We start from the raw sequence: 65000 nt of genomic DNA, 5'->3' as shown, positions 1-65000 counted from the left end.
CGAATCTGTGTCTAAAACTTTTCTCCGATGTGTAGTTCTTGAGTTATAAGCGGACATCCAGACAGACACACACACACACAGACACTCTCCTCCTTTATATATAGAGATATATGTATATATATACATATATATATATATATATATATATATATATATATATATATATATATATATATATATATATATATTGTTACGGACCGCGGATAAGATGTTAATTTGCCGAGCGGATGGCGCCGCGGCCCGAACCGATTTTTACAATGACTAAGACCCGATTCCTTAAACGTGGGCCACATCGTGCCACAGATATTCAATGGGGAAAAGACAAAGGCGACACGGATGTGAAGAGAGGAAAGACAGAAGTAGGGAATACGAATATAATTTATTTGTATTTACAACCAAAAGTAACCAAGGAGAAGGAAGGGTAATAAAATAAAGACAGACAGAGGGACGGACCAGATGGACACAGTGAAACTTAGCTTACCTATGCAGTCTTACTTAACCCAGGACAGAACAAACAGACGGACTCACACGAATGGGGAATGGAGGCAGGAACGATTGGCTGGACCGGGAGGAAGGTTCAGCTCGGACCAGAGGACGGCCGGGCCGGGAGGGAGCAGCCGCCACCCTTCCTCAACATCAACCTGCCGTCAACGCTCAAGCTGCGGCGGTCAAAGCTGCGATGGTTCAAAGCTGCTGTGGTTCAAGCTCCGGTGGTTCAAGCTGCTGTGGTTCAAACTCCTGTGGTTCAAGCTCCGGTGGTTCAAACTGCTGCCGTGGGGACGTCGTGTGCTTTCTCAGGACTCCTTTTCATCACTCCTGCGCACTTCTCTCAGAGGCTTCCTTCTCACTTCTTTCGCGCACTTCTCTCAGAGGCTTACTTCTCACTACTCCTGCGCACTTGTGTCAAAGGCTTCCCCCGCGCTTCTGTCAACGGCTTCCGCGCGCGCTTTTTATAACGCCGCGGGCAAATCAAGCCGCCGGCCTCTAGAACACGCCCATCGGTGAGCTCGCCTCGGCCCTGATTGGTCGGCACGGCCCTCTGGCTCCACCCTTGATGACGATGGGCGGGCACGCCCAGGATTCGGCAGCTCCTCCCCCTTCTTCTCCGAGCCGACCGCGTGGCAATGGCGGCAAATTCAGTTGGCAGTAGAGGCTTTGGGAATGGGAATGAAAGGGGATCTATTTATTTGAATTCGGTGCAATGGAGTGTCAATTAATGGAAGACAAATCCTTAGCCTAATACACAGAATAAGGAAATAACTACCAACAAGGAGGAAATCTATGATTGGCTAACGTGATTGTTTATGAAATAACTACGGAACGACCTTTGACCTTTATACACAGACTGGAGGCAGGAGGGTCCAGAATAAAACAATCAAAAAAAAAACACAATCCTCATATCCACAACAATATATATATATATATACACACAGTATATGAGTATAATATTATGATGAGTGTCCATAGGGCGCAACCCACCATCCATCCTTCGGCCCGCTGCGAGGAACACGGCTCCACTAGCCCAGCTGGCCAATGTGGTGAGCACCTGCTGCCAACTCTGCCATTCCCAAGGCCTCGGACCTGGGAGGCACGGTCACAGTGCGTGTAATCCCAACAACCACATCCCCTGCACCTCCTCGTCATCCCCCAGTCTGACCAAATGCAGCCCCCAGTGCCCACCCACACTTGACCATGCCCAAGGTCTAGCCGACAGCCATGCTCCACCAGGAGACTCATCCCAGAAGACATGGTCCACACACCTCAGACACCCATAGCACCACATTGACCTCCAGACTACTTAACTACATCCCCACAATCCCGCATCGAAATATTGGCGCTGTCGCCCCCGCAGCCAGTTGAAGGCTGTGTCCTACTACTCTATCCATTTTTATCCCAGCCGCCAACACTTTGGTCTAACACGCCTGGATCAATAATGGTGCCACTGGTTTCAGTGACCACCTCGGCCTCCTCACAAAATTCATCCTTAAATTTGCATCTAACCCTCAGATTACCCATGCCAATTATTTTTCACAATTCACTAATTTCACCAAAGAAGGGTTCTTCTCCATACACATGCCAGCCAAGCATGACCCCGTATACTGGCTCGTTCCAAATTTCCCGATTCCATCCCATGCCTCTCTTCCCAAGCCAAAAGTTCACAAATCACAACGGAACATCTGTGGAAGATCATGCTCACACCATCACATTCCACAGATGCTCCAATGGTTGTCCGGTGGGCTATATCATTCTGGTCCATGCTCTTCAACCCGCATCCATAGACCAGCACAGCATGGCAGGTCACCACATGCTGGCTGTCCCAGAGTCTCAGGGAGAGTCTGTCAGGTTGCTTGCCCGGGCGGTTACCACACCAGGCCCTTGTTGGCCATCCGTGGTGCCGCCACCAAAGCACAACCAACAACACCTCCCCCAAGTGGCCCCCCTGATACACCATACCAGGTGCCTGTGAGAAACCACCTTGGACCCCCGGAGGTCTTAACCCCCACTCGGGTCGGGTGACCCTGCTGGCCTGAGACACTTGCTTGGGTGGCGCCTCCATGGACAAGGGAAGCCACACTCCACCAGACCCCCCGTGGGACCCAGGTCGTACCATGACACCCATGGTCGGACCCCACGTCCCAATCCTGCCAGCACAGCCCCCCAGCTGGCTGGTACAAACCAATTTCCAAGTGGCCCAATTTCCCACGAGGCTGACCCCAATGACCTCTCCTGGTCCGAATTCCGCAGCCTGGGGACCAATTCCTGCCAAGGCTGCTCCACATCAAATTCCCATTTAAACCTTTTTTTTTTTTTTTTTTTTTTTGGCCTCATGTGCCCAACAGCAACTGGAGGTAACGACCCCCTTGTTCGGGTTGCTTTGCCCCTCCCTGCAGCTGTTCCAAATTCTCTATGGGGACCAGTTTCTCCAAGGCTCTATTTCCCGACTCTTCCATATCAGAGTCCAGCTCGGGGCCGAAACACCACCCCAGCTGGGTATCCAATTTCGGAGCCTCTGGTGCCCAATTGTTGTTCGTGGTGAGGGTCCCCTCGATCACTTTAATCTCATCCTGGGAATATGGGACGGACTCACCTCATCCCCAAGACCCTGTTGGACCTGAGCAACCGCTTCCTCGATGGTACTGTTCAAGGTGCTCGGTTGCTTCTGTCCAAATTCATTCACCTCATAAACCCCCACACTCAATTGTGGCCCCAACAGGTCTTCATCAACAAACGTCCGCTCCGGTTCTGTAACACGGGCCTCCAATATTTTTACCCCCTGTTGCAAACCACCACCCTGGTGAGGCACAATTCCCAATTGCTCCCCCTCCTGGTGCATTGTGACATCCACACAAGCCCGACAACCTTCCAGGTCTTTTCTAGCCAAACATTCCCCATTTAAATTTGAGTTTCCCCTCTTTACCTCTAACCATGCCGTATTTAAATTTTCCCTCTCCTGTGCCCCATGTGTATCAGACTGAGTTGCACGCTCTTCCATTTTTGATGTTAATTCCTCCCGTTTTGATTCAAATTCTGTTTCCCATGGCTTCTCCTCTTCGACTACCCCAATTTTTATTCTTTGGTTCTTCCTTTAATTCATTAGGTTTTTCTCTCTGGGCCTTCGTTTCTTCCTTCTTTCCCTTCATCTCCCCATCCATAATGGCTATAAATCGTTCAGTATGGGCATTCATTTGCGACATAAGCGTGAAAGGTGCGAGGCGAGCTCGGCGGGTGAAGTACCAACCGAGAATGAAGGTGTGGAGGTTGAAAGAGGTGACAGTAAGGGAGGCATTAAAAGAGAGGCTGAGTAGGGTAGAGGATGATGTGGTTGAGCTTGAATGTGGTTGGATGTCAATGAAAGATAGTCTGTTGGGAGCTGTTGTTGAGGTATGTGGATGGACAAAAGGACCACCGAGGCACTCGGAAACATGGTGGTGGGATGGTGAAGTTGGAAAGAGGATTGACGAGAAGAGGAAGAAGTTCAAGGAGTGGCAGAAGGCGAAGGGTACGGGAGCAGAAAAGGCAGAGCATGAAAGTTATAAGGCAGCCAAGAAGGCTGCAAAGAAAGAGGTAGCGAAGGCGCAGGAGGCATGCAGGAAAATGTTCGGATAACGCTTGGAATCGGAAGAGGGTCAGAGAGCGGTATTCAGGATTGCAAAGCAGATAGCAAGAGAGAGGTGTGATGTGATGGGGGTGAGTTGCTTGAAGGATGAAGTGGGACAAATCGTTGTGGACCCAGATGGAATTAAAGGAAGATGGAAAAGACATATGGAAATGCTGTTGAATACAGAGAATGAATGGGATGGCAACATAGAGAGTAACCCAGTTTTAGGACCGGCAGATAACATAACTGAGAAGGAAGTTGAGGAAGCGATAAAAGCAATGAAGAGTAGAAAAGCGGGAGGGCCGACGGGAGTTGTGGGAGATATGTTGAAGGCAGCAGGAAGTTGGGGTGTGAAGAGAATGACAGAGATCTGTAATCTGGTGGTGAAAGAAGGCCGCATTCCAGTGAATTGGGAACTGAGTACCCTCGTCCCTCTATACAAGGGGAAAGGTGATCCTCTGGAGTGTGGCTCGTACCGAGCGATAAAGTTATTGGAGCATGGAATGAAGGTATTGGAAAGGGTGTTGGAGAGGAGGATAAGGAAAAAAGTGAAGATCGATTAAATGCAGTTTGGATTTATGCCAGGAAGAGGAAAGACAGATGTGCTCTTTATTGTGAGGCAGTTGCAGGAGAAGTACATGGAGAAGAGGAAGAAGTTGTTTCTTGGGTTTTTTGATCTGTAGAAAGCATTCGATAGGGTTCCACGTGAAGTATTGACATGGGCATTGAGGAAGTTAGAAGTGGAGGAATGGTTGATCAGAGTAGTGATGGCAATGTACAAAAGAGCGCGCACAGCTGTAAGGACGAAGGACGGGAACAGTGGTGAGTTTGAGGTGAAGGTGGGAGTGCATCAGGGGTCGGTACTATTTGTAGCTGTGATGGAGGTGCTGGCTCAGAACGTAAAGGAGGGTTTACCGTGGGAGTTGTTGTATGCAGATGATCTGGTGTTGATTGCGGAAAGTATGGATGGACTGAAGGAAAAGATGAACAAGTGGAAGGAATGTATGGAGACAAAAGGTCTGAAGGTGAATATAGGAAAGACGAAGGTGATGGCAAGTGGTAAAGCATGTGGTGAGGTGGAAAGAACTGGGAAGTGGCCATGGGCTGTGTGCAGGAAGGGTGTCGGAGTGATCTCCATTCAATGTACAATGTGCGCTGAGTGGATTCATCAAAAATGTAGTGGTCTGAGAGGGTCATTAACCAGCGTGGCAGCTACATTCAAATGTAAGGTGTGCACAAAGGGAGCTGCAGATGGAGGAAATGTTGAGTTGGATCTTGGAGACGGCGTGAAGCTGGAAGGTGTGAAAACATTTTGCTGCCTAGGAGACATGCTGAATGGAGAAGGTGGATCAGATTCGGTAACGGTTGCTAGAGACAATCGTTAACATGGAAGACGTTTCGGGAACTGAGTGGCGTGCTGATGAGGAGGGGAGTGTCGTTGAAGCTGAAGGGAAAGGTGTATGCAGCATGCACGTGTGAGAACTGTTATGATTTATGGGAGCGAGACATGGGTCATGAATGTAGAGCAGCAACGAAGGCTGGAAAGGATGGAAATGCGAATGGTTCGGTGGATGTGTGGAGTATCGTTGAGAGAGAGGAAGACAAATGATGAATTGCGACAGATGATGGGAATAGAGCCTGTGATTGATGCTGTGAAGAGGAACAGGTTGAGATGGTTTGGTCATGTGTTGAGGAAGGATGAAAGTGACTGGTTGAGAAGAGTGATGGAAATGAATGTAGAAGGAAGTAGAGGATGGGGAAGACCGAGAAAGACTTGGCTAAAGATGGTGGAAGAAGAAATGCGGGCAAGGGGGTTAACAAGGAGAGATGCAGAAAATAGTGCAAAATGGAGGAGATTGTCATGGGGACCGCAAGGCTAACCCCCGCTCTGGCAGGGAAAATGGCCTTAAAATGCATGTTGTTGTGTGTTGTTGTGTGGGCATTCATTGTTTCCATTATTTTTGCAAACGTGGCCTGGACAGTCATTGGACCTGTCTCCTAGCTCGATCACTCAGGAACGGTGGAGGTTCCACTCCCATCCTCTTATGACTAATCCCTCTATCGCCGGCTCACTTCCATACTCTTCGGGATCCCCCACTCGCTCAGCCATGCCGTTCCCGTCTGCCATTACATGCTGGCCGGCGGTTTTTCCCCTTGAGCGTATTTTACCTCAGACAAAAAGAGATATTTAAAATTTTTCGAAAATGTGATATTGCACTTCGCATACCAAGAAACTACAGAATTTGGACAACCCAGAATCATCGGACTACGATTACCTCCCCCTCGACGAGGGAAAGACAATCGTTAAAAAATTTCGATTCCAAATGCTGGGCGCAATTTGCATTTCAAATTACAAATGCTGGTTCCACTTGTTTGACCAGTCTTTGATTTTGTCCAGGTCTGCAGAGAGTGAGGAGGCTGCAGACTGCCGATCTGAGGGATGAGGTATGGAGCGGCAGAGGGTGGAGTCATCAGCAAAGAGATAGAGAGGATTTTCCAGAGAGTCGGAGAGATCATTGAGGAAGACCAGAAAAAGCACAGGGCCCAGAACACTACCTTGGGGAACTGCAGCCTGAGCAGGAAGGGGAGATGAGAGAAATCCATTCAGGGCCACACGTTGACTATGACTAGAGAGGAAGTCCACAAGCCATGTATGGAGATTTCCATGGATACCATAGGAGGAGAGTTTGGAGAGCAGAGAGGGGTGCCACACAGTATCGAAGGCACGTGATATGTCAAGGGAGACAGCTCCGATTTCCTGTTTGGCATTGAGGACCTCCATCCATTGTTGAGACAGCAGAAGCAGCATGTGCAGAGTAGAGTGACCCGGTCTGAATCCAAATTGATGATCCGAGATCAAGCTATTGGAGAAGACGAAGGATTTGATGTCAGAAGCGATGATGGATTCCATGACCTTGCTGATTATTGGGAGCAGGCTGATTGGTCTGTAGTTGCAAGCACCTTTTTGTGTAAAGCGGTAAGCTTTTGTAAAATCGACAGTAAGGTTGGGAGACGATTACGTGCAAATAATGGAAAGTTGAATCTTTTTGGGTTCTAAGATGGGAGTAAGTGTGGAGTGTAGAGGGGTGATTCATAAAGGGTTAGCATTGAGGAGAACAGCAATGTCAGGATGGACATATATGTGGAAAGACAAATTTGTGACAAAACAAACCAAGAGGAGTCTGGTGGAATGATATGGAATTTCGAGTTGCAATATATGGATGTGAGTCATGAACAGTGAAGAGGAAAGAAAGGAAGAAGATTGACAGTTTTAAATGTGGCGTCGGAGAGGAATGTAATTCCACGGATTGGAAGAAGAACCAACAACAAAAACGTCGTGCAGAGCATGATACTTGCGGAATTCCAAAAACAAATTTGACCTTAAAAATAATTGGTAGTTTAATTCAACGACCAAATATGCTAATCCTCTTCGAATTTCAAAAAAATTGACAATTTTAGAAATTTGACCGACCAGGATATGTGTCTTGGCCCAGACACAGGTCGCAGTCGCTGGAACCCTTCGACAAAGATCTTTTGTAGTCGATTATGTCCCTAGGCCACTTATCACCACCATCTCTACTCTCATGCCATTGGCTCCCCGTCCTTCATTCCACCATCATTGGTCCTTCCTTCATTCGGGTGTCCAAGATCCATGTTTCGTTCACAGGCGTAAAGTGAATGCTCCAAGTTTTTCCGTGTGGTAATGTCTGCGAAGTCCTAATAGAAAATGTACATGTGTGTATAATGTGCTGTATATGTGTTCCGACTCGTGTAATTCCATGTTGATTTCCCAATTCCATGTTGATTTTGTGCTCGTCGTCTCTCAGGACACACCACTCTTTTGGAATTATCCAGAGGCGACGTCCGTTAATGTCACTAATCACTGAACACGGGAATAGGCCTTTGGATGATCGTGGAGAAGCCAGGGTTGTTGCATTCGACATCTAGAAGGCTTTTGACAAAGTGTGACACAAGGGCCTCATCCATAAACTAATATCATACGGTATTTCTGGAAGATTGCTCAATATAATCTCTGATTTCCTTAAAAATCGCCAAATCTTTGTGGTACATGAAGGACAGTCTTCCCCCGTCCATATTACTAATGCTGGTGTTCCTCAGGGGTCTGTGTTGCGTCCAATATTGTTCTTGTTGTACATCAATGATCTGCCTGATTTGATTTTTTTCTCAGTTATGCATTTACACAGACGACTCAACACTGTATACTACCTACCTAGGAACCTTCTCTCATCCTACCTGTGACCATGTCAGTGCCACTCTCAATCAGGATCTGGAGAGTGTGATGAACTGGGGAAAAGACTGGCTTGGTACTTTCAACCAAAACAAGACCCACTTGTTGTCTCTATCTAGTTCAAGATCACCTTGTCTTCCAATCCTGTCTATGGATTCTTCACCTTTGCAGGAACTTCCTATTATCCATCTGCTTGGATATCAGCTCAAACCTCAGCGGGGAAACTTACATCTCTGATATCGCTAAAAGAGCCTCCCAGCGCCTTGGCTGCTTATTTCATGCTCGGCGATACCTTTCTCAAGCTGCTATTCTCCATCTATACAAGGCCCTATACGACCTGTTATGGAGTATCATTGCCATATTTGGGCTGGTGCCCCAGCCTATCACCTGTCTTCTTGACAGAATCCAGCGACGAGCTGCCATTCTGGTGGTACAGGAGTTGGCATCATCCCTGGAACCTCTCTCAGTCCACCACTCTGTTGCTTCTTTGAGCCTTTTCTATCGATATTATCATGGAATGTGCTCGGAGGGTCATTCACAGGTTGTTCCACCTGCGCATATTTTCAGTCGCTCTACACGTTTGGCAGTTTTTTCCCATTCATACACTTTATCTGTCCCGAGGTGTAAGACTATGAGGTATTTTTCTAGTTTTTCCCCGTACTGCATCACTCTGGAACAGTTTACCTGCATCTTATTTTCCCATCTACCCCAACCTACCTCAATTCAAGAGGAATGTCAATAGATTCCTCCTTTCTGTCTAATATCTATAATTTTCTTTCGTTTGCGTAGCCCACGCCTCGAGTGGCCTTGTGGGCTTTGTGGTGGGAAAAATCACACTAAAAAAAAGAAGAAGTCCATCCGATTAAAATTGACAGTTTTATTAATCTGGCCTATGTTGACCTTTTGCCTGATGTTGACATTTTGTCTGATGTTGACTTCAACAATAGTTGGTGGTTGAATTCAGTTAGCCGATATGCAAATCCTATTCAGATTTCAAGTCAATCGGATGAAAACTGAGAATTCTAGAAATTTGAAAAGGTTGTTGACCTTAGGCCTAGTTGACCTTTTGACCTACATTGATCTCAGAAATAGTTGTTGGTTGAATTCAGTTCACTTATATGAAAATCGTATTCAGATTTCAAGTCAATCGGATGAAAACTGAGGATTTTAGAAATTTGAAAATTTGACGCCCATACCACATGACCTATGACGTCGCAATTAGTAGTAAAAAAATCTACATGTCTAGCCAATCAGTTGGTGAAAAATTCGTGTCAATCAGACCAACAGTTGCTGAGAACACTGATTTAAAAGTTTTTGAAAGTGAACGTCTGGCGGAAGAATAGGAAAAATTCTAGGAATAATAATAGGTATTCCTCTGCATTTAAATGCAGAGGAAACCTAATAAACTGTAGGAAAAACAATAGGTATTCCTCTGCATTTCATGTAGAGGAAACCTAATTAGACCCCCCTCTCACTGTGGAGGCGGACCGTCACAACCTTGTCATGGTTAGAGAGGGCATCGACCGCCCAATCAGCCAGGAACCCAGTTGACCGAGGGGCAGTCGACCACACCCAGAACTCGGCAAGCCTTCCAGAGGTCTGGAAAGCCACATCAAGCCCACAGGCACACTGGGAAGCAAAGGTCCCGATCCACAAGAAACGCGTACCGTCGAAGCTCGCAAGCATGTACCCAGTGGCCTACAGGCCTGACGTCTTGGGCCCACAAGAAAACTAAGATGGCGATCTTATTATTTCATCTGTATGCAATGATGGGTGGAGTCAAGCGACAAATGTGGGTGGGTTCTGGCAGCTATCTGACCAATGGGTGCACATTACAAAAATCGACTCCCAACAAGAACCACAACAACCACTACGTGGTGCTGTTGTAGACCTGCGACATGTCGCAGGTAAACACGGTCAAAGTCATTTGTACACCTCTGCTTGTGGAACCAATTGGGATTTCCCAAACCAGAAAAAGAGAAAGCACTAGTTACACCTGCAAGTCGGCAGAATGAGCGAAAGGAATGAGGTGAGAAAACGTTTGAAAGACCAAAATGTCCGTCCAGGCTCAGCTTCCATCCGATGATATTAACTGCATAGGAGGGGAAGCTAATTTTTTGAAGCCATTTGTCCACCATCTTTGCTCTCCCATGAGTTCCCAAAATGAATGAATCATTAAGAACGAAGGTGAATGCCACTTTCCTGGGCGAAGGAATATGGCGGATGGAGCACTTCCGGTGGCTTCAGGACCGCTCGACCAATCAACATTAGGCACCCGATTCAGTTAGTGGAGATCAGTGCTTCCATCAGCTCCCAGCAGTGGAACAAATAAACGCTCACAGAATATTTTCTGCCAGAAGTACCGAAGAGATTCTAGTTTTCAACAAAGCAACGCCAAGTGGATGACATCATGAACGGTGGAAATAATTGTGAAGGTAAAAAAACCTACAAACAGTGAAGTATGTGTGGGGGGTGGCGGGGAAGGCTTTGATTTGAAAGTTGCTGAGGTGACCTGGATCTAGAGTACCTAGATTTAAAAGCTCGTGAGGTGGCCCACACCTGGAGTACCTTTACATGAAAGTTTGTGAGGTAACCTGTACCTGGAATACCTTCATTTGAAAGTTTGTGAGTTGGCCTGTACCTGCAGTACCTCGATTTGAAAGTTTGTGAGGTGAACTGTGCCTGGAGTACCTTTATTTGAAAGTTTGTGAGGTGACCTGTACCCAGAGTACCTTTATTTGAAAGGTTGTGATGTGACCTGTACCTGGAGTACCTTTATTTGAAGGTTTGTGAGGTAACCTGCACCTGGAGTACCTTGATTTGAAAGTTTGTGAGGTGACCTGGGCGAAATTGTGAGTACGAATCTAATTTACGCTCTCGCTTGTTCGGATGTGCTTTTTCCAAATGCGTACTCCATTATATGCAAGAAGGTCAATTTTGTCAGGTGTCCTCAAACAATAGCACAAGTCATGGAGATTGACTGCAGAGGAGATCGTACCTTGGCAACCCTCATATTCTCCTTGTATTTTGACGCATCATGCCCTATTAAGGACGTGGCCATCTTTGATCTTGACACGTTATACAGGTCCCCACTCCATTCCAGGAGGACCTTCTGGCCATGCCCATCAACTCCCAATTTGACTGTTTAAGAGCCAAATAATATTTGTTTAAAATGGCAACTGTCTCTGGCAAAAGATACAATTTATAACTAGGGTGAGCAGAGTTTGCCGGCGGGGACGATCGGCCGGCCGGAGAGACTCAAGTTGTCTTTGAGGTCAAGAATACTCGAACTTTTAAGCAATTTTTCACCATTGAGAGATAGGGCCAAAAGCGATATATCGCATGATGTTTCAAAAGGTTGTGGACAGGTTATGACAAACATTGGTGGATGAGTTGGATAGGTGACAAGAACAAGAATCAGATTGCTCGATGGGATACCTGAGGTGACTTTGCCTGGCATGACCATGTTCAATCAAGACCCGGATACGTTGCAATATCAATGACAGTGATGAACCTCACACTTAACTTCAACCCATCTCCCCCAAATGATTTGCGGTTGAGGAAATATGGCGAGGAAACGTCCTCAGAGACGTTGGGTGATAGATGGTGCAACCGCCCCCAGCACCCTGAATACTGGAGACCTTCAGGAAGGACACCTCAGAAGCAGACGTTGATGAAAACACTGCGGCTCAACCAAAGAGAAAAACCGTGCTCAAGAGGTTTATGGAGAGCATGAATGGTTGCCGTGTGTAAATCCCACAGCAGATGAAATTGTTGATGAGAATAAGCCAATGAATAAGAAGAAAAATAAGTAGAAGAAGACTCTTTTTGGCAGAGGGTGAATCCCCATAATCACCAATTGTGCAAACCTAAAGGTGAGGATGTAATTTTGGGGAAGCCCTCAGAGTGGGTTTTTTAACACCTGAATTCAATCAAAGGTCACAAGTTTGGTTTTTAAGAGTTTTTTAATCTCTGGATTTGTGATAATCATTGCACAGAGCAAACTAAAATGTGCACAACAATGTTAACTTTGAAAAGCTACTCTCTGTTTAACGCATTGCTGATATGTGTTGTCATATGTTCCAGCTATGACAGCACAAAATTAAAATGTCCCAGCAGAGTGAGCAGCCTCGAGCTTCAGCTTCAGAATGAGAAATTCACAAAGGTCGTTAAAATGACGAGCGGAGCAAAGTTCTCTGGAGCCGGATAGCGAGCAACCTGCAAACCATCACCTGGAGCGACACAATGTGGTCCAGCAGGTGAGCTTGTTGTGGGTGGTCCAGCAAGTGAGCTTGTTGTGGGTGGTACAGCAGGTGAGCTTGTTGTGGGTGGTACAGCAGGTGAGCTTGTTGTGGGTGGTCCAGCAGGTGAGCTTGTTGTGGGTGGTCCAGCAAGTGAGCTTGTTGTGGGTGGTACAGCAGGTGAGCTCGTTGTGGGTGGTACAGCAGGTGAGCTTGTTGTGGGTGGTCGAGCAGGTGAGCTTGTTGTGGGTGGTCCAGCAGGTGAGCTTGTTGTGGGTGGTCCAGCAGGTGAGCTTGTTGTGGGTGGTCCAGCAAGTGAGCTTGTTGTGGGTGGTACAGCAGGTGAGCTTGTTGTGGTAGTCTGTTCAGACCTGAGTGAACAGAAAAGACACTCCCTTTTCCCCATATCCTGTGCCATATATGTCCATTACACATTGATCATGCATGTCCTGTGTGTCACATGATATTGACAGGGACAGCTCCTGAGAAAGAAGCAAAACGACGAAGAGGTTCGAGAAGAGCAAAACGAGGACGAGAATGATTGCCTGCAGCAAGATGCAATTGAGGATATAAATCAGGACAATGAATATCTTGTGGAAATAAGTAGATTGAGAGAGAGGCTGAAAGAGGATGAAGACCCGCTCACTAAGGCAAAACAGCAGGTTAGTTCCTGATGACAATTTAAGTCTGAATCAAATTGAATAGTCAAAGCAGAAGCATTTGATCCTATTAGACCTTCATGTTTAAGAATTATTGAACCGATACCCATTACATTATCAATCATCCCATCTCCTTTAATTCTAAATTGATGTGCTACACCTGGTTACCGTTTCGGTTTAAAGTAACCCCTCCCAAGATACATACCTTCACCTAACCTTTAATCCGGTGGTGAAAGGAACATCCCATTTTTTTTTTTAGTTTCCCGGGTGGGACTGTTAAAGTTTTGTATCCACTCCCTGAATTATAACTAAACTTGTTGTTGTTCTCTGTGATATTAAAAAGGGTATTGTAAGTTTCCATAGACAATAATGATGATTCGTATTCTTTTGTGGGGTCAAGTTGGAGTGACTAAGGGAATGAAGCCGTGTAATCGCTCGTCGTGAAATTAAAGCTAAGGATTGTGCTTCTCATTATTCAAAAAATAATTCTCATTAGCATCTCCAACAGATGATGTTTTTACATTTTCATCGTGAGAGAATTAAATTCATTTAATATGGGAAAAATATCTTTGTATTGACGTTTATTAACTATTTTCATATTCATCAACTGATCTAAAATGGCTGATGCTTCATTAAAACAATAAATTATCTTCATATATTTTATTGTATGTTCTATGTGTTGGCTCTTATACGAGCCTCCACTAAGTATGCAAAAAAACAATTGTTCTTTCCAGCCCTCTTACTACCTAACAGCAATAACAGTCTATTAACTAACTGTGATGGGTCATTTGGAAGAGGGCCAACATTGAGACCATCTCCAAGCTTACTTAAAGCAAGAATGTTTCTCCTTTTCATCCCTCCTATATTTATATTTTTACCGGCAACAGACACTCCATAATCAAGCGAGTTTAGTAAAACAATATATGCCCTATCATCTTCATTTTGTGTTCATCTTCATTCAACGGTTCATCCAAATAAATTGAACTATGATATCCATCTTTTGTTAGAAGAAACATTAATCTGGGGGTTAATTTAACAGGTGGTCAGGCAGAACTTAAGAACATCAATGTATCATTAAATATCAATAGCTTTTCTTCAACAAGACAGAACTGTGCTGGTTCTTCTGTTGGAATGAGACCCGCTCTGGTTTTTGAATCCGCCGAATATTCATTGTTTTGAAGAGCTTCCACAACATAATCAGGAGGTTGATTTACCTTTTTCAGTTGTTGAAATAACTCTTCATCATCATATTCTAATTCTCCTATATCTCCGAGTTCTTCCTGTGTCATTTCACTAAAAGCGGTTTAAAAAATTTATCTTGTTTTCTTTCAAACACTTCTTCACCGAAAGTGTTAAAAGTTTCTGTCCGCGTTTCTTCCTTATGTCTTCCTGTTGTTTTCCAACTTTTGAAACTAACTCCTGATGCTCCTTAAACCTTCATGCCCTTTCTTGAGCATTCATTTTCTGTATTTATTTATTTATTGAAAAATATAATTTAACATCTAATCTTGTTCCACAACGATATATTTATATCTTCCAGTCGTGTGCTACACTCCACAAATTCCTTTTTACTACATAATGTTGAACAATTGTTTCTCAAAAAGTGTTCATATCTATTGAATTTACCTAGAATAAAATAAAAGTGTTTTTATTTTATTCAATTGTTTCTTATTGAGAGACGAGGGAGTTGAAAGCATGATTGACCAAGATTAATACAATTAAAAGACACACACACACACACACACACACACACACACACACACACACACACACACACACACACACACACACACACACACACACACACACACACACGTACGTTTGCTTTTGTTTGATAAGGATGTTTGTTTTGAACTTGAGGTGCAATGAGTTACTTTGTTTCATTCACGTTAAGTAACTTAACCAGTTTCCATGTTTTAAAAGAATGGTAACACCGAGGACATCAATGCAATTCAGCAATTGATGATCACTTTGTGTGCAATGTGCATGAACGGAGCTAAAGTTCTAACCTCTCTTTCATTCATATTCGTGCTGTTGAATGCGTTTCCATCGTCGTAAAGAAACACGAAAAGCACCCGAAATTGTTTTCTTTTCATCCACGGAGTTCAGCAACACCCGACTGACCACGTGGTTCCCTCCTTCATCCAATAACTCAAGAACGTCACCAGGGGTCACCTGAAAAATCCGAACCCAGGGGCTTGGTCCTTCACGAAGGCACTCAAGAAATCTTTTCTTACATTCTCAATTAGGATGAAACGACAAACAATTGTGCCACGTTCAAACTTAAAAGAACCTCGATGTGAATAAGAAAGGTGAGCAACAATGTTGGTAATTGAAAAAAATACACTTTAACCAAATTACATAAATTACAATAAACCTATCCTAACTAAGCAAATACACAAATGCAACAGCAATGTCTTCACTTTTATATAAATCTCTGACAGCCTTGACTGAGATGAAGTCCGCACTTGTATAGATCCACGTCCATATACTTGACTGTGGTTGTTGTACACTGTCTGCAGTTATACCGTTTCCCAGTCCGCCTTCAAACAAACTGCCATTGCTTATTGCGAAAGTTGAAATTTGGGCTCATCTGTAAAGTGCACCTTGTTCCAGGTTTGGTCATTCCGCCGCTTAAATTCCACTGGCCATTCCAGCCTTTTTCGTTTGGTTGCCTCAACTCAGCAGATGTTTCTATGCAGCTACGCATTCAATGAGACCACCTTGCAAGAGTGTCTTCCTGTTCTTGAAGAAACATTAAAATCCCATAATTACACCTTGGTCATTTGGAAGATCTCCACTGGATCGTTGTCTATCATATAAAGAACACACCCTGAGCTGGTTAACATCACCTTGGGAGAGTTTGGCGTTTGTTCCTTGACCACTCTAATTAGCAACAATACCAGTTTCACATATCCTCCTACTCGGGAGACTTGGATACAGCTCTTGTTGAACCATGTAGTCTGGCTGCAATCTGCTACATGGATTACTCTTCACATTGATTTCTTATGGTTGTCATGTGAAATTTCCTTATTCCCACACTCGAAGTCGAAATATTCTCCACACTACAATTGATATATCATCGCCTATACTTTTATAGTCCTTCTGTGGGTGTGGTACTTTGAATGCTTGGATGATAACCAATCACAGTGCACTATATCAGCACATGACCATAGTATGGAGCATTTCCTTACCCTCGCCAAAGGAGAGGGAATTGCATTTGGGTCCGTTTGTTTGTCTGTCTGTTTGTCTGTTTGTCCGCACAGAATGAGTATGCTTTTCTCTGCAACCGTTGGTCCAATTGCCAAGAAATTTTCACCATAGGAGTGCCTCCTCCTGTATAATTTTTCAACAATAATTATGACGTCATATGTCACGTGGTACGGGCAACATGTTGGAAAAACCGAAAGACTTTGCACACTCTATATCTCCGAAACCTCCCCATGGAAAAAAATGAAACGTATCATTGTCAAGTACTCCCCATGAGGAACAACATGTATTCATTATGACGTCATAATTAGACAAGTAGAATGCTTGATCCAATTAGTTTGAAATTTCTTGAGCATGATCTACACAAAAATTGTATGGGAGAATTAAATTGATGACGTCATTGGTCATGTGTTTTGGCAGACATATTGGATTGAACATAAATCTACATCATCAATAAACCACACAAACACAGCAGCTAATAAACACCACACAAAATACACCACACAAACACATCCTGGTGAGGTTCTACAATCTCTGATTGCTCTTTCTTGTTTTTACACAAGAGATGTGATTATATCACATGTTATTAGCATTTTATACCTCGTTGTTCTGATGTTTCTATAATTACTGTATTTGCAAGACATGCGTTCTAGAGCTGTGTAGGCATCAGGTGGTTTTATGGAAGGTGTAGAAGGTGGTGTGGAGGCAAGGATTGGTACTTTGTTAATGGAGTACCGTGAAATGGGGTGAACAGGGACAGCAAGGTGAATAGGGACACAAACTGAAAAAAAGTTCGGAAACTTTTTTCGCTGAAAATTGATAACCATACTAATTTGTTGATATTTGGGTTGAAAGCGTTCTCTTGTTTTTAAAAAAAGCAACTTATAGTCCCTATTAATCCCATATATGGGTTAAATAGGAATAAATTGGATTTTTATGGCTGTCCCTATCCACCCCGTTTTACGGATGAATAGGGACAGTCACTAATACAAAAAAATAATAATCAAGAAATAGGGACAGTTTGGAGAAACGTTTTATCCCATTTTTTTTTTCATTGGCACCGTGGTTTATATTATGGGTGAATATTATGTGCATCCATCTGAGCTATCAATTTAGCAATAATTTGGAAACTCGGGATTGTTTCTTGATTATTTTTATTTGTATTAGTGACTATAGGGACTATAATAGGGACTATAAGTTGCTTTTTAAAAAAACAAGAGAACACTTTCAACCGAAATATCAACAAATCAGTATGGTTATCAATTTTCAGCAAAAAAAGTTTCCGAACATTTTTTCAGTTTGTGTCCCTATTCACCTTGCTGTCCCTATTCCCCCCATTTTATGGTAGGGTGGAAAGAGGATATATTCTGAAAGAGGAGTATTGAGCACTCAGCAATGGGTTGGCAAACATTGTAGGAGTTAAAGAGGCAAAGGAAGGACATTTTGCAGTGATACAGCTGGGTATGGAGAATGCGTATGGGTCAGTGCTGCATGACCTGATTGGATATGCCAAAAGGAACCATGAATTATTAATTATGAAATATATTTTAATGTACTTGTTCTTGCATTAATTATGAAATAACTATCCAATTATTTATCCCCCTTTTTCCCACAAGGCATTTTTGTAACATTATATTCAGTCCTACTGTAATTAATGTGATCGTCACTACAACATCCTCTGGTCTTGGTCTATCTTAGCATAAGGATTGAAAAGGTGCAATTTGCAATGGTCCAGCTCACCTGTGCACTTTTTTTTGCAACCATACAGCCATTATGTTGCAGTTGGTGAGAGTACAACGCTTCTTCAATCACCCTGTGAAACGTAAGGATTCATCCTTTACCATAACAGCATAATATATAATTATTCCAAATTCAGTCCATATTCATACTGAGTAGCAAAAATGAAAGGAATTTAGTCATAGGGGATTATGTACAAAACCCACAAAGGAATGAAATGCTAAAAAAAAAGAAGAAAACAAGAACACGTCATGCAGAGCACGATACTTGCAAAATCCACCCCTCCCTCCAAAATAAGTTGCCATGGATACATCAAATTGTCCATTTAATTAAGATTAATATTGACGATCAAAATCAAAGCTCGGGTCAATGGATTAAAATTAATGATTTTTCAGATGAAAATTAATGATCTTAGAAGTTTGACCTTGAGTTGACCTTTGATCTTTTGACCTTAAATAGTTGGTTTCCCAAATCAGCGATACACTATGTAATTTCTGTTTATTTTTCAAATTAATAGGATAAAAATTGATGATTTTCCAGATGAAAATTGATGATTTTGGAAGTTTGACATTGAGTTGACCTTTAACCTTAAAAAATAGTTGGTTTCTCAATTCAGTGAGGTACTATGCAATTGCTGTTTAATTTTCAAGTCAATCGGATGAAAATTGATGGTTTTTCAGATGAAAATGAATGATTTTGGAAGTTTGACCTTGAGCTGACCTTTGATCTTTCGACTTAAAAAATAGTTGGTTTATCAATTTAGTGACTCAATATCCAAATGCTGTTCAATTTTCAAGTCAATCGGATTTAAAATGACGATTTTAGAATTTTGACCTCCAGATGACCTTTGACCTCAAAATCAATAGGCTTCTCAATTGGGTCGACCTCTACAACTTGGTGAAGTTTCATGACGATCGGTTTAGAATTGTGACCTGTAGGCAAGTGACAAAAAGGCAGACAGAATAACAAACACAACCGACCAATCTACTTGAAAAATCCACAGATTTGCAAGTAATAAAACATGAAATAAGCAAATACAAGTCTTTATAAATGTCTTTGATAATAAAACCAAGTAAAAAGCAAACAAAAGAATGAAGAAAATCATGACGTATTTAAATGGAAAACATAACGAATGTGAAAAATACCAAATACATCTTATCGAAGAAGTAAACAATTAAAATATATGAATGAATGAATGATCGTTTTAAGGCCATTTTCCCCGCCTGAGCGGGGGTTAGCCTTGCGGGCCCCATGACAATCATGGTCCCCTTTTTGAAGCGATGTTTTATGGCCGGATGCCCTTCCTGCCACCAACCCTGTTAGTCGCCTCTTGCGACACACAAGGAATTACCAGTGAACTGGTACTCAATTTGCCGACCTCGGAAGGATGACAGGCTGAGTCATTCCCCCCTGGCGTTAATTCAGCGATCGACCGGGATTCAAACCCAGGATCCTTGGATCCCAAGCCGGCACCCTAACCACTAAGCCAACACCAGGCTGGCACATTCAGACACCACCCAAGCACACTTGGACACCGCCGACAAAATGGGCGCCGAATGCTTTGTCCTACCGCTGCAGCCTGACCCGGTGTCCTGGATGTCACAGGATTGTCCCATTTCATACTTTCCTAGGACGCAATTTGTGTCTGTGGTCATGCTGTGGATGTGTCCCACTGTCGCGTCCACGGCATGTCTCACCGTCATGTCTGTGCAGTGTACATGCTGTGTCGATGTCCCACCCCAGTGGAGGGGGAGAGGTGTGTGGGCTGGTGGCGAGGTGAGATCGGTCGTCGGCAGGCTAACACAGGTGTTTCATTCATCGCTCAGCTCGCCCATGCACATGTGCTGGAAGCTGAGTAAAGATATCCCAGGAATCCAATTTTTACAACTTTTATTGAACTTCATCTGAACTTTGTTTGTTTGTCCTGTTTCAAATCTTTGAGCCGTTCGTTTTTTAGGTTCCATACGTCCGAGAGAGCTGAAATTTGGCCAACGGTCGTCTTTTCTGGTACATTTTCATCTATCATAATTTAATTTAAATAATGTTGTTGTTTTTTTATAATAAAAAAAGGTTTAAAACTTTAAAAAATAAAATAAAAGTGTGTAGCCCTAAAACATGTTTTTTTCATTTACTTGTTCTCGCTCCATAGATTAGACATCACAGCTATGCTGAGGAAATGGAAGCCCCTGGTTTTTTAGTGACAAAGGCAGAGATCAGGAGACCTCCGTTTGTTTCTTGGCATGGCCTGTGCCTAATACGTACCCCAGACAGTTTTTTGGATCAAAAGAAAGAAGAGAGGGGGAAAGTGAGAAAATGTTTATTATTTTGAACAACCTCTTGATGTGTTGTTGTATATTATTCACAATTCAGCATCTAAAGAAGGCTGTGATTAATATGATTCATTCTTTTAAAGAAACGATTTACAATTTAAGGTTTGGAAGTTAAGACATGAAATAATTTAAATAGCAACACACAGCACCACTTCAGATTTTTAAAAAGCCTTTCCAGTTTCAGGAAGAAAATTTGATGAAGTCTCACTTCCTTTAGGCTTTCCTGTGGCCCTTATAATATGTGTTACGCCACTTAAACAAATAATGAAGACACAAAGTAAAATAAGAGATGGTAGTTAAGAGAAAAGTAAGAGGGTATTCACCATCCTATTTTACACTCATAAAAACACATTGATGATCACAGAAGATGCTTCAATAAATTGATTTCAGGGTAAAAATGCATTGCCACGGCAACGATGCTTCAACACATAGCAAGACCTACCGGCGTGAGAGGCCAAGTCCAGCTTTGAGAATACTGTCAAACCGAAGAGAAGGAACAACAACATTCAGATCTTTGAAAGTCTTGGTCCCACCAGGTCCTTCGGGTGTTGCCAGTTCCTCGTCCGAAGTGCTGCCGTCATCCGAGCTGCTCCCATCATCCTGCCACACAAAAAAAATCCAAATCCATCCCATAAAAAGAAACAAAAGTTATAAATAACATGAACACATTGAATATCAGACCTGCAATCTGCGTGGCTGCTTTCCATATGACCGTTTATTTTGGCCAGGTGCCCCCATGCAGGTGAATTGGATCCTGTCTTTAGGCAGCAATGCAGCAAAAGGTGGAGAGGCAGAATGTCTGGAGTTGACAATTAGGCTGAGGGAAGAACGGCTTTGTGAATCCAAGCCATTTTTGACAGGAAGAATACGAAAAGATCCAAGAGGGGAGAGTGGGTGAAAGAGTAAGGAAGGGAGTGCAAGACTAGGCCAATGTGAAAAAGACCGACAGTCAGGTGAACGTACAAAAAGCCGACAACGGACTTGAGCAGTGGAGGCCAAGGATGACCAGTGGCAAAATAGAGCATGATGAACCGAAAGATGATAAGATGGCACAGTAGTTGGAGAGGATAACAAATGAAAATTGCGATGGAAAATAACATCAGTTGGTAGAGAAGAGCTAAATGAGAATGTGTGGCCAAAAAGAATAGTCTCCGATCTAGTAAGAAAGACAACGGAGAAGCGCCTCGTGGGTCCCAGCACTCGGTGGAGATGAGGATACATGATGTCCCTCCACCTGAAACAACAAATGCAGAGAACATTCAACCAGGATTTACAATGTTTATCCTTCTGTTATCTGCTTATACTCTTTAGTTTATGCATTTAGTTTACGCTTTAGCAAAAGCACCTCCACAAGTCGCAGATGCTGTTGGTAAGGAAGTGCATAAATAAATCAAAACTACCTTTGGTGAACTTCTGGAAACCTACTCACAACCATCTACTTATTGTTGAGCAACTGCAGTGTATTTATCTTCACCCCTTCTCTACCCCTCTTGACCCCCTCGATTTGGGCCTGTAAAGTCTCTGGGACGTCTGAGAGTTTCCAAGGATTAAAAGCGATCTCCCAAGTATAATATTTCCGGAAAGGAAAGCACATACGTGAACATTCAAAAAAAATCTATAGACGGTCGTTATTCATCTAACAATAGGCCGATTTCAATATCAAAGTATCCACTCTACACTTATCCTGCATGTGTGTAATTGTGCCTTTGTTGCATTTAGTAGTAAACAGCATTATTTACGAAGAATATTCCTTGGTTTATTCTTTACTAGCAGTAAAGAATCTGGTGTTGGGCTAGCGGCTAGGGTGCCGTGCTTAGGATTACCAAGGATCCTGGGTTCGAATCCCGGTCGATCGCTGAATTAACGCCAGGGGGGTTGACTCAGCCTGTCATCCTTCCGAGGTCGGCTAATTGAGTACCAGTTCACTGGTAATTCCCTGTTTGTCGTTAAAGGCGGCAAAAAGGGTTGGCGTCAGGAAGGGCATCCGGCCGTAAAACATTGCTTCAAATAGGGGACCGAAAAACAACAACAACCACGGTTCCCGAAAAAGTCAAATAGGGGACCGAAAAACAACAACAACCACGGTTCCCGAAAAAGGCCAACCCCCGCCTTGCGGGGAAAAATGGCCTCTAAAGGTGGTTATTTTTATATATATATATACACAAAGAATTAAGTTAAGCACCCCCTACACAAAGAATTAAGTTAAGCACCCCCTAATATATATTCTTTGTGTATATGTATACATTGGCATATATTCTAAGGTATGTGAGATCAAATAATGATTGGTATGACATTAGCAATTATCCATTGATGAAATGCAGATGAGTGCACTCATCTGTGACGCCCATCGCTCGTGCAGCACGTGTTATCATCCACGTGGTCGTGATTGACGCAAAGATCGCTAGAGGTCTTCTCAGAACAATGACTGTACGTTAGAAAACATAAACGTCATCCACACTGTCCGTGATGGACCTATAGCTCCATACTTAAATTGAGGTGAAAATATGCCTAAAATTCCCAAAAATTTTCACCTTAAATTATTCAGAATAAAATATTGAAAACGGCATGATTGTTATGTTTTTATGTGACCATAATATCACTTCTCCAGAAAATATAGCAATATCATGGGTATATTACACTGTTTTGACGACAACAAACTTGTAATGTGCGAGGTTGTAAAAAAACGGGGGGGGTGCTTAACTTAATTCTTTGTGTATATATATTCTTTACTAGCAGGGGAACCCGGCGTTGTCTGGTGCTGCTCTAATCCTGTTGGTATTTTGAAGAAATAAATTGTTGTTTTTTTTCTATTTTATTTTTGTAGTGGCCTAAAACACTTTCCTACACCCACTGGGGAATTGGGTTGGGGATTTAAATTAAATACTATTCAATTTTATTTAATATTACCTTTCACGTCGCTACAAAGGCTTAGGCACTATAGAGCAATTAAATTATTTTCCCTAAAAATCGTTTTCTTTTCAAAAAAAATTTTGGGAAATAAAACACTCCCCGGCAATCACTGATGAACCTCTGAAAGTTCCCTTTGGCCACCTATGAGAAAATGGTGAGACACACATACAGACAGATGGTCGCTTAGCTGATGGGAATATTAAGAGATGGGGAGAGAGAGAATGGGAGAGAGAGAGAGAATGGGAGAGAGAGAGGAATGGAGGGGAGGGAGAGGTAGGGGAGGAAAGGGAGACGAGAGGAGCACAAGAGGGTGAGGAGAGAGTGAGAAGAGGGGGAGAAGAGGTGGAGGCGAGTGAGGTGGAGACTGAGAGGGAGGTGGAGGAGAGGAGGACAGGAGGGAAGGAGGAGTGGTGGGGGAATGGAGGGGAGGAAGAGAGAGGAGGGGAGGGGAGAGAGAGGAGGAGAGGGGAGAGAGAGGAGGAGAGGGGAGAGAGAGGAGGTGAGGGGGGAGAGAGAGAGAGAAAGCTGTTAGCTCTTTCACGAGCCTCGATTCAGTATACAAAAAAAAAAAAAAATAATAGAGAGGAGGGAAGAAAGAGGTAGGGGAGGAAAGGGAGACGAGAGGAGGACGGGAGGGGAAGGAGAAGGGGAGAAGAGGAGGAGGAGAGAGGGGGGAGAGGGGGATGGAAGGTGGAGGGGAGGGGGACATGAGGGGAGGAGAAGAGGTGGGGGGCTGCAGTGGAGGGGTTGGGAGAAAGAGGAGGTGAGGGGGGAGTGGCAGGATGGGAGGGGAAGAGAGGAGGAGAAGCGGGAAAGAGAGGTGAGGAGGAGTGACAGAGGAGGAGTGGGGCAGAGGACGAGGAGAGGAGTGGAAAGGGGAGGAGGGAGCAGGAGGAGGAGGAGGGTTGAGTGAGGAGCAGGAGATGAGAGAAAGGGAGAGGTGAGCAGGAGTTGAGAGAGAGAGAGGGGAGCAGGAGGCGAGTGAGAGGGGAGCAGGAGGCAGGAAGAGGAGTGAGCAGGGATCAGGAGGTAGGGTGAGCGGGCATCAGGAGGTGGGGTGAGCGGGGGATCAGGTGGGGTGAGCAGGGATCAGGAGAAGGGTTGAGGGAGGAGTAGGAGGAGGGATGACAGCCTTTCTCAAATAAATAAATATGCTTAGTTATAGGAATCACTGATTTCTTCAATTTTTCAGATTTCACTCCAGCTTTCAGCACTTATTTAGTCCTTGAGATCCGATCCTCAAACCAGAATACAGACTTTAATTATACATGAATTAGGCTGTGAGAGTAGATCGTGTTTCCAATGCAAGGCACATTTGAATGGGCTAAAACAAAATGGTGACTAAATGTTTTTTCTCTTCAAAAGGGGTGTTTATATCTATCCAAACACCCAGTTTTAATTCATGCACTCCTTTGGAGTTCCCTTAGTATGCAAGCAACGTTCCGAGTCACTGGGTTTCATGGTTTTGGAGTTATGGAGGAGACACACACTGAAGGACACACATTGCCTTTTATTATTATAAACTAGCCGAAAGCACCCGGCGTTGCCCGGGTTCTTTTTGAATGAATTTACTACTATAATTCAGCTTTTACTCACGGCCATAGAAGATTGACTACTATAATTCAGCTCAGCTTTTAATTGCGAAATGGGCCCAGCCTGGCCGAGGCGGCCTCAACCGGCCTCACCACCTAGCCTATAACCTTCCCGGGGCCCGTCCCGACATTTTTAGTTCGTTTTGAATGAATTTACTACTATAATTCAGCTTTTACTCACGGCCATAGAAGATTGACTACTATAATTCAGCTCAGCTTTTAATTGCGAAATGGGCCCAGCCCGGCCGAGGTGGGCCTCGACCGGCCTCGCCACCTCGCCTATAACCTTCCCGGGGCCCATCCCGACATTTTTCGTTCGTTTTGAATGAATTTACTACTATAATTCAGCTCAGCTTTTAATTGCGAAATGGGCCCAGCCCGGCCGAGGTGGGCCTCGACGGGCCTCGCCACCTAACCTAAAACCTTCCCGGGGCCCGTCCCGATATTTTTTGTATTAGAGGTTTCCTCCTATCTTTCACCGTTCAGGAGATTAGCACACGCAGACAAACAAACAAACAAACAAAAACTTTATTATATAATATATAGAAGAAGAAGACTAGCAGATAATCCAGCTCCACCGGGCTGTTGTAAAAGAATTATTTTCCATGAGAGTATGGAATATTTCTGGAGTTTGACAGGAAATAACCTTGACAACATAATGGCAGGGACCCCTGAAAATTCCACATATTGTAAAGTATGACGTCAAGTACTAAACCCCTTTCTTCTTTAAGTCCTCAACCCACCTCTCCACCCCCTTCACCCAACCCACCCTCACCCATCCCATCCCCAAGTCTTCAAGCCATCCACCCATATCCTAAGTCCCCAACCTCCCCCTCCCCCTCCCCCTCCCCCTCCCCCTCCCAACCTGAAGGCTTCATGAGCCTTCTGCCCTCCACATTCCAAGACAGAAATACAAATGTACACATAGATGGATAGATAGATATAGAAAGACATACACAGATATATAGATATACGGACACACCAAAACTGGTCTGCTCACCTGTGTATGAAGAAAAGTGGAAGCACTTTTGTTTCCGTTAGAAAGCAGAACAGAAGAAAATCGAAAAAAAGGAAATTGTTTGTTGGACAGAATTTGGGTGTTACAGCGTTGGGGTGTTATAGTATTGGAATTTTATAGTGTTGGGTGTTAAAGCTTTGGGTGTTACAGCTTTGGAGTGTTCGAGCGTTCAGGTGTTTGAGCATTGGAGTGTTTGAACATTGGGGTGTTACAGAGTTGTGGTGTTATACTTATCGTGTTGGAGTGTTACAGCGTTGGGGTGTTACAGCACTGAGGTGTTACAGCATTGGGTGGTGCGAGTGTTTGCGTGTTACAGCGTTGCGGTGTGCGAGCGTTGGGGTGTTCGAACGGTTGGGTGTCCCGAGCATTGGGGTGTGCGAGTGTTGGTGTGCGCGAGCGTTGGTGTGCGCGAGCGTTGGTGTGTTGGTGTTGTTGTGTTACAGTGTTGGGGTGTATGACTATGAGAGTTGGTGTGTGCGAGCGTTGGGGTGCTACGTTTTGGGACACCTAACCAAAGGAAAAGGTAAGACAGCCGTAAAACAAACTTTCATTTTGAAAAGCAAATGAGTAAGCTGAGGGATCTAAAGTCGATTACCTCGGTTTCGACTTTCGACAAGCAGTGAGTGGATCGGAAGACAATCGGTGGTCAATTATCCCTCACTTATCATTTAATTTTTGGTACCAACGTACCACTGTACTGTACTCATAGACAGATAACCTGAGGAAAACTAAACAGAATTTAAAAAAGGATTCGTCTTTGAACGCTTAAGATGTCTTAAAGAAAAGTACAAAATGCTATTGTCGGAAGTCAGGAATATTATTAAATGAAGTTGCAAAGGAATTAATATTCTTATAATAGACTTTCATAAAAGTGATCAATTGTAGTCAGAATTTCTAAACCTACTCCTTTAAGAATGTTACATCGCAATAATTAAACAGAATTTTGTCCATAATCATCCATCACAATACACCGCTCATAATGGAACCGGAAATTAATAACACCGTGGTACAATGCCTTGGCGCCAATTTATTAACACGTGATCGACACGATATAACCAAATCAACCTGAGGTAAAATCACAACCTCAAGATTTACTGAATCACTTCGTAACAAAAGAACGTTTAATAGTGTAACAATGTAAATTAATAAGGCGGTAAATATATCTAACAACTAACGTCAGAGAAGAGCAGGCGGGGCGAACCACTGCTTTATATATTAACTGGACGGGAAGTGCTATACAGTATTTGTTTGTCAAGCGATTATGAAGCCGAACGGCGGCCATATTGGGACATCCAGAATTTGACGCGACTCCATTGAAACAAGTTCCTGAAGTCATTACCGTGCGCTCGCGAAGCGAAATTCAGGGTTAAGTATTCGCGTACGACGTCGTACGTTACGTACGTGCATGTCTGCATTTTAAAAATTCCTTTTCTCGGCAACAGTTGGTCCGATTGACATGAAATTTTCACCATAGGAGGGTCTCCTCCTGTATAATATTTTAGTGAATATTATGACCACAGGTTACGTGGTACGGGCGCCATCTTGGAAAAAACTTTGCACCTCTATATCTCAAAAACCGCTGCACAGAAATAATTGAGACAGGTCTCATTGCAAAGAACTCTCCATGCAGAATAATGTGAATGATGACGTCATAGGTTCCGCCGTTATGGGTGGTGTGGTGTGGAGGGGTGGGGGGAGGAGGAAGCTTCACAGGGCCAAGGTAAGGCTTTGGGGGGAAGAGAGGGTAAGGTGAGTGGGGGAAGGTTTGAAAGAATGGGACAAGGTTTGAGTGTGTTGGGTGTGGGGGAGGTTTGAGTGTGTGGGGTGCAGGACAAGACAAGGTTTGAGTGTGTGGGGTGTGGGGTAATATCGAGTGTGTGGTGTGTGGGGAAGTGTGGGAGGTACAGGGAAAACATTGAAAGGGTTGGGTGAGGAGAGATGCAGAAAGGAGAGACATGAAGCTTGGATGGGGAGTGGGGTGGATGCTTTTCCTGATGCCATATTCTCAACTTTGACAGACAAAGATAAAGATCATGGGATGGGAAATTTGAACGGTTGTTATATGCATGGATAAACTCTGCGCAGTATTATGGGGGTGAGGAGTGGTGGGAATGGAGTGAGGTTTGTGGACAAGGTGCAGATGAGCAGACAAATACCTCAGAAAAAGAATCCTTTGGAGGAAGAATTAAGGACGACTTTGGAGGAAGAAGGGAAGTGGCCGTATGCTAAATTCAAAGTGTTACATCTGGCACAAGCCGAACACTGCACTTCATCCAGTTAACATCATCTCTATTGTCAAGCATGGTGGTGGTAGCATCATGTTATGGGGCTGATTTTCATCAGCAGGGACTGGAAAGCTTGTCAGGATAGAAGGGACAATGGATGGTGCAAAGTACAGGAAATTCATTGATGAAAACCTGCTTGAGTCAGCCATTAATCTGAAACTTGTGTTACATATTTATGTGAATGTATGTGAATTACCATTCAGGTCTTTGCTTATCAATGTGTAGTAGATTAAGGGTTGTTGTGGTTGGAGGGTCAGGAGCCCTTCTGAAAAAGAGACCGGAAACGGAAGAGAAAAAGACACGAGGAAGAAAAGCGACGAGGTTTCTTCTTCCTCGCCCCGCTCCGACGAAAGGTGGGATCGACCTTGCGCCGCGTGGAAAAGCGGCGTTCCCAAGCCCGTCTGGCGAGAGGAGTTACCGGGACGTGTACCTACCCGGTGGAGACGTCAAGTTGCCGTGGGGCCGTGCACCGACCCCGCGTCTGGCACCGTTCGCGGCACCGTCTACAAAGACGCGTACGGGTCGCACGTTGGGGCCTAACACGCGTTGCAAGCGGCGTGGGGCTTTTGCTTGCTTTACCGTACCCGCTTCGCGTGGCCACGAGGGGGCTGCAGCCGTGGTTCCTGGTACGATACCTGCCCGGTGGAAACACGTCCACCCGGGGTTCGTTCAACCGCCCGAGTGCGGCGACGCCGACCATCATCTTGGTCAGGAGGGGCCCAGAGACATTGTGAGGGACAGAGACCAAAAGGGGGTCGTGAGTACAAAAGGGGACACACATATATAAGATGGCCATCTTACTCATCTAGGGAATTGATTGTGGATTGTGAATTGTTGATGGTTGTTTGTTGTTGATTGCTCGGGGAAAATATCCTTGATTGTAGCATTGAAATTGTATGGTATCATTACCCTTGAAATATATCATTGAAACTCAGTTTTCTCTTGGGGGGAATTCATATGGATTGCGTGGCGAAAGCGCATATGTGATAGAACTTTCTGGCGAAGTTCCTCTCACGGTCCGGGGGTCACCGAGACCAGGTAGTCACCGAGGGGACCACGTAACAGAATTGGGGGCTCGTCCAAATTACGATTTGCGGATTCGCAATTGGGTCTACGTCCGGGATCTAAAATTGTATAAAATAATAAAATAATATTTTTATTAATTAAAATTTATTAATTAAGTATTAATTGGTAAATTTTTGGGGAAATTGGGGGTAAAGTATTGGGGGAAGGTTAACAGGTGTTAACGATAGGCACCATGGCGTTTGTGGCACAGAACTTTGCGGTAACCCCGAGTGAGGCACAGTTCCGAGCGTTACTAAAGTCGGACCTCTTGAAATTGGCCAAACATTTTAACTTGGAGGTCCGAACTAATTTGAGGAAGGCAGAGTTGCAGGCCACGGTGATACAATCTATGGTGGGATTAGGAACATGGGACGAGTTATCCTGGGAGTGGCTACCCGAAGAACCAGAAGACGTTGAGCTCCGGAAACTGGAGTTGCAATTACGGAGCCAGGAACGGATCAAAGAAGAAGAAAGGAAAGTGGAAAAGGAAAGAGCAGAAGAAGAAAGGAAAGCAGTAAAGGAAAGAGCAGAAGAAGAAAGGAAAGCAGAAAAGGAAAGAAAAGAAGAAGAAAGGAAAGCAGAAAAGGAAAGAGCAGAAGAAGAAAGGAAAGCAGAAGAGAGGAGAGAAGAGAAACAAGCAGAGGAAAGGAGAGTGGAACGAGAACTCCAGGAAAGGTTAGAAGGGAGAAAAGCAGAGGAGAGGAGAGCTGCAAGGGACCTCGAAGCAGAGGAGAGAAAAGCGGAAAGGGAATTAAAGGAACGTGACATGGAGCTTCAGCAGGAAATTAAATTCAAGGAGCTGGAGTTAATGAGAGAACGGGGAGAGGTACCACCCTTGCTGACGGGGTCGACACCTAACCAGAAAACCTGGGATGTGGGCAGACATGTGAGGCTGGTTCCACCGTTCAGTGAAAAGGAAGTCGCGAAATTTTTTCCACACTTTGAGAAAGTGGCTCGACAATTAAACTGGCCGGAGGAGGCCTGGACCATACTAGTGCAAAGTGTGCTGGTGGGAAAAGCTCAAGAGATTTATTCGGCGCTACCAATGGACCAATGTGCAGATTATGAGGTACTGAAGAAACACATCCTCAAAGCCTATGAGTTGGTTCCGGAAGCTTACAGGCAAAAATTCAGGAATGCCAGGAAGAGGGAGAGTGAGACCCATGTGGAATTTGCCAGAGTGAAAGAAAACATGTTTGATCGGTGGTGTGAGTCAAAAGGAGTCGGGAAAGACTTCGAAACATTGCGTGACTTGATCCTGGTGGAGGAATTTCAGCAGTGTGTCCACGAGGACATCAAAGTGTACCTGCAGGAAAAGAAAGTACCAAAGTTGTGGGACGCAGCCACCACCATGGCAGATGATTATGCCTTAACCCACCGAATAGGGGTCCACGAACCTAACTCCTCGCCTAGATCTCCGCAGGGGAGGTGGGGAACAGCAGGTGCGGAGAACGACAATACATGGCGGCGGCCTCGAGAGGATTATGGGGACAACGCGGATACCCCACCTGTTCGAAATCAGAGGGATGCGGGCCCAAGACAAACTTATATTTCGGGGGGCCCGAGGCAGACCACGAGTTTTTCCTCCGGGCCTACTTGCGCTTTTTGCAAGAAACCTGGACACTTGATGTCCAGTTGTTACCGCATGAAAAGGGAAGATCCAGAGCGGAGTCCGACTATTACGACTCCAAATGCAATGGCCATTGTGAGAAATCGCCATCAAAAGGGTTACCAACCATTTATTTCAGAGGGGTTTGTGTCACTGGATGGAGCCTCGACTAACCGGAGACCGGTTAGGATATTGAGGGACACAGGAGCACATCAATCTTTAATGCTTGAAGGCATTTTGCCATGGTCCGAGGAGACGGCAACGGGGGATAGTGTTCGTTTACAGGGGATCGGGGGCGGTGTTAGTGCTCCACTTCATGTCATCCATTTGGAGTCCGATTTGGTGTCAGGACCGGTCACCGTCGGTTTACAAGCCACACTTCCTGTAGAGGGTGTATCTGTGGTTATCGGGAATGATTTGGCCGGGGGTCAAGTTTATGGTAACCTGAGGGTTGGTAAAGAGCCCAGCAGGGAAAATAACACCACACCAGCTCGGGATGGCGACAAAAGTACCAAGTTATTTGTAGGGGGACTGAACTTCAAAACAGAGGAAGAAGTTCTGACCTCTGTCTTCAACAGATATGGGCCGCTGGTGGAAGTGCGGTTGGTAAGAGACAGGGAAACGCAACAGTCAAGAGGGTTCGGCTTTGTCACGTTTGCAAGCACAAAAGACGCCAGAGAGGCAGAGAAGAATTGGAATGGCAAGGATTTGGAGGGTCGGACCATAACAGTAGGGAAGGCATTTCGTAGGCGTCGAGAGGTCTACAGGAGAGTACAACTGGGCGGTAGTTTTGGTGGTGGCCGCAATCAATATTATTATGGAGGCTCCCTGAGTTACGGCAGCTCCCGAAGGAAGGATTGTCAAAGTAGTGGCCGAGAAGGAGACCGCTATTCATGGGACTACAGCGACAAGCGGTCCCACCATAATTATTAGGGAAGTTCTGAGAAGTTGAAGCACTGAATGCGGCGGAGCCGCCGAGCCAAGATTCCTACACGGATTAACCGTGAACGCCGTTCCTAAAGGCGTCCATGTAGTGAACTTTCATGCACGGACTAACCGTGAACTCCACGTTCCTCAAGGCGCCCATGTAGAGAACTTTCCTGCACGGACTAACCGTGAACTCCACGTTCCTAAAGGCATCCATGTAGTGAATACTCGGCTTGGCCTCCCGGAAAAAGTGCTATCGAGTTGCTTAACTTTGGATCTTTGATCAACCCCTTAACCTTCATTCACAAGAAACTGACAGTCAAAGTCAGAGGGTCATGAGATGGAGTTTGGCTTGGCAGGAGTCCAACGGGAAATTGAACATGTAAAGGGCAGGGACAATGTCGTTGCTGACGCTTTGTCCAGAGTGAGTTAATCTGGGGGGGGGTTGAGTTATCTGGTTTGTTTATCCAAATTGGCCGGCAAAGAAAGTTTTCGCTGGGTTCAAACTTTCTTTCTTGAAGGGGGGGAGTGTTACATATTTATGTGAATGTATGTGAATTACCATTCAGGTCTTTGCTTATCAATGTGTAGTAGATTAAGGGTTGTTGTGGTTGGAGGGTCAGGAGCCCTTCTGAAAAAGAGACCGGAAACGGAAGAGAAAAAGACACGAGGAAGAAAAGCGACGAGGTTTCTTCTTCCTCGCCCCGCTCCGACGAAAGGTGGGATCGACCTTGCGCCGCGTGGAAAAGCGGCGTTCCCAAGCCCGTCTGGCGAGAGGAGTTACCGGGACGTGTACCTACCCGGTGGAGACGTCAAGTTGCCGTGGGGCCGTGCACCGACCCCGCGTCTGGCACCGTTCACGGCACCGTCTACAAAGACGCGTACGGGTCGCACGTTGGGGCCTAACACGCGTTGCAAGCGGCGTGGGGCTTTTGCTTGCTTTACCGTACCCGCTTCGCGTGGCCACGAGGGGGCTGCAGCCGTGGTTCCTGGTACGATACCTGCCTGGTGGAAACACGTCCACCCGGGGTTCGTTCAACCGCCCGAGTGCGGCGACGCCGACCATCATCTTGGTCAGGAGGGGCCCAGAGACATTGTGAGGGACAGAGACCAAAAGGGGGTCGTGAGTACAAAAGGGGACACACATATATAAGATGGCCATCTTACTCATCTAGGGAATTGATTGTGGATTGTGAATTGTTGATGGTTGTTTGTTGTTGATTGCTCGGGGAAAATATCCTTGATTGTAGCATTGAAATTGTATGGTATCATTACCCTTGAAATATATCATTGAAACTCAGTTTTCTCTTGGGGGGAATTCATATGGATTGCGTGGCGAAAGCGCATATGTGATAGAACTTTCTGGCGAAGTTCCTCTCACGGTCCGGGGGTCACCGAGACCAGGTAGTCACCGAGGGGACCACGTAACACTTGGTACGAGATTCACATTTCAGCAGGACAATGATCCGAAGCACAAATATAAACCCACACTGGAGTGGTGAATAATAAGAAAATAAATGTTCTTGAGTGGTCCAGTCAAAGTCCTGACGAACCCAATTGAACATTTGTGGCGAGATTTGATTTGAATTGAAGGGAAGTGGCCGTGTGCTGTGTGCAGGAAGGGTGTCGGAGTGAACTCCATTCAATGTACAATGTGTGCAGAGTGGGTTCATCAAAAATGTTGTGGTCTGAGAAGGTCATTAACCAGTGTGGCAGCTACATTCAAGTGTAAGGTGTGCACAGAGGGAGCTGCAGATGGAGGAAATGTTGAGTTGGATCTTGGAGACGGCATGAAGCTGGAAGGTGTGAAAACATTTTGCTACCTCAGAGACATGCTGAATGGAGAAGGTGGATCAGACACGGCAATGGTTGCTAGAGTGAGATGTGCATGTAAGAAGTTTTGGGAACTGAGTGGCATGCTGATGAGGAGGGGAGTGTCGTTGAAGCTGAAGGGAAAGGTGTATGCTGCATGTGTGAGAAGTGTTATGATTTATGGGAGCGAGACATGGGTAATGAACGTAGAGCAGCAACGAAGGCTGGAAAGGGTGGAAATGCGAATGGTTCGGTGGATGTGTGGAGTATCGTTGAGAGAGAGGAAGACAAATGATGAATTGCGAAAGATGATGGGAATAGAGCCTGTGATTGATGCTGTGAAGAGAAACCGTTTGAGATGGTTTGGTCATGTGTTGAGGAAGGATGAAAGTGACTGGTTGAGAAGAGTGATGGAAATAAATGTGGAAGGAAGTAGAGGACGGAGAAGACCGAGAAAGACTTGGCTAAAGATGGTGGAAGAAGAAATGCGGGCAAGGGGCTTAACAAGGGGAGATGCAGAAAATAGGGCAAGATGGAGAAGTATGTCATGGGGACCGCAAGGCTAACCCCCGCTCTAGCAGGGAAAATGGCCTTAAAATGCCTGTTGTCGTTGTTGTTGTTGTTGTCGTCCATCGACGATTCCCATCAAACTTGGCAGATGTAGAGCAATTTTTGCATGAAGAATGGACAAAGATTTCACCATCTCACTGTGTGAAGCTGGTAGAGACCTACCCAAGAAGACTCGTAGCAGTCATCACTGCAAAAGATGCTTCCACAAAGTATTGACCAAAGGGACCAAATACTTTTTCAACCAGTGAATTTTGATTTGTACCGTACATGTTTTTTGCAGGTATTCCTGACATGTAACCACCTTCAACTACAACAGTGTTTAGTTTGATCTGTTCAGTTATGAACAAAAAAGTTAATTTGGAAAAATTGTTTCATTTCGAAATTATTGGTCGGAGGTGAAAACTTTTGCAGGCCACTGTGTCGACACTGCATATGAAACACAAATTCAAACACGATGTTTGCATAATATATTTATTCAAATGTTGCATAAACATGACTTTTGCATTTCTCATGTTAAGTCAGAGGGAGCTCAACATCCATGATGTACATTTCCTGTTTTAACCACGAATGTACATGTACGAAGATATAGTTTGCAAGTCTGTAAAGCCGTTACATGCTTTCGGGAGCACCTGAAGGTGACTTCTTCATTTACAAATCTCCAAAATTGTGGAGCTTTGAGACAACACCGGTCTATCTGTATCCTGCAGACAGTCCTACATAACCACAGGACATCATGGTGCTCACACAGCATGTGGAAACGTTACATGACCTCGGCTACACCACCTCGACACAGAATGATGTTCAAGAAGGCTCGTCTGAAGGAGCGCATGCGGAGGGAGTAAAAGATGGGATTCACGGCCGAGTTGATGTGGGAGAGGATGATGGAGGCAGATACGAGTGCAAATGGCACGTGGCAGGAGGAACAGTGCAGAAAGATGACGTTTATGATGTGCAGCGGAAGCCAGCAGAGACAAAAGAGAAATAATACGAGGAACAAGGAGGTTGCAGTCTTTACCTCCTTCTTTGTGAGGTCCTGCGCACGATGCTCCTGTGCACGGGTACGTCATGGAAGATACATTTCGATTTCCGTTTTCACAGAGGGTGTAACTATTACAAAGTTGTGTACAACATCGTACAATGCCATAAGACAGGCCGACCATTTCCGACACACGTGCACCCATATTCCATCAATGCCAAATCCAAACTATTTTGTTTCACAAAAACCTGTGCACGCTCTAACGATTGGTAACATCTTATCAGAAATCGAATAAACAGGTTATTTAATAATCCTGCATACTTCCTTACTCGCCTAAAGACATGCAAGCAATACTGCAGCACTCACGCACCTCCACCTGATCTAGCACACATCGCAAACTCATGACAAACCACACCTGGCTCACAAATTACCAGCACGTGACCTTACACATCGACCCTCCAGGTAGCCAAGGCATAAGGGCGACAGCACGTCCACAAGTATCCCTAAATGAGCGCAATGTTTCTTACACACGATCTGCTCATGTCAGGATCAAAGTGTTATTGTTGAATGTTTTTTGATTATTTTGTGGATATTGGACATCATTTAGCCAGGTGTATTCCCATTATAGATGAGGAATTTTATCGATTTCTTGAATAATCCAAATGCTCCCAACAACAAAACATAGGGGCAATACCTCTGGGCGCTCACCTGGTAGAATGAAGCAGTATACTACACTGACTAAAGGTATTTTAAACCGTATCATGGCATTTTTAACCAATTTCAATGGTTGCTAGAAGACAGGGCAGTAAAACTTTGGTACATCATGGGTAGTGAAGGTTGTGGTCAAGTTTCATCGAAATATTGTGTGTAGTTTCTGAGAAAAAAGCAAATTCCTATTTTGGGGGATCAAACCTGGATCCACTTTGACCCCTGATAGACCCCCTTAGACCCCGATTTTTTTTAACGCCGTGAACAAACTTTAATCACAACACAACAAATAACATTTGTGCCAAATTTGGTCGCAATCCCATCAGCGGTTTCGGAGAAGAAGTTTCAAGTGTTTACGGACGGACGGACAACACACCAACGCATAAGCTCCCCTGGACTTCATTCCAGGTGAGCTAAAAATGATGTATATTTGAGTGATTAATTTTCTGAATGAATCTAATACTCTGTGTACAGTAATTCACAATTTGCCTTCCAGGAGAAACTTAGCACCACTGATGCTTTATTAACACTAGTGGGGTCACCCGTGGGAATCCCACGGGCATGGAAGTGTATCGTTGCGATTGGTGCAGCCGTTTTTGTGGTACCCGGGACAATAACGTTAGGTGGGAGTCCAAACCTGAAAATGCTGGAGACCAAACCTGAAAATGCTGGAGACCAAACCTGAAAATGCTGGAGACCAAACCTGAAAATGCTGGAGACCAAACCTGAAAATGCTGGAGACCAAACCTGAAAATGCTGGAGACCAAACCTGAAAATGCTGGAGACCAAACCTGACATTGGAAAAACAATATAGCCTATTTTACTCCAGGGTGTCCCATGATTACCCACCCAAAATATTGTTGCGATCGGTTCAGCCGTTTTTCCGGTACCTTCGAACGGACGGACAGATGAACGGACGGACAGACAGACAGACGGACATTTGGTGAATTATAGTAAGATTCATTGATAGGTTGTAAATGCCATTATAATTCCCACATAGTCAGTTTTTTCCTTGACTTCTCCGAGGCATTTAATACCATCGACCATAACATTATTTTGCCTAAATTAATTATCACACTTTGGAATTAGAGGAAAGGCTTTCGAGTGATTTGAGAATTACTTTACAAAATAGAAAGCAGTTTGACGTTTTAAATAATTATGAATCAAGCCACAAACTGGTCACGTGTGGTGTCCCGCAGGCCCATATTAGGGTCTCTGTTATTCATCATCTTACTATAATTCACCAAATGTCTGTCCGTCTGTCTGTCTGTCTGTCCGTCCGTTCCCAGGTACCACAAAAACGGCTGAACCGATCACAACGAAATTTTGGGTGGGTAATCCTGGGACCCCCTGGAGTAAAATAGGCCATATTGTTTCCCAAATTTCTAATTTTCCAATTTTTCCCAAACACGATGGAATAATATTTACCGATATGAACAGTGATGTGGCTTTTATTGAAATTGTACAAATAGTTTAGATTTTGATGACTTGCGTGTGATATGATTTAACGGATGTTTATATAAATCGTTTAAAATTAAAAAAAACCCTTCAATTTCTGATATTTTGCCTTTTTATTTGGGCCTCCTAATTGAAGCCCCGCCCATAGGGGCGGGTACCATTGCTAGTTTTAATAAATCCTCCAATGTGTTGTCTTTAATTTTGTTTAACGACGATTCAAATCTCTTCTTTTCTCATCCAGATCCACACATTCTCATGGAAACAATGTTCAACTGGAATATGTTTTTCATTGGATAATGGCTCATAAGCTCTCATTGATTTAAAATAAAACCAAATCCATGGTTTTCAGGAATACTATTTCCATGCTTCCGGGACCCATTTCTATTAACCAAATAGGTCTATATAAAGTAGAGAACACCACATGCATTGGTGTTTTAATTGATGGTAATTTGTTATGTACAATGCATGTAAATATTTTTTGCAAGAATATTTCTCGAAGTGCAAAAAAAAAAAAAACTATAATTTTTATTGGACCCCAATTTTGGAATTAATTAGACTTGAATCTTAAGTCGAGTTCCTGCTTCGATACATTTAAACATAAGTTCAAATTATTATTGTTGAATAGGTATATAGTGGACTCGTAAATATTTACCTGCGCCACCAAAGGTGGATGGAGGTTGTTTTCACTCCTGTCTGTTTTTTTTCTTTGTGAACAAGATATCTCAAAAAATTGCAGACGGATTCCGACGAAATTTGGCAGAGATGTAGCGTATGTGACAACGACGAAATGATTAGATTTTGGTGAAGATCCGGATTCGGCTAGTAGAATTTTGTAAGTGATTCTTCACCATTGGGTGACAGGCCTAAAAATGATATATAGCAGGATATCTCAAAGAGTTATGGACGGATTTCTACGAAACTTGGTGGACAGGTTGTGTGTGTGACAAGGACGAAGCTATTCGATTTTGGTGAAGATCTGAAAATGGATTCGGCTACAATAATTATTTAATTTTGAAGTGATTCTTCACCATTGAGAGATTTCTGATATTTTGCCTTTTTATTTGGGCCTCCCAATTGAAGCCCCGCCCATAGGGGCGGGTACCATTGCTAGTTTTAATAAATCCTCCAATGTGTTGTCTTTAATTTTGTGTGTGAAAATTCCACACAAAAGAGATCGTGTGAAAAGTGATATATAACATGATATTTTAAAAAGTTGTGGATGATCTGGTTAGGTGACAAGAACAAGCCGATTAGATTTTGGTTCAGGTCCGAATCCATATCCGGCCTACCAGTAGATACAAAACAAAAACTGCTCAGCCTGGTGGAGGTTTGTGCTCCACCGAGTGCCGTTCTAGTTTATTCTGTTTGTGAGTGTTTGAAGTTGGTTAAATTTAAGATAACGGTGTAATAATTTCTGTTGGTATTTGTTGGACTCTCATTCTCCCCTTATACTTCTCCTACATTCTAATTCTATCTTTCCAAATAAGTGTATGTAACTAACAGGGGTCTACACTACAAGCCTTCATTTTACATAGACTCCTCCGCACTCATTCATACCATTATATACAGTACTCATTTGTCAATCTACTCATTTGGTTGCTTCATGATTTTTGTCGACTGTTTGTTTTGTTCTTCTTGAGAATGGTTGTATTTTTTGAATTGTGGGGGAAAAAAAAACAAAAAAAAAAACTTGAAACATCCATCCATACCAGGTGATACCGATTGCAAACCCAGATCGAGTTAGACTATTGATGATTTTATTATTTAGTTATTAACGATTATTTTATTTATGTTCAATGCTACTTTAACTCCTTGCCATAATTATGGCACCTGACGAAGAATGTTACAAAGAGATTGGGGAAGTCAATGGGTTTCGATACAATAGAGTCCTCACCTTGGTCTTAGAAGTTCCTTCTGTAGCGATCCTCCTCAGTTGGCGCCGCACCGCAAAGAAGATGTGCGTGTATATGAAGAACATGAAGAGTAGAGGAGGAAGGAAACAGCCAAAGAAAATGAAATTTACATTGTAGCTCATGTCGACCACATCGACGAAGAAGCAGTCGCCGTTATCTGGAGGAGGTAAATGCCAGCCCATTGTTGGCACAAGTCCGATAACGATAGAAAAAATCCACACGATGAGGATGGTGATGAGGGCATTGCGATGGGTCATCAACTCCTGCACGCAACACGGTGAACTCGCAGGTAAACCACAAGCACCCATTGCAGACGCATACATCATGAGGTGTTCGGAAAGTACTCGGAACGAGACACTGAATTCTTCTTTTTCAATACACAAGTATCGACCACAACAACGAGCAGGGAAACTTTTGATTTTTTTTGTTACTGATACGATACTTCTTGTACGGCCACAGCTATTGCCACGTTCTTGTGCGGTTGTCTGGGGGAAGTTTTTTGGCCCAAGTATTTCCATCAACCAACTGATCGGATGTTTGACCAAGAACTTACAGCAGGAGTTAATAATTTGGTCATGGTGCCGGCGATACCTCGTCTACTTGTAGCATCTTTAACGTCCACCAACTAATGCTAAGAAGAGGGGATACCCATTTTAACGGCCATCCAAGGGACAGCACACACATTGATGAATCACCCTGCTTGTGAAACATGAGCCTGGTGTTGGCTTAGCGGTTAGGGTGCCGGCTTGGGATCCTAGGATCCCGGTCGATCGCTGAATTAACGCCAGGGTGGTTCACTCAGCCTGTCATCCTTCCGAGGTCGGCAAAGTGAGGATCAGTTCACTGGTAATTCCCTGTGTGTCGCAAGAGGCGACTAACAGGGTTGGTGGCAGGAAGGACATCCGGCCGTAAAACTTGCTTAAAAAGGGGACCATGGTGCCCCCAAAAAGGCCAATCCCTGCTCTGCGGGGGAAAATGGCCTCTAATGGTTCCTGCTTGTGAAACACCAGAATAACAGTTCATAGCTGGGTCGCGATTCGGACCCAGGCTATGCAGCTTCAAGGAGAGCGCGAGTACCCCTCGGCCATCCTGCCAGCCCTAGTTTGAGAAACGCCAATGATTCTTTTATTGTTTCAGAGGTCCCTTGTATGTGCAATCACTGACGACAGTACAGAAGTAAAATAAAATAAACACCTGATAGCGTAACGGCCTGAAGATGGCCAGGTATCTTTCGACGGCCACCGCAAGGAGACTGAGGACCGAACTCTCGGTGAACACTACGATCGAAGAGAGCATGAGAACACATAGATGGAAATTATGTCTCGGCAAACCGAAATCCTCGAGGATGGCCGAAGGAATGACCACGACGCCAACGCAAATATCCGCCACGGCCAGGGAAACGATGAAGTAATTGGTCACCGTGCGCAAGTGCCTGGTCCTCATCACGGCAACGCAGACAAGACCATTTCCAACAACGGACAGGACACTGATAACGACTTCTGCAATGGTGTACGGAACGTTCAAAGTCATCTCATGAGGATAAGGTGACATGCTTTCACATTTCACATAAGCTGAAAAAAAGGGGAATCGCTTGAGAGCAATTCCAATATCCAGTGGATGAAGCTTTTTATGAAGGTAATCGTGCAGCATGACCGCATAATCAGACGAAATGGCTGTAATGTGCTGCGGTCCGTTAATTGCACCTTGACATGGGGCAGTCTTAGCGGATTAACCTCAAACCACAAATTGCACAAGGACCATTCGGTACCAGGGGAAAGGTCTAAGCGGTTACGGATTTAAATTACCTAAAGTGCAAGAAATGTCTCTTCAATCTCTTCAATTTCTCACACTCTCACTGTGTCTCCCGAAAGGACCGTCCGGCAAACCCTCCTGTCTACTTTCTTAACGACCATCTTGAAGAAATTCAGTTACTCAAACTTTTGGGCTTCTCTATCAGCCATGATCTTTCTTGCGCAAACCACATTACTACGTTGGCCTCCAAAGCCAGTCATCAACTGGACATCCTCTGTCATACAATGTCCTTCCATGGCACACCTGAACTTTTATCCACTCCCAAGGCCTTTGTCCACAGTTGTGTGGAGTAATACTCTTCCCCCTGGGCTGGTGCCCTTGCCTCACACCTTGCTCAGCTTGACATCGTGGAGAAGAAGGCCTTCAAGATCATTGGAACATCCCGCGATTAAGCTGTCTATGGGCCTTTAACTCTCCCATCCAGGTCGGTGGTCTCTCCATCTTCTACTGACTACTTTCTGGTCTTGCACCCTTTGCAAGAGCAGAAAATATGTGGTAGAAGAAGACCAGATCTTTCCGTGCTCCCCCACACCCTGTCCCCCCAGATTTCTGCAGAGCTCGCACGGTCCACCAGCAACCCCCTTCTGGCAAAACTACCTAAATCCAGAATCGCTGCTCACTTCCACTCATTTGTTCCTCATTTTTCTACCTGTGGAACCAACTTCCACATTCTTCATTTTCATTCTTCTCTTTTCTCCAAGTCTTCTTCCCATTCTTCCCCTCTTCAATCTCATTCAAGACAGCTGTTCACCATCATCTCAGATCATCCCCAATCCACAACCATGTTCTTTTCTACACACATCAACCTCCCTCCCTCACCCCCAAGCCTAGCTCTTTCCAAGTTTCTAATTTTACCTTCATGAGAGTTTGCAGCTGTATCCATCTTTACCCTGCGCTCACGAAGCGAAAAGTAGGGTTAGGCATTCGGTTAAGTACAAGTGGTGTGTCTGCATTTTAAAAATTCATTCTCTCGGCAACTGTTGGTCCGATTGACACGAAATTTTACCATAGGAGAGCCTCTGCCTGTATAATTTATTTATTCATAATAATGACGTCATAGGTCACATGGTACGGAAGATGGCCATTCTTGGAAAAACGTTACACCTCTATATCTCCCAAACTGCTCAATGGAAAAAGTTGAAACATGGCTCATCGTCAAGTACTCCCCATGGGGAATATGATATGTTGATGATGATGTCTTCAGTGCCTTCATTATGACGTCATAATTCGACAAGTACAACGCTTTATCTGATCAGTATGAAAAAGTTTTTTACTCTGCAACAGTTAGTCTAATGGACACGAATTTTTCACCATATGAGCGCCTCCTCCTGTAGAATTTTTTAAATGATTATGACGTCATAGGTCACGTAGTACGGACGCCATCTTGGAAAAACGTTACACCTCTATATCTCCCAAACCGCTCAATGGAAAAAATTGAAACATGGCTCATTGTCAAGTACTCCGCATGGGGAATAGGTGTTAACAATGATGTCATTGATGCTGTAATTATGACGTCATAATTCGACAGGGACAACGCTTAGTCGGATCAGTTTAAAATTTATTGGGCGTGATCTACGCAACAATAATATTAGAGAATATAAATTTATGATGTCATCGCTCACGTGGTCTGGCAGCCATATTGGATCAAAGAAAAAAAAACTCCAAAAACAGACAACAAACAAAAACAGAAGAGTTGGCTCGCACCAAGTTGACTGCGCAGGGTAAGTATTCTATGAATACCATCTAGTCTTTACCTCATGTGTCCTCCCCTACTCATTCTTTCCTCCCCACATCTCTTATTTGTCCAAGTCTCCCTCTATTTGCCCTTTAACCCTGCTGTTGGGTTTAACCCTGATTTGCCTCCCCTCCCCCCAGTTTCTGCTGTTCTATTTGTTCTGTTACATCCTGATACATTCTCTATTCTAGCTCCTTCATGAGTCTCTACATTGCATACCAAAAAAATAAGAATCTAACAACAGAGAGCATAAAATGGAGTCATGATTGAGGCATTGCATGTACTTGCACCAAACATATATATATATATATATATATATATATTTATATATATATATTATGTATAGTAAGTACTGGGCCATTTACATCATGCGTCAGCCTTCACAGCAGAAGATGGCCATTCACATGTGATATGATACCTGCGCACGTGAATTTGTTCATTGCGTAGGAGCCGCTGAACCAGACAACAACCACTGCCGAACGCATAGCAAGCAGTGCACACTGATGATGAAGAGTGTTCAACAAGACCAGACTACTTTCCTTCATTTGCACACTTCCTACACCTAATGAATGGACACACAATTCTGTATTTATAAAGTAAATAAAGTGATGCACATGGTGATGCGTTTATTGTATTCTTATTCACAAATATTTGCAGAAATGTGTGTTGGTTTTCCGTTAGTATCTGGAGAAGCTTCTTAATAAAACATAAAATATGTCAACTACCTGGTCAATTTGTTTATAGTGCAGAAACATGGCTCATTGTTTCATAATAATGGACATAATAATGGACCCGGACAGCAACCACACTCTAGGATAGCATCCGGTGTAGCCTCGTCTCGAGGAACCTCCAGCAATACCAGACGACTTGGTACCCGCAGACTAGGTTGGGATTTGTAATTTGTTCATGGTGCCGGCGATAGCTCACCAACTATTCGTGTGATCTTTAACGTCCTCTATCTAATGTTCATGTTTATAGTGTTAATATTTGTCTTTTGATTGTGAACTTGCAAAAAATAACAAAGATCAGATTTGCCAAAGATCCCTCTCCTCACTTTGACTTTCCTTGTGACATTCAATCTTCGCGTTTGTCATCGTTCCATTTTCATACACATCATTTCATTACCCTCTAACTCATTATATATCTACTACACAATCTGTGATGAATCCAACGCCACAGAGCAAAAGCAATGGAATATATGTATATATACATATATATTCAACCACAACAACAGGCATTTTAAGGCCATTTTCCCTTCTAGAGCGGGGTTTAGCCTTATACATATATATATATATATATATATATATATATATATATATATATATATATATATATATATATATAGATAGATAGATATATATATATAGATATATATATAGACATATATATAGATATATATATATATATATCACCGTAGTAGCATTAAATAGGTGTTTAGGATTTAAATCAAAAATCTGGTGTTTCCGATATTCGATGTGTCACGATGACAGAGTGCCCTTCACATCCTATATGTAACATGTACGAGTTCCTCCATGGGTCTCATTAACTCCATGGGTCTCATTAACCTTGTAGTGTTGTGGTTGTGTGCTTCCCCTTCTCTCCCCATCTTGTCTTCCGCTCCCTCTTTTTGTATATTTTGTTTGTCTGGTTGATTTGTTTGTGAAATAAATGTTAGCTCTTTCACGAGCCTCGATTCAGTATACTACAAAAAAAAAAAAAAAAAAAAAAAACTGAAAAATAGTAGATCTTGAAAGAGCGCATTGAAGAAGCATCAAAAGCGTGGAAATTGTATTTAATTCTTCAATATCTTAGCTTCAAGGTGGTGACTGGTGAGGCTGAGTAGATCACACCAATAAGCGATGAAGGACCAGCAGGCTGTTACTGTGCCGGCTGGAAATGGAAACCACTGAAAATGTCTGCGTTTCTGGAAGAGAAACTTTACGAGGCGTGTTGGGTTCATCTGCAGGCCTTCCGAGCCTCCCCCGGGCATGGTTTCCCCAGGTGTACAGATCACCATCTGTCAGAAATGCATATTTTAATTAATAGCAGGCCAACCACTGAAAACCACATCACAAATGGCTTATCAACACCATAAGAGAGATATTTGTCTGTCTGTCAGTGTGTTGCCATTTTCTCAAAGATGGCCAAATGGATCTTCGTCAAAATTTCAGAGGTTCATCAGTAAGTAACAGGAAGTCTTTAAGGCAACAAAATATTTTTTTAAAATTTAGAATTTTGTTTTTGACTTTTCTTCTTTTAATCACCCAAAAGCACCTAAGCCTTTTTAGTTATGTGAAAGGTAATATTAAATCAACCCCGGACCCTATTCCTTAGTGGATGTAGGGAGGTGTTTTAGGCCTCAGAAAAAAATGGAAGAAAAAGCAAAATTTGATTTCTTCAAAATGCCAACAGGATTAGAACAGTACCGGGCAATGCAGGGTATCCGTGCTAGTTCTACAATAAAGGTTCTGGATTATAAAAGTAAATATCTCCTCCATCAGCCTCGACTCTTGTCTAAATTAAATTGTGGATTGTGTTCTGGTAGTCACGTGTGATGGAACAAAGTATCAATAAATCACTATATTTATCCACATGGTGTTGGGCTAGCGGCTAGGGTGCCAGCTTAGGATCCTAGGATCCTGGGTTCGAATCCCGGTCGATCGCTGAATGAACGCCAGGTGGGTTGACTCAGCCTGTCATCCTTCCGAGGTCGGCTAATTGAGTACCAGTTCATTGGTAATTCCCTGTTTGTCGTAAAAGGCGACAAAAAGGGTTGGCGGCAGGAAGGGCATCCGGCCGTAAAACATTGCTTCAAAAAGGGGACCGAAAAACAACAACAACCACGGTCCCCGAAAAAGGCCAACCCCCGCTTGCGGGGAAAAAAATGGCCTCTAAAGGTGTTTTTTTTTTTTTTTTAATCCACATAATTCAAGATTCATGGATTGGCTTCGAATATGAGAGACATTTACGTACTGTACACACAAAGAATAACAAAAGCGCACACTACAAATTTACCAAAACCCCAAAACGACATAGGTGGACATTTGGGCATTCTTACATTTATGTAAATGCAGGTATCATACTAAAATACGCCATTTCGTGTCTGTCTGTCTGTCTGTCTGATGAATTTTTGACGCCAATACATTCCATCATTACTTATCCAATCTCAACCAAACTTGAAAGGATGACCAAGGGTTACATAATGAAAGTTGTAGCGCATTCATTTGCCCCCCTCCCCAAGGGGGTTTTCTACCCCGAGCAGGTTTTCTGAAAAATATCCATCCGTCAGCATTCGTCAGCATCGGGTGCTCCATCTGTCAGCATTCATTGGTAGACGTAAAAGATCCCACAGCATCCTTGCAAAGAGTAGGTGAGCTATCGCCGGCACCATCTGCAAATTCCACCCTAAGCAGCAGAGGGCATTGTATCAGTGGCACATACTGTCTGTGACCTTGTCCTTTAACTTTTCTTTTGCTGTTTTGTATACAGAGTCAAGGATCGTGGAAGAGTTAGGACACTGAATTGATCAGGATGCAACAGAACAAAAAGATCAGTAGAAAGAGGGGTGGGGCACCAAAAGCGGGTTGAAGGACAAATTAGAGGGAGACTTAGAGAAATATTGGGTGTGGGGAGGAATGAGGGGAAATGAAGGATGCATGTGGTAGTTTTGGATGATCTGAGATGGTGATGAACAGTTGTCTTGAAGACTTGGATGGAAGAATGAGATTGAAGAGAATGTGGAAGTTCGTTCCACAGGTGGGAAAAAAGATGAACGAATGGGTGGACGTGAGTAGTGATTCTGGATTTTGGGAGTTCCGCAGAAAGGAGTTGCCGGTGGGCCGTGTGTACCCTGCAGAGGTCACGGAAAGAGCAGAGGGTACAATAACATAAAGGAGGCAGTAGAAGACAGAGAGACCACCGACCTTTCTGCAATGGGAAAGTGATAGGCTCATAAACTCAGCTTCATCATGGGAGATTCCAAAATCTTGAAAGCCTTGGCTTCCACGGCATAAAGCTGAGCAAGATGTGAGGTAACAGAACTAGCCCAGAGGAGAGAGCAGTACTCCATCAAGCTGCGGATGAAGAAGGCTTTATCGCCTTATAGGTGGATAAGAGTTCAGGTGTGCCAAGGAAGGATTTTTTATGACGCAGGATGCCCAATCTGTGACTGGCTTCAGAGGCAACATTGAAATGTGGTCTGACGAAGAAAGATCATGGCTAATAGTGAGACGCAGTTTGAGTGATTGAACTTCAAGAGGATTGTTAAGAAAATAGATTGGGAGGGTTTGCCTTACGGTCCTTTCAGAGAGAAAGTGTGTGTCGGATTTGTCTGGGTTGAAAGACATATTCCAAGTGTTCGCCCAGCTTGTTATTTCTTTGAGGTCTGAAGAGAGGGAAGAGGCTGTTGACTGCCTATCTGAAGGATGAGAGACGTCACCAACAAATCAATAAATAGGGTTTTCCAGAGAAACAGAGAGATAGATCATTGACGAAGAATAGGAATAGGATTGGGCTCAGAACACTGCCTTAGGGGACTCAGGCCTTAACGGGGAGAGGAGGTGAAAGGATTCCATTGAGAGCCACATGGTGGCTATGAGAGTGGAGGAAGTCATTAAACCAGTCATTTGGTGTGTTTGGCCTCGGATGCCATAGCCAGATCATTTCGAGAGCAAGGTGGGATGCTAGCCTGTATGGGAAGCACGAGATATGTCCATAGTCACATCTTAAACTAGAATGGCACTGGTAGAGCGCATACCTCCGCCAGGCTGAACAGTTTATGGTTTCTATCCCACTGATAGGCCGGATCTGGATTCGGACCTGAACCAAAATCTAATCGGCTTGTTCTTGTCACCTAACCGACTCGTCCACCAAGTTTAGTCATAACTCGTCCACAACTTTTTAAATGATGTTATATGTCGCTTTCCACCCGATCTCTCAATCGTGAAGAATAACTTACAAAATTAAATAATTATCCTATCCGAATCCACATTCAGATCTTCACCAAAATCGAATCGATTAGTCTTGTCACACACCCAATCTGTCCACCAAGTTTCGTCCAAATCCGTCCATAACTTTTTGAGATATCCTGCTATGTATCGTTTTTGGCCCTATCTCCCAATACGTTGGGAGCCTGGTGTGGGTGTTGGTGCCTGGTGTTGGCTTGGCGGTTAAGGTGCCGGCTTGGGATCCTCGGATCCTCGGTTCGAATCCCGATCGATCGCTGAATTAACGCCAGGGGGGTTGACTCAGCCTGTCATCCTTCCGAGGTCGGCAAATTGAGTACCAGCTTGCTGGGATGAATGATCACGGTGTGTACCCCGATTTAGAATAGGTACACCGTATCCCTGCGCATCGTAAGAGCGTGACCAAGGGTTGGCGTCAGGAAGGGCATCCGGCCATAAAAACATTGCCTCAAACAGGGAACCATGATTGTCATGGGGCCCGCAAGGCTAACCCCCGCTCTAGCGGGGAAAATGGCCTTAAAACGATCATTCATTCATTCATTCATTCCCAATGGTGAAGAATCACTTAGAAACTTCTACTAGCCGGATCCGAATCCGGATCTTCACCAAAATCTAATTGATTCGTCCTTGTCACATACACTACCTCTCCGCCAAATTTCGTCCAAATATGTCCACAAAGTTTTGAGATATCTTGTTCACAAACAAAGAAACAGACGGTGAAAACATGACCTCCATCCCCCTTCGGTGGTGGAGGTAAAAAGAGTGAGGCAATGAGCCGAGATTGCCTTCGGTCGGGTTTGCTTTCTAGGAAGAGAAGGCAAGTTGTTTCAACTTTTTGACCTCAAAAATAATGGGCTTCTAGATTTCAACTACCTGTACCATGTGATTAAGATTAAGCGAAGATCGGCGTTTAATTGCGACCTGTAGGCGATTGACATACAGACAAACAGAACAGACAGAACTAGCACGGCATTCAGTAGAGAGCACACCTCCGCCTGGTGAACAGTTTACATTTGGTATCTCAGAGTAGACCAGAAAATCACAATACAGAATCACATTTAACCAAAATCAATCACAGGAATCATCATAGGTCCAGTCTTTCATACCGTGATCTACCCGTCGTTTTTGGCCATATCACTCAATGGTGAAGAATCACTTCATAAATTCTACTAGCTGGATCTGGATCCGGATCTTCATCAAAATTGAATCGATTCTTCCTTGTCACACACACAACCTGTCCAACAATGTTCGTCCAAATCCATCCATAACTTTTTCAGGTATCCTGCTATGTATCGTTTTTGGCCCTATCACTTAATGGTGAAGAATCACTTAAATAATTAAATAATTCTCATATCCGAATACATATTCGGATCTTCACCAAAATCGAATCGATTAGTCCTTGTCAGATACCCAACCGGTCCACCAAGTTTCGTCCATATCCATATACAACTTTTTGAGATATCCCGCTATGTATCATTTTTGGCCCTATCTCCCAATGGTGAAGAATCACTTAAAAAATTATAGTATCCGGATCCGAATCCGGATCTTCACGAAAATGTAATAGTTTCGTCCTTGTCACATATGCTACATCTCTGCCAAATTTCGTGCGAATCTGTCCACACCTTTTTGAGATATCTTGTTCACAAACGGACAGAAAGACAAACAAACAAGAAGACGTCATGCGGAGCAAGATACTTGCAAAATCCACCCCCCCCCCGCCCCCCACAAGAATTTTTTTTCCATTGATACAGCAAATTGTCCATTTCATCAAGATTAAAATTGACAATCTTGATCAAAGCTCGGGTCAATAGGAAGAAAAGTGATGATTTTTCAGATGAAAAATGATGATTTTGGAAGGTTGACCTTGAGTTGACCTTTGACCTTTTGACCTCAAAAATAGTTAGTTCCCCTATTTAGTGACAATGTGCAAATGCTGTTCAAATTTCAAGTCAATCGGATGAAAATTGAGGCTTTTTGAAACTTGGCCTATGTTGACCTTTTGGCCTATGTTGACCTCAAAAATACTTGGTGGTTGAATTCAGTGACCAGATATACAAGTCCTCTTCAAATTTCAAGTCAATTGGATGAAAATTTAGGATTTTAGAAATTTGTCCTATGTTAACCTTTTGGCCTAAGTTGACCTCAAAAATACTTGGTGGTTGAATTCAGTGACCAAATATGCAAATCCTCTTCAAACTTCAAGTTAATCGGATGAAAATTGAGGATTTTAGAAATTTAGCAAAGTTGGTGACCTTTGGCCTATGTTGACCTTTTGACCCCAAAAACAATAGGCTTCTTGCTTTTGACCAACTCTACCATTTGGTGAAGTTTTGTGAAGATCGGTTGAAAATGGTGACCTGTAGGCCGGTGACAAACAAACAGACAGACAGACAGACAGAACCACAAACGCAACCGACCAATACACTTGAAAAATCTTCGATTTTGCAAGCAACAAACAGACAGACAGACGGCATAACAGAAAACATAAGCTCCATCCACCTTTGGTGGTGGAGGTAATAACAGACCAACTATTATACTTGTGAATGTTCAATCTAGCAAGCAACAAACACTTCTCCAATCTACTAGCACGTACAGTGCACATACAGTAGTATCATTCATTACAAGTTAATTATGCGGATTTTTCTACAAAACATGACAAAGTCCCTTTCTTCTTTGATCGTTTTGAACATCGTATTGTTGACAAGAACTTCATTTTGACAACAAGAGATTTAAGAATTCAGGAAAATAATCCTCAAATGAGATGTGAGAAAGTTTTGCATGAACCTGTTGATACAGCGATGGTGAATGAGTCTCCGCAGGAAACTCTGCAGATGTGCTCGTCTCCGAGAGTGGACACGTGCCGAGGTTGCTGCCCATCCCTGGCTGTAAATCTGCCGAGTTGTCCATATTTGTTGCTGCCGAATGTGTAACATTCACCTGAATCTGCAGTCACAAACACAACCATTATGTGAACTCACCTTGGTGAAGAACTGCCAAAGCTCCTTCTTTGGCTTCAATATACAGGGATTGGTGCTTGCATCAGATATCAGACTCTCTTGCACAGCAGTAATTTTTTTTTGTATACTTTGTCGAGGCTCATTAAGAGCTAACACATATAACTTATAATAAAGGGAGCAGGATACAAGAGAGACAGAGGGAAGCACAACAACTGTAGAGAACAGGGACACCAGGAGTTCTGTGGAAGGGAGAGGGCTGGGGTGGTTTCTACAGTTTTGTCTCAGGAGTGGTTTCAATCTGGCCACTCTCCCATAAAACCTAGATTTGTGAAGTGCTGCAGAGACTGTTGTCCTTCCAGCAGGTTCTCCCATCTCAGCCAAGGAACTCTGTAGTTCTGTCAGATTGGTCATTGGGTTCTTGGTCACCTCCCTGACCAGGTCCTTCTTCCCCGGTTGCTCAGTTTGGTCGGACAACCAGCTCTCGGAAGAGTCTGGGTACTTCCATATTCTTTTCATTTCCTAATGATGGAGGTCACTGTGCTCTTGGGAACTCTCAACGCTCTAGAAATTGTTTTATACCCTTCCCCCAATCTAGGCCTCCTCACAATTCTTTCTCGGAGTTATACGGACAGTTCCTTGGACTTCATGGTGGAGTTTCTGCTCTGACATGCACTGTCAACTCTGACATGACATGCACTGTCAAAAGATTTGTTTCTTTCTAAATCATGTCCAATCAATTGAATTGGTCACAAGTGGACTCCAATCAAGTTGTAGAGACGTCTCAAGGATGATCAAAGGAAATTCAATGCACCTGAGCTCAATTTGGAGTGTCATAGCAAAGGGGTTGAATACTTATTAATTCGAGACATTTCAGCTTTTCATTTTAAATTATTTTGTAAAAAATTCTAAAAACAAAATTCCACTTTAACATTATGGGGGTATTATGTGTAGATCAGTGACAACTAGAACGCCACTCAGTAGAGCGCATACTCCCGCCATGGGTGGCCACTGCTGAGCCCTATCTTCCAATGGTAAAAAATCCTTCAAAAAATTCCTGGATCCGGAATAATATCCTGAGCTTCACCAAAAACTAATCAATTTTTCCTTATCCCAAGGGCAATCATCCCACCAACTTTCATCCAAATCCATTAGGAACTTTTCCAGATATCTTGTTCACAAACACACGAACATACGAACACACATACGCACACACACACACACACACACACACACACACACACACACACACACACACACACGATCGAATGCATTACTCCCTGGTGGGAGTAAAAAAAATCTCAATTTAATCAATTTAAAATTTGGGCTGTAACACAACAAAATGTGAAAAAGTCATGGGGTGTGAATACTTTCTGAAGGCCTGTATGAGTGAGTCGTGATGTATATATGGCACGGCCTGAAATGGGTTTCATTGCCTCTTTCTCTCTCTGGTGTTTCAGACATTTCACTGTTACAAATGGAATAAAATGCCGATTAGTTCTCTGAGATCAACAAACTCTCGACACTTAACTTGGAGGCAGTTTGAAATGACATCACATCGCTATGGATTACCCTTCCCATCTGCTATTTATGCGTACATGAAAAGGCCTGGTGTTGGCTTACCAGTTAAGATGGCTGGCTTAAGATCTTATGGTCCTGAGTTTGAGCCCCTGCCTTGCCGTTAAGATAACACTAGATGAATTGGTCATCCTTCTGAGATTGGCAAAATGAGTAAGAGCTTACTGGGAAGAATGAGCCATCCAGGTATTCTGCGGCAGAGTGGCGACCTGCCCAGGATATTCCCCCCTAGTTAAGGGAAAACCGCTTCGGCAGCCCGATGCGTCTGAAGACACGAAATGAGTGGTTTTTAGGCATCTTCTTCTTCCTCTAATGCGCATAAGCCAACCGGATGGATTTCAATGGCCGTTCATTCATACAAATCCATTTTACAAGTATTTTGACAACTTACCCCGAATGTAAAACATAGATATGAAGAAAAGACGGACCTGTGTGTCGGTAGAGATGCTTCCAGCTTGAAGAGCGTAAATGAAATGACAGTGGGGCAACTCTTAAACACAACAAGCAAGCAAATTAATCAGCAGGAAAAAAAGAGAAGAGCGAGGATGGCAGGAAAAACTGAAACCTGCAAGTAAGAGGATTGGCTTAGGAAGGATTAATGGGGATAGAGAAGATTGCGGTTAAGGATGGGATGCAACATGAGTTTCATGGTAAATGCATGAAATAATTGTTAAAGCTTCGACTTTGAGGTGTAGACTTGTCAAAAAGCTCATTCTTGCATTTATTCATTCAATAAGTGTGGTTAATGGAACACAATGACTTGCTCTTTTCAAAAGATACTGTAGCGGTTGCCGCTGAGCATACACAATCGCCTTACACCTGCCAAAGACGCAACCAGGGAGCGATCACTGTGCCGGGCTCGCCCAGACCGCCCGGAGACGCTCAGTCTCGCCTTTCCCGGGCATGTCCAGTCTCGCCTTTCCCGGGCATGTCCGGACTCGCCTTTCCCGGGCTCGCCCAGACCGCCCGGAGACGCCCAGTCTCGCCTTTCCCGTCATGTCCAGACTTGCCTTTCCCGGGCTCGCCCAGACCGCCCGGAGACGCTCAGTCTCGCCTTTCCCGTCATGTCCAGACTTGCCTTTCCCGGGCTCGCCCAGACCGCCCGGAGACGCCCAGTCTCGCCTTTCCCGTCATGTCCAGACTTGCCTTTCCCGGGCTCGCCCAGACCGCCCGGAGACGCCCAGTCTCGCCTTTCCCGTCATGTCCAGACTTGCCTTTCCCGGGCTCGCCCAGACCGCCCGGAGACGCTCAGTCTCGCCTTTCCCGGGCATGTCCAGACTTGCCTTTCCCGGGCTCGCCCAGGCCGCCCGGGCACGCCCACTCTCGCCGTGTTTGATTGCATATATATATATACACAAAGAATTAAGTTAAGCACCCCTACACAACGAATTAAGGTAAGCACCCCCTAATATATATTCTTTGTGTATACTAGGGCATTGCCCGTACGTGGGTGCCCGTTCCGTGGCCAAAAAAAAAAAAAAACGCTACCCGTACGCTCTACCCCGCCCGTACGCCCGTAAACAAAAAAAGCAACGCTCTTCGCTTCCGCCCTTCGCTCTGACTGAATTGGGAGAAATAATGCGCATAAGAAATCGAATTACGTACCGTAATGGCGGTCAGCTCGTAACGCGCTCAGCTCCGCTCGTCTCACATCGGCCACGCCTACGCAACAGAGCGTTCTGTGATTGGCTGCCGGAAGATAAGTCGTCACTGTCCGGAAGTTCGCAAATCGCAGTTAGGATGAATCGTTTTAATTTAATCGCAGTTTGAATTCGTTTTAAAACATAGTTTAACGGCAACATAGTTGAAAAGCCTTGCCTTGCTGCAAACAGCTGCTGCAAACAACAACAACATGGAAGGCTGCACTGTCCGGAAGTTGGCATATCGCAGTTACGATTATTTTAGTGTTAATGGCCAATTATTCAATTAGCGCCAACGTATTTTGGCTGTTTGCAATTTAATCGCAAGGAAAAGTAGAAAGAGAAGAGGGAAAAAAAGAAAAGCCTTGCATTAACGCATTAACGCTTGCATTGCATTAACGGTTCGGCACACGTGATAGCTCGCTGCTCTCTGATTGGTTGAAGCGTTTTTTGGACATAGCTCGGTAGGTACTTGTCCGATTAATTACAAACCTTGAAAAGGCACATCCTCGGGTCCCCAGCAATATACCTGGCAAGTTTCAAGTATATCGGACCCGTGGTTGTCGAGAAACAGCGGTCACAGACACACAGACAGACACACAGAGATTGCTGGAATTATAGATAGATGTATACATTGGCATATATTCTAAGGTATGTGAGATCAAATAATGATTGGTATGACATTAGCAATTATCCATTGATGAAATTGAGTGATCAAAGTGAAAAAAAGTGATTGGTTGAGTCAGTGATCCGATCACGTGGGTCCTACACACGTTATTGATGCAAAGATCGCTAGAGGTCTTCTCAGAACAATGACTGTACGTTAGAAAACATAAACGTCATCCACACTGTCCGTGATGGACCTATAGCTCCATACTTAAATTGAGGTGAAAATATGCCTAAAATTCCCAAAAAATTTCACCTTAAATTATTCAGAATAAAATATTGAAAACGGCATGATTGTTATGTTTTTATGTGACCATAATATCACTTCTCCAGAAAATATAGCAATATCATGGGTATATTACACTGTTTTGACGACAACAAACTTGTAATGTGCGAGGTTGTAAAAAAACGGGGGGGGGTGCTTAACTTAATTCTTTGTGTATATATTGCTACCCGATAAACGGGCTTTACAGAGTGTGCTGGGTTCTGTACGAATAAACATGCTTTGAACTCAACCAAATGGCCTCGTTCTCTCGCCGTCCACGACTCCTAAAATACCATAGATAGGGCATTTAATGTCCACAACCTAAATGCAACCTTTTAAGGCATGCGAAAGACCATGATTCACATCATCACCTTAAATCAAGGTGCCATTAGTCAGTGTCGGCAGCTCAGCATGGGTGAATCGGGTACAACTTTGCATAAACTGGCTGGCCAGGCCTGACGTTAGGGCAGGAATTTGGCTGGAGTAGTGGAGTACTGGCTTGCAAAATCTCCTTGTCTAATGGGCTCCTTTAAAATTTTCAAATGTAACATTCAGATCTTTCATGCCTGCCAGATAATGCTAGCAGACCAGGTTCCTCACATTCCTTTGGAAGGAAGAAGTGCTCTTTGATGCTGGCAAAGCATCAGGGTGACAGTTCATAGTTAGGCCGGGAATTAAACCCAGACGAGACGGCTCAGAACTCTGAGCTATCCTGTCAGCCCATGTTAAACACAATGCTTTTCTCATCTTATTATTACCATTATTTGCGACTTACATCACCTCAAACAATCTTTGGAGTTGTTTTTGCAGCAAAAAAAATAAGTAATAAAAAGTAGTTGTCATATGTTTTAATGTTGTTAATTTACGTGCTATGCGAACTTCTTGTCTCCCCATTAGCCAGAGGTAGAGAGAAAGTTAGGTAGGTAGAGAACAGCCACACAAAACATACAATAAAGGGAGTGGGAGACAAGATGGAGAGAGAGAGGGAAGCACATAAGTACAACAGCAGAGAACACTGACATCGGGAGATCTGTGGGAGGGAGAGGGCATGGGGGGGAGGAGGCATGGGAAGGCGGGGGATAGGGAGGGGGGGGGGGGGTGGGAAAGGTATAAAACACATGGACACTGCTAGAACTTGGGATTTCACATGCAGTGCGGTTATGCAGAACGATGCATGTGGTTATGCAGAATTTCACATCGTACTTGTCAAATCACGATTAAATAATGGTTCATTGATGTGCTGTTGCTTGTAAGAGCAGTCGCTATTCCGGTAAAAGTTATTTCTTTGACAGGAGTAAATAGCTCATGGTGACACAACGGATGGAGTCCGAGTCAAGTAAGGATCCCAGAGTATATAAGATGTGGGCCTAGGCATCCACTCAATTTTTTTTTCAAAATCCACATGTTGAATCTGTCCACTTGGCATGAGATCGTGAATCAAGTACTCAGAGTTCCACCTACAGTTGAGGAGGAGAAGGAATCAGCCTGATGTTTGAACGTACCAGACACTGACCCTCACATCCAGGAAGAGGAACATAATTCACTCATGATCTCAGTTGGAGTACAGAATGATCGCCAGGTACAGCTTGCTCAACGTCGTGAGCTAGCTATTTTAGGGGTATGTTGGTCGGCCGGCCAACTTCAAATTGGGCACCCATTCCGCAGTCCAAGCAGAAGTACAAATGCCTACAATCGTCTGTATGTCAAGACTCAGCTGGATCTCTGATGATCCTTCTTGGTCGGAATCCTGACATGGTGATTTGTGAAAAACGATGGGCAATGATGGCATGGTGTTTGTAACTACCACGCACAAATAATGTGATCCAGTTGCTTTGTTTGTCAATGATGATGTCACATCGGGCACCACATACTGTTCAGCGCGCGAGTGACTCGGGAAGAGTCAGCACCGCAGCTCGCTGGGGATGACTCATGAATCGCTCTGCCAAATTTTAAAGGGGTCAGATATGGTTCATCAACGATAACCTATTGATACCTAAGGTTTTTGGTATCAACGAGTGCTGAAACCGAGTGTTTTTTGAGAGAAAAAAACTTCAGATTTGACCTCTAAAGACTGCCATGTTTTATTCTAGCGATGTGATGCGTGAAACATCAAATATGGCCTCGTTAAATTGGGTCATGAACATTTCCCAGAATATATTTTTATGATTTCCCTGTGAGAAAGTTCACAGTTTACATGGTTCTTGTAAGAATGGAATCTCCCGCGATGAAGCTAACTCCAAGGGCCTCTCACTCACTCACCGCAGGCAGGTTGGTGGTCTTTCCGTCTTCTACCGACTCCTCTCCGGCCTTGCCCCCCCAGCTCTCTCTGGGCTCTGTCCCGCAAATATTCCTACAGGTCGCACAAGATCTGCCTGCAACCCTCTTATGGTTAAACTGCCAAAATCAAGACTCTCTGCTCACCTTCACTCCTTCATTCCTCTTTTCTCCCGCCTCTGGAACAAACTCCCTCACTCTCTTCAATCCCACTCCACCCTCCAAGTCTTTAAAACAGCTGTTCACCACCATCTCTTATCTTCCCCCATCCAAAACCTTGATCTTTTCTACCCCCGCTAATTTCACCCCAATTCCACTTTTTTGAAATACCAACTTCTGTCCAGGAAGTCCATGGTGTCCTTGTGTTTTATACTTCTCCCCCCCCCCCCCTTCCCATGCCTCCACCCCCCCCCCCCGGGCCCTCTCCCTTCCACACATCTCCCTGCTCTCGGATGTTGTGTTTGTGTGCTTCCCCTTCTCTCCCCATCTTGTTTTCCGCTCCCTCTTTTTATATATTTTGTTTGTCTGGTTGATTTGTTTGTGAAGTAAATGTTAGCTCTTTCACGAGCCTCGATTCAGTATACAAAAAAAAAAGAAAAAAAAGTGACCCAGGTTGTTACATCAAGCGTGAAACTGACCCGTTTCACAAGAGAACCAGGAAAGAAAATATTTTTAAGTATAGAATTATCACAGTTATGTTTGTGTCGATATCTTAATAGAATATGTGCTGGAGATTAAAAAGTGTCCCCGCGGCTGTTGTTCTTACCCGTTAGAGCAACAGCATGTGCGGTGCCGAACTCAAGCTGCACGAGATGGTGCTTGGGCAATGGACTTGACCGGATCGGACAGAATGCGAGAACTTCATCCCTGTGCACTTCCTGCATAGAACTCTCATCGCTGTCAATGTCCAAGCCCAGTTTGTTGTACCTGTACGTCCAGAAGGTGCAAAAGCAACAAAAAACACTTACAATGACCATTAGATAACGCAGTTACCATACACCGGGATAACTCCGCCATACTTTTATCCTATTTTGCCGAGCGAATGCTTTGCGCTGCATTTTTCATGACTTGTTTGTTGATGTTCAGAAAAATGTATGGGATTGTTTGGGGGCGTTCTTTGCTACAAGTGAGGGTTAAATTAATTTGCTGGTGAAAATGTCACATATTCTGGGGGGTAAATTCGCTACGATAGTGGTTTGGCCTGAACTGATCTCAATATGTGGCAAAATCACCACTTCAGCACATTTCTCACACAGGAAGAATGGATCAAATCTCAGAGCAACATCCACAAAACAGGAAGAGTCTAAAAAGCATCTCAAAATGCAAAACCCGTTCACATCCGCTTTGCACTTGAACTAAACTTGACGAAAGCATCAGGTCAAACATATAGTTTTTGGCCCTGTCGCTCAATGGTGAAGAATCACTTTGAAAAAATTATCGGATCCCGATCCAAATCTGGATATTTACCAAAATCGAATCAATCCGTCCTTATCACACACCCAACCTGTCCAAGTTTTGTCCTAATTAGTTTATAACTTATTGAGATATCCTGCTCACAGAGAGACAGACAGACAGGTGAAAACATAACCTCCCTCTACCGTCCACCTTTGATGGCGGAGGTAATAGCTGAGGAATTGCACCCAAACTGGTTCCTTGAATATTGCAAACCATCTTTCACACATTGAGCATCTGCCATTATCCTCTTCTTTTCTCCCATGCAATGGCCTATATGCCCATGGAGGAGCTAAACGATAAAGGGCAACAGGTTTACCAACTACAAAGGAGTAAGGCGTGAGGGGCTTGGAGATACACAAAGAGAAAATTCATCTCCTTTTTGGAGATACACAAAAAGGAGTAACTTAATTTACTCCTGATGTATGTCCACACTTCACCTGTCGGTTTCTGTTTTGTCTCACGACTGACTCTCACCTATACGTTCATCATAATTGTGACGTGCGTGACGTGTCACAAGTTGGCCAAGGAAGTCTAATTATAGAACACTGAACCAATGTGGTGAAGTTATCCACAGGTGGTGAAGTTTCTCTGTTTTACAGAATCTTGCATATCAGGGTAATTGACATGACGTTAGGGCAAAACATTCAATAAGTAGAGAGGAGTTCAGCAATATCAAGAAGTGAGCAACGCATCATATGCAGAGACTGTTCACATCAGGAAAGATGACTTGGAAACAACAATTTGAAACTATTTTAAATGGATGTCCACACGTCTCCTGTGTGTGACAGCTTATATCCTATTTAAAAAACGAAAAAACCTATAGTCTGGTTAAATTAGGTTGAGTGCAGGCATCGGCCTGATACCAGACTTGGTGGTGTACAATGGTCAGGTTGGAGCGCCCGCTCCAGCTATTACTATTTTTCATGCAGCCTTTGGCTGCAGATTGCATCATTGTTGGGAGCGGGGCTGTGCCGCTAATGCAGTGCCCCTGTTACTAGTAAGCTGGGACTCATTTTGCTGACCATGAAGCATCGATGACATGAATGATTCAGGAATGTTGGAGTTATACAATAAAATAAGCCTATAAAAAGTTTAGTTCAAGTGCAAAGCGGATGTGGACGGGTTTTGCATTTTGAGATGCTTTGTAGTCGCTTCCTGTTTTGTGGATGTTGCTCTGAGATTTGATCCATTTTTCCTGTGTGAGAATGTGCTGAAGTGGTGATTTTGCCACATATTGTTCATCCATTCGAAAAAATAAATCGGAGAGAAAAGATATGGGAGAAAAGGGAAGCTAAATAAGTTGTGGGAATGAAGCAGAACAGGGAAAGATTTTCAGAAGAGGGGAAGAAGGAAAGGTATGGAAGGAGCTTGCATGGGAAAGTTTAGATTGGAGGTAGTTGGGGGGAGAAGAGTGGAGGAGAGGTCTTAATATATTCCACCATTCACCTAAATAATGACTTCACCTCATCAGAAGACCCAAAAATGACCAAAAAAGGGATTTACTACTAAAGGGCTTATCAGCATGGCTCATGAGTATAAAGAAACTTCCTTATAGAGAAAATGTTCACCTATTACTCCCACACACAAGTGCAGAACCATTGGTCAGTATGATGGCTGAGCAGTCCACCCCGCAATGCACTGAACAAGGTTCATGGGGCAGAGCGATGGGAACAAGTGTGGGGAGAAGCTGAGCCTCACGACTCCCCAAGCCAAGACGTCCTGCATCACACACATGATAAATGTAAGTACAATTACAGATCCACAAAAACTTTAATGAAGTTGCAAGTTCCCATGCTTCCCACATAAAGCAGAGTTGAAAGATGGCAAAAAGTTTCACCAATATAAAGTTTTGAGTTTTTTCCCTGTTTTGACCCCTGCATTCCTGCAACTCAAAGTCCCCACCCTCTGGGGCATGAACCGGGAGTTACACATGTCACGCGCCCCCCCCCCAATGGTATTCACACCTCTCCAAAGTTTTCACATTTTGATACCATCTGAGCTTATTTAATGATGCTTTCAAATCAAATTTAATATGTAGAGTCTTCACAAAGTACTCCAAAGGGATAAAGATAAAAATTGCAGATAAAATGTGAACAAGTTTGATTAACAGAGGAAATCAGATGATTCTCAGTTGCATAAATATTCAAACCGTTTCCCTAATTAACCCAAAATCACTGCAGGAGCAAATTATTTGTTTGAAAGGTTACAAAAAAGAGTAATTGGTTTCACCTGTATGTAATCAGTGGTTTAACTTAAAAATTAAGCTCCCCCACTATTTCTGAGATTAAGGCGCAACTCACTTGGTCAACCAACAAGGCAAACATGAAGACCAAGGAGCAGACATAAGGTGGTGGAGAAGCACTGTTCAGGAGAGGATTGTAAGAAGTTTTGAAGTCACTCATTATACCATTGAGCACAGTGAAATCCATAATTAAGAAGTGGAAAAGGTATCATACCACCCAGACTCCACCCAGATCATGTCACCCATCCAAACTCAGCAGCTGGGCAAACACGAAACTGCTTTGGAATGTCACTGGAAACCCACCAATGGCTTTGAAAGATCTGCAAGGCTCTATGTCCAAGATGGGGGTCAGTGTTCATCAATCGACAATATCCCGTTCACTTCTAAAAGCAGGCCTCTATGGACAGGTGGCCAGAAAGAAGCCATTACTGGAAAAGACATCTAAACGCTCTTCTGGAGTTTGCAGAAAAGCATCTTAATGATAATGCAGGCATGTGGAGAAAAGTTTGTAGTCAGACGAAACAAATATTTAACTTTTTGGTCTAAATGCAAAGTGTTACATCTGGTGCAAGCCTAACACTGCACATCACGCAGTTAACACCATCCCTACTGTCAAGCATGGTGGTGGCAGCATCATGTTATGGGGCTGCTTTTCATCAGCAGGAACAATGGACAGTGCAAAGTACAGGAGAATCCTTGATGAAAACCTGCTTGAGTCAGCCATGAATCTGAAACTGGGTACGAGATTCACATTTCAGCAGGACAATGATCCGAAGCACAACTATAAAGCCACACTGGAGTGGTGAATAAGAAGAAAATAGATATTATTGAGTGGTCCAGTCAAAGTCCTGACTTGAACATTTATGGTGAGATTTGAAGATTTCAGTCCATCGACGATTCCCATCAAACTTGGTAGAACTCGAGTAATTTTCACGTGAAGAATGGGCAAAGATTTCACCATCTCACTGTGCAAAACTGGTAGAGGCCTACCCAAGAAGACTAATAGCAGACATTGCTAAAAAAAGTGCTTTCACCAAGTACGAACCTAAGGGGCTGAATACTTGTGCAACCATTTAATTTTGATTTGTACATGTTTCTTGCAGGTATTCCTGACATGTAACCTCCTTAAACTATAACAGAGTTTAGTTTGATATCTTCAGTTATGAATAAAAACGTTCATTTGGAAAAATGGTTTCCACATTTCACTATAATTCACCAAATGTCCATCCGTCTGTCTGTCTGTCTATCCGTCTGTTCCCAGGTACCACAGAAACGGCCGAACCGATCGCAACAAAATTTTGGGTGGGTAATCCTGGGACACCCTGGAGTAAAACAGGTTCTATTGTTTTTCCAATTCTTTCCTCAATTTTCCAATTTTTCCAATTTTCCAGTTTTTTCAAACACGATGGAATAATATTTACTTATATGAACAGTGATGTGGCTTTTATTGAAATTCTACAAATACTGTTTAGACTTTGATGACTTGCGTGTGATATGATTTAACGGATGTTTATATAAATCGTTTAAAATAAAAAAAGCCTTCAATTTCTGTTTTTTTTTTTGCCGTTTAATTTGGGCCTCCCAATTGAAGCCCCGCCCGTATGGTGGGTACCGTTGCTAGTAATTTGTAATTCATCTGAATGTGGCATCATTGTAGGGAGTAAATACTTTTGCATGCAACTGCAGAAAGTTTCATTGAAAAATGTTTTAAAATATGTCTGTAATTCAGATTTTGGTACTTGACAATTTGGCCTCTCCCCAGGGGGCGGGCCCAAAAACGATACTGCTCTTGCACCTTCATGTCACGTGGTAATCATTTCTACCAAGTTTTGTTAATTTCTGCCCAGCCGTTTAGGAGGGGATAGCATGCATCCCCCTCCCCCCTCAAACCGAGCTGACAAGCCTCTCTGAAGTAGAATTATATCCTAATATTGACCTTTTAAATGTTATGGAGCCATAAACCCACATGCCGCACCATCACTTGCTGCAATGGTCCTGACCGACAAGGTGGATGTTTGCAAACCCACCAACAAGGAGGATAAACAAGGTGGATTGTCCATACCTGTCGAAGATAGGTGAAGGAATGGTATGCGAATTGATAGGATGGAAGGACCATATAATAAATGGAGAAGTTGGAAGTAAATTAAATGCCATAAGCATAATTGAAAGTCATTGTTGATTATGCCGACAAAGTTTAGTGATGACACACAAAGAGGTGAGAGGGAAAATAGGAAACCAGACAGCTGAAGGGACAGACACCAAACCTTTATATATATACTATATAATTGTATATTTATTATTTTATATTGTTTTATATATATATATATATATTGTTACGGTTTTTAGAACCTTCTCTAGTAAATTTTAGTAAATGTTTCCCTTATAAATGTTCCCCTGTAAATATTCCCATCAATTGGCTTGTTAAAGATCGCACCCTAGTTAGTCCATGTACAACATGTAGCGAACCATAGGACCTCTCCGTAGTTATTTCATTATTATGTGTTTCAGTTAAGGATCTGTTCCCAATAGTTGAATCTGCGTTGCATTAATGAAATAAGATAGGCCCCAGTACTTCGTTTGCAAGCAGCGTTTGCTGCTCCTTGCCTTGATTCGGTTGTTGGCCCCAAACCGCCATAAGACATGCGGTCTGAAGCCGAGGAAGAAGGGGGCGGGGCCACCAGAACAAGGTGCGGCACGTCGATGCATCGGCAGAGGTGGAGTCAGCGAGCCCTTGCCGGCCAACCAGCGCCGCGGTGAGCCAACCGGTAGGCGTGTCATCAGAGCCAGCGGCTTGATTCCGACCCGGGCAATAAAAGCGGCTGGGAGGGACTGCTTCGAAAAGTCGGGTGAGAAGGTACCAGAGGAGTGAAAAAGACGCGTGAGGAGGTGCTTGAGAGAAGAGTGAGAAGGTACCGATGAGAAGAGAAGGAGCTGGAGTGCGCTACGAACTGGCATCTCCCCCCATCTTGTTCAAGAGAGAGAGAACGTTGGCGCGAGCCATTTATTACACACGGAGCATTACAGTCAAGCCGCTATATGCAACGTCTGCTCGTGGTCAACGATACGCGCTCGCTGCCTGCCAGGGTTTTCCCGCCACGATGCGAGTCGACTCCTGGAGCCGGACCTCGACGCCTACCGTCTGCCTGGGCCTTCTCATCCCTTCCTGTCATTCCTGCCTGCTATTCCCCTTTCGTGTAAGTCTGTTTGTCTGTCCTGGGCGTTGATAATATAAGACTGTTTAAGGCTGCCCTGTGTATCTTCTTCTTCCTCTTCTTCTTCTTCTGCTTCTTCTTCTTCTTCTTCTTCTGTATATTACTTTCGTTTCTTCTTTGGGTTTGGTTTTGTACATAATTAATAAATGTCTGTTATTTCTTACCCTTTTGGGTTCATTCTCCCCGGATCGCTTTAGTCCCTTCTTCCAATTGAGTACCTGTGGCGCAATTTGGCCAACTGCTTTATCAATCGGGTTAGTCTTTTTTTAACGGCCTGAGTCGTGGCTCGCTTCGCTCGGCGTGTCCATTACAGCCGCGGCTCGGGTGGGGCTCATTTCCTCGCTTACCGGAAGGCGCTGGTAATTAGGTCATAGGAATAATTGGCCTACTACTCTATTCAGCGCTGACCGGAAGTGGCGAGATAGTTCCAGGACTCGGACTGCCAGCTTAAAAGACGTGGGGATTAAACCCCCTCGGTAAGGGGAGTGCCGAAACCGAGATCCGTAACAATATATATATATATATATATATATATATATATATATGTATATATATATATGTATATATATATATGTACATATATATATATATATATATATATATATATATACAGTGGTACCTCGGCTTACGAGTGCCCCAACGTACGAGTTTTTCGGGATATGAGCCGTCGCTCGGGGCGGTTTGTTGCTTTGGGATACGAGCCGAGATCCGATGTACGAGCTCAAAAAATTTATTTTTTTGAATTTTCCGGTTGTGGCTTCCGGTTCCGGTCACGTGGTTATCTTGCCGTGAAAGCATCTCTGCTTGGATATAAAACACGCAATCGTCGAAATAC

At 43.8% G+C, this 65000-nt stretch overlaps 3 protein-coding genes across 3 annotated transcripts in view; all 3 read right to left on the bottom strand.

Moving 5' to 3' along the window:
- Positions 1 to 12294: 12294 nt before the first annotated feature.
- On the bottom strand, positions 12295 to 26065 carry MTRES1 (mitochondrial transcription rescue factor 1). Its single transcript, XM_078778732.1, has 7 exons — positions 26028 to 26065; positions 21745 to 21759; positions 21207 to 21324; positions 20968 to 21125; positions 18199 to 18271; positions 15258 to 15423; positions 12295 to 12960 (listed from the first exon to the last, which is right to left on the bottom strand). Exons 3-6 carry the CDS (start codon positions 21261 to 21263, stop codon positions 15265 to 15267), a joined length of 447 nt encoding a protein of 148 aa, XP_078634858.1. The 5' UTR covers positions 21264 to 21324; positions 21745 to 21759; positions 26028 to 26065; the 3' UTR covers positions 12295 to 12960; positions 15258 to 15264.
- Positions 26066 to 34768: 8703 nt separating this feature from the next.
- On the bottom strand, positions 34769 to 41270 carry LOC137428073 (adenosine receptor A1). Its single transcript, XM_068118010.2, has 3 exons — positions 40500 to 41270; positions 39350 to 39964; positions 34769 to 35361 (listed from the first exon to the last, which is right to left on the bottom strand). The coding sequence occupies exons 1-3, from the start codon at positions 41016 to 41018 to the stop codon at positions 35074 to 35076; spliced, it is 1422 nt and encodes a 473-aa protein (XP_067974111.2). The 5' UTR covers positions 41019 to 41270; the 3' UTR covers positions 34769 to 35073.
- Positions 41271 to 44316: 3046 nt separating this feature from the next.
- The window catches only part of NEK8 (NIMA related kinase 8), a 73908-nt gene continuing 53224 nt past the window's right edge, over positions 44317 to 65000 (bottom strand). Inside the window, exons 11-14 of the mRNA XM_068116188.2 lie at positions 60280 to 60430; positions 58023 to 58183; positions 50664 to 50822; positions 44317 to 44932 (exon numbers count right to left, since the gene is read on the bottom strand). Of these exons, the coding sequence (XP_067972289.2) occupies positions 44760 to 44932; positions 50664 to 50822; positions 58023 to 58183; positions 60280 to 60430 (644 nt within the window). The 3' untranslated portion in view covers positions 44317 to 44759. The remainder of the gene's footprint in view (positions 44933 to 50663; positions 50823 to 58022; positions 58184 to 60279; positions 60431 to 65000) is intronic.

The sequence above is a fragment of the Myxine glutinosa genome, chromosome 5, assembly GCF_964187855.1.
Source record: "Myxine glutinosa chromosome 5, kmMyxGlut1.1, whole genome shotgun sequence".
Classification (NCBI taxonomy): domain Eukaryota; kingdom Metazoa; phylum Chordata; class Myxini; order Myxiniformes; family Myxinidae; genus Myxine; species Myxine glutinosa.
This window is presented reverse-complemented; position numbering and strand designations above follow the sequence as displayed.

Bases quoted from the DNA above. Each gene is read 5' to 3' on its own strand.
- MTRES1 (XM_078778732.1), bottom strand. From the start codon at position 21,263: ATGGGGGCACCTGGCCAAAATAAACGGTCATATGGAAAGCAGCCACGC. The intron at 21,126-21,206 runs GTCTGATATTCA...TTTGTGTGGCAG, and splicing joins AGCAGCCACGCAGATTGCAG to GATGATGGGAGCAGCTCGGA. The intron at 18,272-20,967 runs GTAGGTCTTGCT...TACGTTTCACAG, and splicing joins GGACTTGGCCTCTCACGCCG to GGTGATTGAAGAAGCGTTGT.
- LOC137428073 (XM_068118010.2), bottom strand. From the start codon at position 41,018: ATGCTGCACGATTACCTTCATAAAAAGCTTCATCCACTGGATATTGGA. The intron at 39,965-40,499 runs CAATAAAAGAAT...TGCTACAAGTAG, and splicing joins CATACAAGGGACCTCTGAAA to ACGAGGTATCGCCGGCACCA. The intron at 35,362-39,349 runs GTGAGGACTCTA...ACCCGTGCACAG, and splicing joins AAGGAACTTCTAAGACCAAG to GAGCATCGTGCGCAGGACCT.